General features: G+C 44.2%; 3 protein-coding genes and 1 pseudogene across 4 annotated transcripts; all 4 read left to right on the top strand.

Annotated features, from left to right (window-relative positions):
• The window catches only part of LOC131313943 (exocyst complex component EXO84C-like), a 12,578-nt pseudogene extending 9,870 nt beyond the window's left edge, over positions 1 to 2,708 (top strand).
• A 38,003-nt stretch (positions 2,709 to 40,711) lies between these two features.
• On the top strand, positions 40,712 to 58,285 carry LOC131314485 (uncharacterized). Of its 2 annotated transcripts, none has more exons than XM_058343129.1 (4): positions 40,712 to 41,020; positions 41,119 to 41,211; positions 42,261 to 42,442; positions 58,055 to 58,285. In XM_058343129.1, exons 1-4 carry the CDS (start codon positions 40,840 to 40,842, stop codon positions 58,115 to 58,117), a joined length of 519 nt encoding a protein of 172 aa, XP_058199112.1. In that variant the 5' UTR covers positions 40,712 to 40,839; the 3' UTR covers positions 58,118 to 58,285. The 2 variants fall into 2 exon arrangements, with proteins under 2 accessions (XP_058199112.1, XP_058199111.1); XM_058343128.1 differs by having other exon boundaries at positions 41,116 to 41,211.
• Positions 58,286 to 63,477: 5,192 nt separating this feature from the next.
• LOC131313942 (uncharacterized) lies at positions 63,478 to 66,144 on the top strand. The gene is made up of 2 exons (XM_058342438.1): positions 63,478 to 64,683; positions 64,794 to 66,144. The coding sequence occupies exons 1-2, from the start codon at positions 63,521 to 63,523 to the stop codon at positions 66,142 to 66,144; spliced, it is 2,514 nt and encodes an 837-aa protein (XP_058198421.1). The 5' UTR covers positions 63,478 to 63,520.
• Positions 66,145 to 66,722: 578 nt separating this feature from the next.
• On the top strand, positions 66,723 to 69,503 carry LOC131313359 (lectin-like). The gene is made up of 3 exons (XM_058341637.1): positions 66,723 to 67,021; positions 67,910 to 68,028; positions 68,853 to 69,503. The coding sequence occupies exons 1-3, from the start codon at positions 66,746 to 66,748 to the stop codon at positions 69,220 to 69,222; spliced, it is 765 nt and encodes a 254-aa protein (XP_058197620.1). The 5' UTR covers positions 66,723 to 66,745; the 3' UTR covers positions 69,223 to 69,503.
• Positions 69,504 to 72,089: the final 2,586 nt, after the last annotated feature.

Genomic DNA, 72,089 nt, shown 5'->3' with positions numbered 1-72,089 from the left:
AGACCGGTGCAAGATAGCCCCACGAAGAGGCTCAAACTGTGTCCGAAAGGCCATAAGAAACTATACAAGTCGCTGCTCCTCACGAAACTTGACATAGCTATCAAGTAACTGCAAATCTGAAGTTTCCGTAAGAGCTAACTGATCCCAATAAGTAGTCATCTCAATATAAAACTCTTGAATCGATTTATTGTTTTGGGTGGTATTCCGGATAGACATTTCAAGCTCGTATTGTTTAGCAAAGTTCGATTCCAGATACAAAGCTTTTAAATAATCCCAAACTTTCTTTGCTGTGTTATATTTTGAGAAATTCATACCAATACTTGGTTCCACTGAGCTGTGAAACCAAGTCAGAATTTGAGCATTCTCTTTGGTCCATTTTCCTAAGGTAGTGGAATACCCTGGGTCTTTTGGATCAGAAGGGGGGTAACGTTGAACCATCTACGTGCCCCCACATTTCTTTACCCATAACAAAAATTTTCATCACATGTGACCAATATGAATAGTTATTACCAGTCAAACGTACGCTAATAGGGATCTTATCGTCAACCATGGTGAATAACAGAACAAAGAATCTAAAATAAAGCCAAAGTACTGAACCAGATCTGTTCTAAAGAAGCAGAATCAGAGCAGTTGCAATCAAACAGAGTCACCGGAGAGTAGTCAGAAGGTTGCCAGAGATGACTGAGTGATGAGTAGTGTCTGAAACAGGTAGGAAAAGGCTGGAGGAGCACCTTTGGAGGTCATTGGAGACTGTTGAGGGTCGCTGGAGTGCGGAGAATTGCTGATGAGGGTCGGAAAGGGTTTTGTATTTGTCGGTTATGTATTTGACTGAGAGAGAGACAGACAGACAGAAAGATGGAGGTGGACAGATTTAACAGAGGGAAGTTAAGAAGCTATTCCAATGAAATGCCGGATCGGTATAGCTCTGATGCCATGAAACCAGACAAGTGTAAAACAGAGGGGAGAAAACTGATATGTGTTATTGATTCATAGATGATTACAAAGTTGGGTATAAATAACCCTAGAAATGATACACAAAAGGAAAACCTAATCAAGCCTAATTGATATGATTATGCTAATTAAGCCTAATTGATATGATTATGTCTAATCTATGATTACAATATGATTACGCCTAATCTGTGCCATAATTGTAGGGATACACTACGATACATTTCCTTTCACAGTACCCTATGCTAGGATCCGATACCCTACCCTACCTTATAATAGGAAAGTGCACCCTAAAACCCTATGAAAGTCTCTAAACCCTAGGGTACCCTATGAAAGTCTCTACCCTAGGGTACCCTATGAAAGTCCATACCCTAGGGTACCCTACCCTACCCTAGGGAGTGGCTTGGGCCTACTATGAACTTTTTAAAATGGACTTGACACCTTACAAAACTAATAAGTGGACTTGTGGGCTTATGAAATTCACATAATGGACCTGAGACCAATTTTTTATTGATTCATTTAAAATTGAGTTGATAAGGCTATGGCCCTTGTTTGGTTCATCTTCCCTTTCTATTCCTCTCAAAACTATATCAATTATTTCAACAACACTTTGCAAGGTAAAGAGCATCTGAATGAGAAATAACATGAAAGACAAACGTAAAGAGTGTCCTATGAGTGCCACTGTGCCGACATGTGTTCAAACAAAAAGAGCACTCTATTAGAAGTGCGTATGCTTCTTAGTGTTCTATGGAGTTTTTAGAGATGTATTGGTAATTGGTATTATAATAGTTTTGTGTTTGTTTGATACGTGTTTATGAGTCTATTATATGCATTGCTAAATAGTTGTGAATAGTCTCTCTCTCTCTCTCTCTCTCTCTCTCTCTCTCTCTCTCTCTCAACTTCTTGTTGGCAGTTAATTCTAGACATGCACTTCACTGTTGAAATAACGCGTTTTACGGGTTACCATCACGATAGATCCATCAGATGGCATCTGCCATAATAACTCGCGCAATTCGGACCTTCTCCGCCAGGGGCATAGATCCACAAAGGTACCCATCTTTTTTTTTATCCTAAGGTACCCATCTATTTGCTTTGATTTTTCCCCCACAGAATATAAAAATTTGCTTGGATTTTGACTTTATTTTGCCTGAAAATTAAACTCTCATTCCTTGTAAGTGCACTTCCCGAGGACGAATGGTTTGTCGAGACTGCCAAAACAGCTATAAACAAGCTTCTATAGGGAGCCTCCGGTTCGGACGGATCAGACATTGAGGAAGAACACCTCATGATGATGCATGATGATGGACAGATGATGATGATGATGGTGAGTGATGGTGGTCACATCTTGATGAATGATGAGGACATCTTTGATTTTGATGACTCTCCTTCTTCCCTTTCAACACTTGGTTCCCTCGAGTCATTTGTTTCTGTAGAGATGGGTGAACTTGAAAGTCCCGGTTACCTAACGGATCCTGAAAGCTGAAAGCATTGGATAAATTCATGTCTAATAGAGAGATTTATATGTTCATATGCTATTGAATATGCAGTTAAAGAGTTAGTTTGGTTATCGCTGTTGTAGTTTGTATATTTAAGATGTTCTCTACTGGTACTACGCATTTATCATATATTTGTACTTCATGGTAGAACTGAGAAGAGCATGTCTTGGAAATTTAGTTAGGGGGCTGTTACCTCCCTATAGATCCAAGCAATTTTTAGCAAAAATAAATAAAAAATCATGTCAATTGGCTGAAACTTTATTATGTTGGTGCATTTGTTCAGGATACATTTTAAAATTTCCAGTTTTGATTAGGCAATTTTGTGTTCAATTTGTGTTTCCATCGTAGATTGTCTGGGTAAGGGAAAGTAAAAAAAAAAGGAATATGATTGGGGCTTGTTTGTAGGTAAATAAACCAAAGAAGGCCTTTTGTTCAATTTTTGAAGGAAAATGCTAGTAATGAGCAAAAAGTGTATTGGTATTCATGGAAAATATTTAGAAATTGACGAACAATGGGGTTGGTATTTACTAGTATTCATGGAAAATATTTAGAAATTGTGGGCATGCGTGCCCATTTTCGGAATTTCCGGATTCCAAAACGCAATGGGGCCCGGGTCGAGGGAGCGCGAGCGGGGAAGCAAGCGCTCGCAAAATACAGAGTCGCCACTCGGGTTTGAAGGTCCGACACTCAAGGAACCGTATTTCGAAGCACTTGCCGCGCTGATTGATTTGAAAAAGTTAAGGAACCAGTCCGTCATAACCATATCTGGGTTCGGGAGCCAGGTTACGAGAGGGGAAGGGTTTTATGGCACCCCTCTCACCCAATCCGGAGATCGGTCTCTACTTAGGCATTTGCGAAAGATGTTTGTTTACGATTTTGTTTGATTAATCAATTTTTAGCCATTTAGGGCGGGGGAACAGTTTAAGGGATTAAAACTGTAACAGTTTGCAAGATGTGATATATAGCATGGATGAGCGAGATGACGAGTAATAAACAGAACGAAGTTCAAAACATCGATCATACATCAAGACAGCGCCGTGTATGATTTTGGCACGAAGAAACAGCCAGCTTGCATGCGTGAGTTCATCCGCATGCAAGCAAACCGTCGCGCGACATTCCCATACACTCGCGCGAGTATTCATGTTTCACCAATGGTTTGAACTTCATTCCCTTCTGGGCTCTGGAAGGACCAGTGCTCACCCAGGTGCAAACCAAACAGTTTATGGGTACTTGAAAGTAAACAATATTACAGCCAACAGATAGAAATATTATGAAAATGCAACCCCTAAACAGTGGGGGTGTCTAAACAGAGGCCAAGGCCAGGTTGCTCATGCAAGGGCAGTACCTGGGAAACAGAGAACCCTCGCGCGACAGTATGAGACAGCCGCGCGATTGTTCTGACTGGACTTCCAGGAATTGCTTTGCATACTTAGGGCTCTGAGACATGTTCAAGAGCATCCCAAGAGCATTCCAAACCAAGAGGTGTTATAAACTAAGCCTAACAATGATTTTCAACATGTAAAACAGCAAAGCAGTGAGCTAAAGCTCCTTGAAAGACTTTTAAAAGACTACAAGCACAATAATAAACTTAAAGACCAGGGTCCCTTCCCCACGTGGTCCATTCTCACGCAGACAGAATTGTCGCGCGAGCATACGGGACCATCGCGCGAGGGTTTCCCTGCTAACGGCTCTTGAAACTCTGCCAGCTTTAGGGCCAGAACTGGTATCAATTACCAGCCTTGACCCTGCCAGCCCCCCTCAGGGGTTCGAACAGTGAGCAGAAAGATATTATACCTTTGCTTTGAGTGCCTTGGAAATGGCTTGAATGATGAGATGGTAAGATTTGGAGGGTGATTATGTGGGAGTGAGTGGTGTGAGATGTTTGTGCTTGAGTTTTCCTTCTTCTTTCTTGGAGAGAGCTTTTTTTTTTTTAACCCTTTGCAAGGAAGCATAAGGGGGGGTATTTATAGGAGAAGGGGGTTAGTGGATGGCTAACCAAGGCCTTGTAACCAGCCAACAATGCTGGTTACAAATGCTTGGTGGAAGAGTGGGTGGCAAAGGTGATGGGAGAATGGAGGGTGAGGTGGTGCAAGGGGAGCCCCCCCAGAACGCTGTTCAGCCGAGAAAACGGGGTCACATAGGCCTGTAGCCCCCTGACCACCACGCAATCTGGGTGAAAATGACAGGTGTTGACCATCGCGCGATGGAGTGAGACCATCGCGCGAGGGTCCAGCTAGCCCCGCGATGGTCAATGGTCAAAGCTTTGACTTTGACCACCACCTGGCAGATGAACCATCGCGCGAGGGTTCTAGATTGTCGCGCGACATTCAGACCAAGGTCCAGGTTCTGATTCAAGGGTTTAAGGGTTAAGGATGGGTTCCACACATGCCAAACTCAAGCCATTCCAAGTTCTCGGGACTGTTTCGACCTGACTCATCATCGGGGAATCAAATACCGTAAGTAAACTAATCTGGAAGCCCAGATTGGGGTGTCTACAGTAGCCCCTCTTTGACGGCACTTGAAGCACCATCGACTTGGTACAAGTAACGTCAAAGAATTCTAGACACCCCTCAAGGCAATCCAGAGCAAAGCATACTAGCGAAGTAGACAAGTATACTTACAGAACCTAATTGGTTGAATGGACGGACGGACCGTCGCTGGGGATGGAAGTAGAAGTGGATGAATGCATCGCCGCTTGTTGATCGAATTTGGACAGGACAGGCTGTCGCTGCAGATGTGGACGGGACAGACCGTCGTTGCTGGGGATCAAGCTATCCTCGGCACAAAGTATTCCAACAAACACGGGTAGGTCGTGTCAGGCAGGTTGAATTCCATCTGTAGGGAATCAGAGCCAATCTCCTTATCAAAGACCATCCGAGAGAGAGCAATAAGTCTGTTGGAAAATGCACTTGCGGCTAGACTGAGGGTGATTGTCGTTCGGGACAGGCCAAGACGGACTCTTCTGGGGAACAATCAGTTGCGGATGAACGGACCATCGAATGATGTTCTGGTCGTTGTTTGTGGATTTGACAGGACCGGCTGTCGTGAAGGCAGACGGAGAGATCAATGTGCCGAATGATCAGATCATTTGAGGAACTTTGACAAGAGATGGGCTGATCAGTGTACCGAAAGATCAAGCCGTTGGGGGATTTGACAGGAAGGATCATCAGTATAAATGATCGAACCGTTGAAGTCTGGATGGGAGGATCATCAGTATAAATGATCGAACCATTGCAGACAGGATGGAAGGATCATCAGTATAAATGATCGAACCGTTGAAGTCATGACAGGAGACGGGCTGATCAGTGTGCAGAATGATCAAGCCGTTGAACTGGTGGAGATAGACGATATGGCTGACCGTCATGGATGATATGGCTGACCATCGTTGAATGACTGATATGGCTGACCGTCATTGATGATATGGCTGACCATCGTTGAATGACTGATATGGCTGACCGTCATGGATGATATGGCTGACCATCGTTGAATGACTGATATGGCTGACCGTCATTGATGATATGGCTGACCATCGTTGAATGACTGATATGGCTGACCGTCATGGATGATATGGCTGACCATCGTTGAATGACTGATATGGCTGACCGTCATTGATGATATGGCTGACCATCGTTGAATGACTGATATGGCTGACCGTCATGGATGATATGGCTGACCATCGTTGAATGACTGATATGGCTGACCGTCATTGATGATATGGCTGACCATCGTTGAATGACTGATATGGCTGACCGTCACGGATGATATGGCTGACCATCGGGTTGATTGAGTCGGACGATATGGCTGACCATCAGGTTGATTGGGTCGGACGATATGGCTGACCGTCGTTGATGATATGGCTGACCATCAGGTTGATTGAGTCGGACGATATGGCTGACCGTCGTTGGAAATTGGATAAGACCGGCTGTCGTTGATTTGAAAGGGGAAGATCAGTGTGCAGAATTGTAACGCCCCGAATTTCGGGTACGTTACAAAGACATTTTATTCATAAAATCAAATGGAGTCTGGGCGTTAAATAAGTAATTTTATTGAAAATAAACTGAGTCAAGCTCTTTATTACAACAGAAACTTAAAAGGAGTACTTTTATTACAAACGGAAGGGAACTAAGGTTCCTAACTACAGCTTCGCCTGCTCTTCCATCTGAGCCAGCTCTTCAGCTCCAAAGGCCTCCAATGTGTACGGCTCACATTGATCATCTACAAAGTCTGACACATTATACCAGCGTCGCCACCGATATAATATGTCAGGGTCACCAAAAAGGCAACACCGTGAGCTACGAAAGCTCAATAGAAAAATCCTATACCCGCTAACCCATAACTAACAAACAACAGGTTATAACATCACATCGATTTCCACATGATACGTATATACAAAGCTAACATTGACACATCCATATTCGAATATCAATATACGTTGGTGTCCAAGATTTTCCGTGTTTTTCCTACGCGACTCGTCGTAGACTGTGTCAACATTTTCAGTTACAACTCAACCTTTCAAAAACCATTTGTTTAACTCACACAATTTTACATTGGTTCCGTACCGCGGATAACCAAGCTACACACCCAACCTCGGTTCCGCCGCGCCGGTCTCCCGAGTATCCTCACAATGGTTCCGCCGCGCCGGGTTCCCATTGGCACACAAAACTTGCATTGGCTCCTCTCCGCGGATAACCAAGCCATATTACCAATGAGGCTACCACGTCCGGCCACATTGGCAATCTTCACAATGGGCTACCAAGTCCGGCCACATTGTGGTTTTCACAATCCACGCAATGGGCTACCAAGTCCGGCCACATTACGAGTTTTCATACACACAACGGGCTACCAAGTCCGGCCACGTTGCGGTTTTCACAATCCACACGATGGGCTACCACGTCCGGCCACATCGCGGGTTTCCATACACACAATGGGCTACCAAGTCCGGCCACATTGCGGTTTCAAAACACATCTCATCATTATCCACACCCTAGGTGTCATGTTTCTACTTTCTTGATTTTTTTTCGTGTCTCGTTTCTCATGCATAGACTCCGCGGTGAGACTTTTCACAAACGATATCATTCATTATACTATTCAATCTAACAAGATCATCCATTTTAAAACTACTTGACATGCTTGAATCACTAATAACAAACATCATGCATTTCATATACTTTCAACAAAAGATAACATTATCTACTTTAAATGACATGATTAAAGTTTCTTCCTAACGAACTTATAATTGGGTACAAGACTATATTTGGGAAAATAGGTAAAGATAACTACTTGGGATGGAAGATAAGGATATCCTACCGTGCTTCTTGGCGGTAGTAGTCGGCTAAGAAGATTTGGTCGTCGGTTTTGGATTTCGGCGGCGTAACGGCGTTGGTTTTGCTTCGAAAGGAAAAGAGTTGTACTTTCTTTTCCTAGAAACAACTTTCTAACTAACTAAGCTACTTTAAAAGATCTAACGGTGATTTTGAAAGTGGTTTGGTGGTTTCTCTCAAGAATACTCAAGAACACTAGAAAACTAGAACTTTGAAAACAAGAACTTTTGGAATTTCTAGAGAGAAGTTGGAGCAATGGTTTGAAGGTGTGAGTTTAAGCTTGGAGTGAGCTTCTATTTATAGGCAAGGGCTTCCCACTCTCTCTCTCTAGCCGAATCTCTCTCTCTCTCTTTCTTCCTCACCTTTCTTTCACATGTCAAGCTTGATTGAAAGCTTGATGGGTGAAGTTAAGGCTTGGTTGGAAGATCAATGGCTAAATGGTAGGCTTGCATGGCTACTTTGGTCCTTGGATTTGATCTTTGGAAGATATGTTGGAAGATTTGGAGACAATGGTACAAGATTTGGTTTTAAACAAGCATAGAAGTACAATGGAGGAAGTTTCTTAGCTAGGAAGGAAGATATCACCCATGGATTGAAAAGATGAGAAAGATCAAGGAAGTACAAACAAATCTCTCCCTCTCTCTCTCTCCTATCTCTCTCTCTCTCTCTCTCTCTCTCTCTCCCTCTCTCTCTCTCCCTCTCGGCCCTCTCTCTCCTCTCTCTCTCGGAAATCTCTCTCTCCCTCTCCCTCTCTCTCTCCCTAGTACACTTATATATGTATATATATAAACAAGAAAGAATAAGAAAGTACAAGATTTCCAAATTTAAAAAATCCTATTAAAGAAATACAATTAGGCACATGTTGATTAAATAAATAAACTAGGGTACTTTGTAATCTAGGTAGATCACACCTCCCTTTAAACAAATCCAATTGGGTACAAAACCCCAATACAAAATAATATTAAGGGTACTTTTAAGAATCTTAGGCCTTAAAGGCTATTAAGGCTACTAAGTACTTTAATAATAAAGTAATGTGTACTTTATCACATGGGGTTTAAGAAAAAATATTATTTTAATGAACCCATGTACTTGGTGAAAGAATAACTCTATTACCCAATGGATAATAATTCCCCTAACGGTTATTGTCCAATGGATAATAAGGTACGGGTACTTTAAATACTAAACTAAGTTTTTGGAAAAGACTACATGTCCTTTTTGAAAATACACATGTGATATATATATATGTACTTACCAAATAAAATAAAGAAAAGGCTTTTGTCCAATGGGTAAAGATTACCCTAATGGTTATTATCCAATGGTCCATAGTTACTTGGGTACTTTTATTAGTAATTTAATCGAAAAGTACTTTTCAAAATAATTATAAATGTCAATCATAGTACTTTGTTTAAATCTTTCAAAAATCCTTTTAATATAAAGAAATGGGTTTCTTTTATCCAATGGGTAATAATTCCCCTAACATTTATCGTCCAATGGATAAAGAATAAAACTTAAAACAATAAAAGAAAACAATTAAACCATTTCTAGTCTAGGGTTCAAAAGGTTCAAAAGGTTCAAGATGGGCAAAATGGTCCATCTTCGGTTAGGGAAACGTAACTAGGTGACTTCCTAGTTTGGTTACTTCATCAAGCCGGTTAGAAGCTAACTAGGCTTGCTAAGTAGGGCTTATAAGTCAAGAAACGATCCTTGAGGGGCTAAAGTGCAATTAGAGTTTCTAGTCGAGGAATACGGTGATACGGTGTTCAATTGCTTGAATACGAACTACTAGGAATCAAATAAGAAAATCATCGAGAAATTAAGAAATTTCGAATAACGACGAGATTTTTATTGAATGAAAAATCGGAGTTGTTACACTAAAAAGTCTAACTATGACGAAAGCAAGAAATCAAATAGCCACTCAAGAGAAAATAAGTAATTTAAATAAAATTCAAATATTTAACGAAAATTTTTATTGACCAAAATTGAGGGGCGTTACAAGAATGATCAAGCCATTGAGATTGGGACAGGACCAGCTGTCGTTGATTTGAAAGGGCAGATCAGTGTGCAGAATGATCAAGCCATTGAGATTTAGGGGGACCGGCTGTCGTTGATTTGAAAGGGCAGATCAGTGTGCAGAATGATCAAGCCATTGAGATTTAGACAGGACCAACTGTCATTGATTGAGATGGGCAGATCAGTGTGCAGAATGATCGAGCCGTTGAGATTGGACAGGGCCGGCTGTCGTTGATTTGAGACGAGCAGATCAGTGTGCAGAATGATCGAGCCGTTGAGATTTGGACAGGACCAGCTGTCGTTGATTTGAGATGGGCAGATCAGTGTGCAGAATGATCAAGCCATTGAGATTTAGACAGGACCAGCTGTCATTGATTGAGATGGGCAGATCAGTGTGCAGAATGATCGAGCCGTTGAGATTTGGACAGGACCAGCTGTCGTTGATTTGAGACGGGCAGATCAGTGTGCAGAATGATCGAGCCGTTGAGATTGGACAGGGCCGGCTGTCGTTGATTTGAGACGGGCAGATCAGTGTGCAGAATGATCGAGCCGTTGAGATTGGACAGGGCCGGCTGTCGTTGATTTGAGACGAGCAGATCAGTGTGCAGAATGATCGAGCCGTTGAGATTGGATAGGGCCGGCTGTCGTTGATTTGAGACGAGCAGATCAGTGTGCAGAATGATCGAGCCGTTGAGATTTGGACAGGATCGGCTGTCGTTGATTTAAGGCGGGTAGATCATGCTTCAGGATGACCGTGCCGTTGAGATTGGACAGGGCCGGCTCTCGTTGATTTGAGACGGGCAGATCAGTGTGCAGAATGATCGAGCCGTTGAGATTGGACAGGGCCGGCTGTCTTTGATTTGAGAGACAGGGCCGGCTGTCGTTGATTTGAGACGAGCAGATCAGTGTGCAGAATGATCGAGCCGTTGAGATTGGACAGGGCCGGCTGTCGTTGATTTGAGACGAGCAGATCAGTGTGCAGAATGATCGAGCCGTTGAGATTTGGACAGGATCGGCTGTCGTTGATTTAAGGCGGTGTAGACACCCCAATCTGACTTCCCGATCGTTTTACTTTCTTCTTCGGTTTCTTGATTCCCCGATGATGAGTCAGGTCGAAACAGTCCCGAGAACTTGGAATGGCTTGAGTTTGGCATGTGAGGAACCCATCCTTAGCCTTAAAACCTTAAATCAGAACCTGAACCTTGGGTTTGAATGTCGCGCGACATATTGGAACCCTCGCGCGATGGTTCATTTGCCAGGTGGTGGTCAAAGTCAAGGCTTTGACCATTGACCATCGCGGGGTTGGCTGGACCCTCGCGCGATGGTCTCACTTCATCGCGCGATGGTCAACACCTGTCATTTTCACCCAGATTGCGTGTTGGTCAGGGGGCTACAGACCCACGTGACCCCGTTTTCTCGGCTGAACAGCGTTCTGGGGGGGGGGGGGGGCTCCCCTTGCACCACCTCACCCCCCATTCTCCCATCACCTTTGTCACCCACTCCTCCACCAAGCATTTGTAACCAGCATTGTTGGCTGGTTACAAGGGCTTGGTTAGCCATCCACTAACCCCCTTCTCCTATAAATACCCCCCCCCATGCTTCCTTGCAAAGGGTTACAAAAAAAACTCCCTAAGAAAGAAGGAAAAAAGCTCAAGCACAAATACCTCACACAACTCAAACCCACATAGTCACCCTCCAAATCTCACCATCTCATCATTCAAGCCATTTCCAAGGCACTCAAAGCAAAGGTATAATATCTTTCTGCTCACTGTTCGAACCCCTGAGGGGGGCTGGCAGGGTCAAGGCTGGTAATTGATACCAGTTCTGGCCCTAAAGCTGGCAGAGTTTCAAGAGTCTGTTGGCTGGGAAACCCTCGCGCGATGGTCCCGTTTCCTCGCGCGACGATTCTGTCTGCGTGAGAATGGACCACGTGGGGAAGGGACCCTGGTCTTTACATTTATTATTGTGCATATGGCTCTTTTAAAAGTCTTTAAAGGAGATTTAGCTCACTGCTTTGCTGTTTTGCATGTTGAAAATCACAATTAGGCTTAGTTTATAGCACTTCTTGGTTTGGAATGCTTTTGGGATGCTCCTGAACATGTCTCAGAGCCCTAAGTATGCAAAGCAATTCCTGGAAATCCAGTCAGAACAATCGCGCGGCTGTCTCATACTGTCGCGCGATGGTTCTCTCTCTCCCAGGGAATGCCCTTGCATGAGCAGCTTGGCCTTGGCCTTCGTTTAGACACCCCCACTGTTTAGGGGTTGCTTTTTCATAATATTTCTATCTGTTGGCTGTAATATTGTTTACTTTCAAGTACCCATAAACTACTTGGTTTGCACCTGGGTGAGCACTGGTCCTTCCAGAGCCCAGAAGGGAATGAAATTCAAACCATTGGTGAAACATGAACACTCGCGCGAGTGTATGGGAATGTCGCGCGACGGTTTGCTTGCATGCGGATGAACTCACGCATGCAAGCTGGCTGTTTCTTCGTGCCAAAATCATACACAGCGCTATCTTGATGTATGATCGATGTTTTTGAACTTCGTTCCATTTATTACTTGTCATCTTACTAATCCATGCCATTTAATATCACATCCTGCAAACTGTTACAGTTTTAATCCCCGATTAACTGTTCCCCCGCCCTAATTGGCTAAAAACTGATTAATGAAACAGAATCGCAAAACAAACATTTTCGCAAATGCCTAAGTAGAGACCGATCTCCGGATTGGGCGAGAGGGGTGCCATAAAACCCTTCCCCTCTCGTAACCGGGCTCCCGAACCCAGATATGGTTATGACGGACTGGTTCCTTAACTTTTTCAAATCGAAACAGCGCGGCAAGCGCTTCGAAATACGGTTCCTTGGGTGTCGGACCTTCAAAACCCAAGTGGCGACTCTGTATTTTGCGAGCGCTTGCTTCCCCGCTCGCGCTCCCTCGCGTTTCGGAATCCGGAAGTTCCGAAGGGCACGCATGCCCACAGTGGCGACTCTGCTGGGGACCGAACCAATATTGGTCTATGTTTAGATTTTAATAAACTTGAGGAACAATCCCACAAAAGTTTGTCAAAACGGTGAGCTTCGCGCTGCCGAAGGTTGGAATGGTGGTTTAACGGGACCTCGAGTCCAGCCAATCCGATCTGGGACTTTTCCGATTGTTCTCTCGTGTAGTTTCTTCTAAGCATTGATTAAATAAAGTGAGCCGAATTTGAAAGGGCATTTGCGAATTTGCGATTCTATTCGATTAATCGATTTCTTTAGCATTTTTCATATGCATCGATGTGGGATAAGCCTCGTTGGATCGTTTTGGCAATCCGACACGGTTTACCGGAGCTCGGGGACCCCGAATGACCAACAACCTTCGACGATGATGAGTCATTCTACCGTTTGACTGTTGCTCTGCGATTACGCGGGCAGCGGGAGGTATATCTTAGCTCTAGTCCGAGGAACCCGTTACGAGCCAAAACCAGCCTTTGCATATATAAAGCACTAGAACTCTCCAAACTAGGACAGGTACCTGCAGGGTAGGATCTACTTGCATCTAACCCCCATATATTGTCTACGTGTTACTGCTTTTCCTATCGCATGCACTGTACATACATACCGTTTTGCGTAGGGGCATGTTTAGGGCGGCTTCTAGGTTGTCTCTCTTTCGAGTCTGTCTTATGTTTATTAGGACGCTGCTAGGTCCGATGAAGAGTCATGCATCTTCGCGGTGCATGTTGTCAGATTTTCAAAAGTCCTGGGGTCAACAAGACTTTGGGAAATCGAAATTTTCTAAGTCCTTGGCCATTCCCGATTGAAGTCTCAAACAGAAAACAAGGAACGACGAATAGAATGCCGTGATGCTCACACCACCCTGGTTATCGTGCACAGCACGTACACCGCTCAGGCTATGGCACTGTGTTGCCTACGCCGCCCCGGTTAAGGTGTCACGTCATTCACCCCGAGTTATTCCAAGTTCAAAGTTGAAACTTCAAGAACGGAAAGGTCAGAGGCTTAGGCTATTTTTGACATCTCTTAGTATTATTCGACCCAAACGAGGATACACTCTCGAAAAGAAATCCGAGGATTTTAGCAGCGTCCGAACATCATGAGACAGACCCGTCTGTAGTCTTAGAGTCTAAGGGCGACACTGACGACGATGGCTGCATTATCACTTTAAAGTCTCTTGCTTAGAGTAAGGTTGCTGCAGGGCCCTTATCGAACCTTTTCTTACAGCAAAGCAAAGCAGAATTCTGAACCATTGCGCCGCCAAGGAAAGTATCGAGGCAGAAAGCCAAACCCACTTGGGAACGCCTGCATCAGAATTCCGTTCAAAGGCTAGTCAGGTTGCAAGCTCAGTCAGTCACAACGGAAGACTCTCCGGGTTCCCTTTTGGCCGCTTTACGATCAGGATCACCATCAGTTCTCCAGGAAATTGAATCTCCGGCATCGCCAACCTCCCCGTCAAGTTCATCTGGGACCTCCATCATGGCAGATCATCCGCAACCACTGAGTCTCGAAACCATGCTCATGAACATCCAGAACAGCATCGCCACCATGCAGCAAAGGGGTGCTCAGACTGACGCGAACCTCACCAGGCTCAATGACCTTATCAACACTCGTCTTCCACCAGCTGCAGAAGTGGGAGGCGAGGTCGATGAGGACGACCATGCGGAACCAATCTTTGTTGAAGACCCTAACCATGCGGGGCGGATCATAATTCAGCCCAACCCGAGAGAGGCTCACCCGGAGGTTGCGAATCTGAATCTCGCTGTGGCAAGACCCGTTCTGGATCCTAACATGACTGCTCTTATGGCGAAGATCGTCAAGCTGGAGGAATCTGTGTCCAAGTCTGAAAAGATCAGCGCCGGGGGAATTGATTTGGATCGCCTCTGCTTGTATCCTAATGCTAAGCTCCCCGACAAGTTCAAAATGCCTGATCTCGCCAAGTTTGATGGAAGTGGCGACCCAAAGACTCACCTCTATGGCTACCATGCCGCCATGAAACTCTTGGCTATTGAACCCGAAGCCATGTCCCAGTTCTTCCCTCAGACTCTCTCAGGACCTGCCTTTCACTGGTTTTTGTCGCTCGACATTGCTAAAAGGAGGACGTGGGAGGATATCGGTGCTGCATTTATTTCGCAGTACAGTTACAACTCCCAGCTCAAAATGACAACCCGAGAGCTTGAGTCCACAAAAATGGAGGCTAAGGAATCCTTTGCGGATTTTGTCAAGAGATGGAGAACGAAGGCTGCTCAGATGACCGATCGCTCGAGTGAGAGAGATCAGCTTCGAATCATCTCTCGCAATCTTCAGCCTGATTACGCTAGGCATTTGGTTCTTGTCCAAGCCTCCTCGAACTTTGATACTTTCTTCGAATCTGGGTTGGCCATCGAGGATGCGCTACAAAGCGGGATTCTGTCAAGAGGGGAGTCTTCTAACCCTTCGAAACCAAAGCCTCGGGTTTACTCAGGAAACACCAATGCGTTGTTTGGCAGTGGGACATCTTCCAACACAGCAACTAGCGGCACTAATGCTTCCTCTTCCAATACAACCAATCGCGTCGCTGAGATTAACCAGGTGCAAACCCCACAAAATAATCGGCCCCGCGGTCAGTCCCGCAGTTTCTCCGCTTTTGAAGCTCCACTGTCATCTGTTATGGAAAAGTTAATCCAGTCAGGGCATCTGAAGCCCCTTGACCCGATTCCTTTGCCTAAGAACCCTTCACCCAACTTCAAAGCTAACCTTTATTGTGCCTACCACCAAGGGGTTGGGCATCTTACGGACTCCTGTTTCCGCCTCCGACATGCGATCCAGGATCTCATAGATGAAGGAACTCTCCATGCTCCACCCCCACCATCCCAAAAACCAAACATCCTTTCCAACTCCCTGCCAAAGCACAATGCTGCTCCTCGCATCAACCAAATATCCATAAGCTCCACTCATATCAACCCTAGCTCCACTATATTCAACCCCACTGACCATATAACCTCAACAAACCAACCCAGGCCGGTCGTGCCTATCCCTTCTCAGCCCGAAGCCGAGATTTCCTACATCCATCTTGAAGAAGGACAGTCGTCTAATCCCGATGTGCCTCTCGCACGCCTGCAAAATGGAATGTTTGTGTTCAACGCCTCCATCAGCGAACTGTTTCACCAGTCCATTCCTGCCGTGCAGCTCAACTCTGCTTCTTCCTTGGACAGCCCGTATTTTGATGTGACGGATCCAAACTCCTCTCCGAATTTGATAAGCCGCTTTAGGTCTACCATCCCTCTTCTACCGGAACAGCGGGTTGATATGCAAGCAGTAGGATGGGCTATCGCCGATAATGATGATTATGCAGCCCCCATAATCAATGAATGGACAGAGCTAGAGTTAGACGGTTTCCCCCAGAACCCCGAATATGTCCCGTTTAACCATGCTTGGTATGACGCCTGGATGGCTAATTATGAGGCAGGCATGCTTGACCCTTTGGATGGATTCTCTTTGAACATGCTTTTTCAACAGCCTGAGCTCGTTCTGCCTGAAGAGGAGTACTATTGGGATCCCGAGCCCGCGTGGCAGTTTCCATTAGAATTCGATCTTAATCCTCCTCAGGGATATGCTTTGCCCGATCACGAGATTCAATTCATAGAAGAAGGTTTCGTTCAGGAGGAAACTCGCGTCTTGGGGGAATGCTTTCTCCCTTCTACTCTTGACAGGCTGGTGGGCTCTGTAACCAACACTGAGTACGATCCTACATTCTACATCATTAGCGAGGAGCTCTCGCGCCCCGCACCGCCTTATCCGACCGAGGAAGATCACAGCGTTATGGTTACGGACCTTGTTCCGCCAGCAGATCTCTGGGATGTTGATGATGTGGTTAATATCCAAGTTGGGTCCGAGGTTTGGACTGTCAACCGCTCTCTTGCCGATGGGGGACTCTGGGATGTCCCATTCATTGCTAACACGGAGCCCGTTGGGGAGGCTGTAGCTGTTAAGGAGCCAGATTTCTGGGAGTCGCTGCTGTGGAATGATTTAGCTCAAGACCTCGATCTAGGCATGGAAGCACCTGTAGCCCCACTGCCTTCTGACAAAGGAAAACGCAAATTGGGGGAAGTCCCTGCTGATCTTTGGGATGACCGTCAAGACCTTCAAGCGATACCCTCTTTAGAGAACGTTCACAACGTTACGAGGAGTGGACGAATTTTTCAGCCTTCTAATCTTCAGGCTGGGAGCTCGTCCAATCCTTCTAACAAAAGGAACGAACCTTCTGCGTTCTCAAGGTCCGCACTGTTTGAGGCACCTCCTAGCTCCCCGAATGATGACATGATTCAGAGGCAGCTGGAGCGGATTCCTGCTGCTATATCACTTTGGGGACTAATCTGTTCCTCCCGTGAGCATCGTCAGAAGTTTTGCCATACTCTCTCTCGTCTTGAGATTCAACCTGATGTCACGCCTGAAGCTATGATATCCATAATTCTCCCGCCTACTTCGAAGCACACTGTGGTCTTCACCGACAAGGATCTACCGATTGAGGGGGTTGATCACAATCGCCCCTTGCACATCACTGTTAAGTGTAAGGGACTCTGGATTCCAACTGTTCTGATCGACAACGGATCGGCGATCAATGTTTGCCCGTTGAGAGTGGCTTACCGCTTGGGACTAGTCAAGAAAGACTTTGCACCTTCCAATCTGGCTGTTAAGGCATACAACAGCACTCGTCGCGTGGTCGAGGGCACTCTCGTGCTCAAACTTGACGCTGAGGGATTTGAGATGGATGTTGAGTTCCATGTGGTTGATATCCCCGCCACCTTCAATCTTCTGCTGGGAAGGCCGTGGCTTCACCGATCTGACATCATGGCTGTACCGTCTACTCTTCACCAAAAGGTTATGTTGGGACTGCCTACTGGAACTTTGACTATTTGCGGGGACTCGGGCATTCGCCCGCTCAAGGAAGATGGCACACCTGTTTTGGGGATTGCACACGGCGAGGAAGACGTTGATCTCGGGGGTTTCTCTTTCGACACTTCTGGTTCGGTTTTGGCTATCAACGTGGATGGGGACTTCATCATAAGCTCTGTTGCTTTAGACATCATGAGGAGGATGTCCTATCTGCCTGGCCTTGGCCTTGGGATTCACCAACAAGGGATCCCGGAGTTCCCTGCCTTTCCTTCCTGCGAGGGCCGCTTTGGTCTGGGGTACTCTTCCTCTACCAAGGATGCCAAAAGAAGGAAATGCACGGGAAAACCTCGATCTCTCTATGGTGAACCCGACAGCTACTTTGTGCGCGAAGTGGGGAATGACGTCTACACCGGACAGCCTGAGCCTTTTATCGATTCAGTCACAGGGGATTTGCTGCCTGGGTTTGAGGTTTTTGCTGATGACACTTGGTCCTCTAGTGATGAAGAACCGGCAAGGGCGGAATTCAAAAGGAAGCTTAGCCAGCCTAAGCCGAAGACTGATTGGCTGATGTCTCTTGATCAAGGGAGCTTGGAGCAGCTATTTTATGAGTTCTCCCAGGTGGGTTTGGCCAAGGAAGCTGAAGAGGCCGAGGTGTTCATGCTCGGTTCCGACGATCTCAAGGATCCCCTCTCCCTCATCACAGAAGCAAAGGGTAGTCTTAAAAATTGCATTTTCAAACCACGCCTTACTTGCATTGATGATGTATTAGAGTCTGACACTGAGTCTGTTGAGTCCTCTGAGTCTAAGTCTAGCTCTGAGTCGGAGTTTGTGCCTCTTGGCCCTCCACGTCATGGCTTTTACTTTGAGTTTGATTCCCTTGTACTTAGCGACCCTGCAGGGTCTTATGAAATGAAGGAATCCTCTTCTGACTACTTGAATGATCTTTATATAAACTGTGTCGACCCCGACGATGAAGGGATAGATTTCGATGGGGACATTCCCAAGGAAATCCGTGCCCTCATCGAAAGGGAAGACGAAAGGCATGCTCAGCCGTTAAAAGAAGAAATAGTCTTAATAAACTTGAAAGACGAGAATGATCCCCGAATGGTTCAGGTGGGCTCCACTTTATCTCCAGAAGAACATCACGATTTCAAAGAGCTGCTCTCAGAATTCAGTGACATTTTCGCGTGGTCTCATCAAGACATGCCCGGCATCGACCCAGAAATAGTGGAGCATCGAATCCCTTTGCTACCAAATGCCAAACCTGTGAAGCAGAAGTTGAGGCGGATGAGGCCGGATTGGGTGCAGAGGATTAAGGAAGAAGTCACTAAGCAGATCGACGCCGGTTTTCTCATGGTTTCTCAATACCCTACGTGGGTTGCCAACATTGTTCCAGTTCCTAAAAAGAATGGACAAATTCGAGTGTGCGTGGACTTCAGGGATTTGAACAAAGCGAGCCCCAAGGACGATTTTCCCTTGCCTCATATCGATGTGCTGGTGGATAATACGGCAGGCCATGCCCTGCTTTCGTTCATGGATGGTTTCTCCGGATATAACCAGATTCTTATGGCGCCGGAAGACCGTGAGAAGACGACTTTCATCACCGAATGGGGGACTTATTGTTACTTGGTCATGCCGTTTGGTTTGAAAAATGCTGGTCCCACCTACCAGAGAGCCGCTACGACCATTCTGCACGACATGATGCACAAAGAGGTTGAGGTCTATGTAGACGACATGATTGCTAAGTCAAAAACTCGGGAAGGGCATGTTCCTGTACTGAGGAAGTTTTTCGAGAGGCTCCGGAAGTTCCGCATGCGTCTCAATCCACAGAAATGCACCTTCGGGGTCACGGCAGGTAAGATGCTCGGTTTCATGATCACTTCGCGAGGGATTGAGGTCGATCCATCCAAGATCAAAGCAGTGCTTGAAATGAAGCCACCAGAGACTGAAAAGGGAGTGCGGAGCTTTTTGGGGAAGGTTCAGTTCATCAGCAGATTCATCGCCAAGTTAACTCTGACTTGCGAGCCGATGTTTCGTTTACTCAAGAAGGACACCCCGTTCGTATGGTCGGACAGATGTCAGGCAGCCTTCGTGTCCATTCAGAACTATCTACAAAACCCGCCTGTCTTAATGCCACCAGTGCCTGGAAAGCCCTTGATTCTATACTTATCTGTGAGTTCTACATCCATGGGATGCTTGCTAGCTCAAGAGGGTGACCAGGGAGTTGAGAAGGCCGTTTATTACTTGAGTAAGAAAATGGTTGGGTCTGAAGAGCGCTACACCGCCTTGGAGAAAACGTGTTGGGCTTTGGTTTGGGCCTCTAAGAAGTTGAGACACTATATGCTGGCTTACCCAGTGAAATTGATTTCTCGGATGGATCCCCTCAAGTATCTGTTTGAGAAACCGGCTCTCACTGGTAAGTTAGCACGCTGGTTGCTCCTTCTGGCAGAATTCGACCTCGAATACATCACGAGGAAGTCGGTAAAGGGGCGAGCCATCGCTGAGTTTTTGGCTGATCACCCTGTGGATGGACCGGAAGATGCAGATTTCGTGTTCCCAGATGAGGAGGTGCTAACAGTTGTCGAGGATGTCTGGACCCTGTACTTCGATGGGGCGGCCAATCAGAAAGGATTTGGGATCGGGGTCTTGCTAATCGACCCCCGATGGTTCTCATATTCCGCTTGCATTCAAACTTAACTTCGATGTTACAAACAACCAAGCTGAATATGAGGCCTGTATCGTGGGTATGGAGGCTGCACTCACGCTCGGCGTTGAACGACTCGAAGTCATCGGGGACTCCAATCTCGTTGTATCTCAAGCCAATGGGGACTGGAAGGTGCGTGAAGAGGGGTTGAAACCTTATCATCAAGATTTGGAGGGGCTAATTCCTCGTTTTAACAAAGTGACTTTCACCCACATCACCCGTTTGAAGAATCAGTTTGCCGATGCCCTCGCAACCTTGGCTTCCATGGTCGAACTACCCTCCGGGGTCAAACTCCGCCCAGTCTTAATTGAACAACGGGACCGCCCCGCTTATCAATATGTCAACGCCATCGATGATGTCGATGATGGCCTACCCTGGTACCATGACATATGGAATTTCGTCGAGAATGGCACGTATCCGGCTGAGGCCTCCAAGAAGGATCAGACTGCGTTGCGAAGAATAGCCGCCCAGTACATCATTTGTGGGGGAAAGTTATATAGGAGGTCTCATTGCGGAATGCACAAGCTCTGTGTCAATGGGGCCGAGGCTGTTAGGATCATGGAGGAGATCCACGAGGGGGTCTGTGGCCCACATATGAGCGGCGTCATGCTGGCTAGGAAAATCTTGCGCCAAGGCTATTTCTGGTCTACTATGGAATCTCAGTGTGTAGATTATGTGCGGCGATGTCACAAATGCCAAATTCATGCTAATCTAATGCATGTTCCACCCTCTAACTTATTTGGCATGGCTTCGCCTTGGCCTTTCTCTGTATGGGGTATCGACGTCATCGGCATGATTAGACCGTCTGCATCAAATGGCCATAGATTCATCCTCGTGGCGATAGATTATTTTACCAAATGGGTGGAGGCCGAATCTTATAAAAGCCTAACGGCAGTTCAAGTCGCTCACTTCATCAGGAAAAACATCATCTACCGATATGGGGTTCCGCAAGCGTTCGTATCAGACAACGGGAGTCATTTCAAAGGCAGGGTTCTAGAGCTCTTTGAAGAATTCAAAATCCAAGTCCATCACTCAACGATCTATCGTCCCCAAACGAACGGTGCGGTTGAAGCGGCCAACAAAAATGTCGAGACAATCATCAAGAAGTCGGCAGAGTCCGCCAGGGACTGGCACGAGCAACTGCCTTTAGCTCTTTGGGGTTACCGAACGTCGATTCGAACATCAACGGGGGCAACCCCCTATTCCTTGGTCTACGGGATGGAAGCAGTTCTCCCTATAGAGCTTGAGGTGCCGTCTTTGAGGATCACGGTAGAATCGGAACTCTCGGAATCTGAATGGCTCAGTGGAAGATTTGTTGAACTCATGCTTTTCGATGAAAGGAGGCTTCGGGCCCTGTATCATGTTCAGGGGTATCAGCGGAGGATTGCCCGGGCGTTCAACAAAAAAGTGAAGTCTAGAGACTTGGTCGAAGGGGACATGGTTACGAAAGAGATCCGGGCACCAGTTTTTGACCCCCGTGGCAAGTTTCGACCCAAGCGTTCCGGACCTTACATCATCAAGACCATCCTTTCTGGGGGAGCAGCTCAGCTCATTGATCTTGACGGCAACGAATTCAGCTCTTTGGTTAACCTTGATCAACTCAAACGATACTATCCCTAAGAGAAGCTCGTTGGGCCGAAAACCACAAGGGTGGGCGGTTCCAAGCAAAAATTAGAGCAAGCCTGCTAGACCGAAAACCTGAGAAGGCGGTTTAGGCAAAAATAAATAGGCATCAATCAAAGCTCACTAGGCTGAAAACCCGAAGTGGCAGCACTAGGCAAAATTTAGAGCGCAAAAGGAGAGTTAAAATACTCGAGTGAACCTTGGCCTGAACTACGTGCTGACCTGATTCCCTGAAAAGGGATACGTAGGCAATCTCTCTGTGAGATTCGGTCACAATCCTTCAACTTGATCCACGGTTTCCCATTACCAGGAGTTGACTCGATACTTGGGTCACACGGCGGTTCAACACTTGGATCCAAAGGGGAAAACTCTCGAACTTTCATTTTTATTCAAATTATAACTTCTATTACACAGGCTGAGCAGTCTTAAAAAGATTAAAGCATAAAAACAGAACAAAGTGCTCGAGGCCTTAACAGGCTCACGGTTTATTCTAGATCATCAGGATTCGTCAGAGGTCAATTGTTGTTTTGCCTGCTTGTGATTTCCCTTCTTAGCCATGTTTGATATCGGTGCGTAAGTTCCGTACTAAAGTCTGGGTCAGCTCCTCCGAGTTGCTGCAGGCCCCAGTCGTGCTCATACCCTCTCAGATTCTGGGCAGTGAAAGCGGGGACTTGGAAATCTTCGATCCCAGCTCGGTGGAGTCCTTGGCTCATTCCTAGTTGACGAAGGATGCGTCCGGGGACGTAGAATGTGAAAGCGGTCAGCCCAGCTATCACTACTCTCTCGAATCCTGCAGAACTCAGGGCCATGTCTAGAATGTTTAAAGCTTCATGCCGCCATATGATCTCGTTCGGCCGCATTTCTCTCATAAATGCGCACCATTGATTCACAGACATTTCTGGATAAATCATACCCCGCTGGTGCATTCGGCCGGGCAGGTGAGGCCAATTTGCTTCCGGTGCTGTGAGCAATCCCAATTTGTCAGATAACCAGAGCTGCATGAGTGGAAAAACAAGTAAGAAGTCACATAAAGCTTGAGAGAAAAGACAAGTAAGGAGCCTCGATATGGCCTTAGTTGAGAGATGAGGTAAAAGCAGAACGTGTGAAAGCCGGAAAAAGGAGAGCTGAGTGAGAATTAGGCTAACCTGCAGTAGTAGTGGACTACCGCCGAATACGTCTGTTTGGCCGGAAGAAACCAAATCCAAACCTATGAGTGTCTCTGCCAGAACCAGTGGTACCACATTTCTCCGGGCACCCATTTGAGCGGCGACGCTCACCAGCATGGGGTTGACTTGCCCATTTGGAGATACCAGTAAATAAGCAGCCAGCACGCCAATTGCCAGGGCAAATCGACGTCGAGCCTGCGCGGCTATATTCTCTATGTCCCCTTCTGGCCCATACCACTCCATTAGGCGCATGATGTTGATTTGCCCTCCAGTTAGCAAACTTTCGGCCGCCCCTCTAGTAATATCAAGACTTGACTGTAATAGCTTTGGCATGCTCTTCCTATAAGGCGGCACGACAATCACGCTCGAGGCGACTCCTTGGAGGTATGCTTGGAATTCCTCCACGGTTGGGCACAGCTCGTTAATCCCAAACCTGAACACGTGAACCTCAGGGTCCCAGAATTGTAGGGCTGCCCTCAGAAACTCTGGACAGACCCTCACATTGCGAAGGAAGCGAAATGCGGCCAGCCCGTGAAACCGGAATGACAACCAATCTCCAGCAACAAAGGCCGCAAGCCAAGGGCTGATCAAGGCCGGAAGATTATTTGCCATTCTGCTTCTTTGTGGGACTTTCCAACTGTGGGAGAAATGCCTTTAATTTGCAGGATATTGGCCTCTTTATAGGCAGAATGCATAGAAGTGTCGTCCCTTCACAGTACAAACCTCCATGCCATGTGGCGTTTTCTTCTTCAAAGTAAGGGCATCTCTGCACTGCCCCCCCCCCCCCCCCCCCTCTCTGAAGTACTCTGAACAGTTAAAGGTTGATGACAAGGCTTGGACGTCTAAATATCTAAGATGGTCAAATAAAGGTGGCCTGGCACGGCCCAACCATCGCGCGATGATATCAGTCCATCGCGCGACAGAGCATCATCCACACCATCGCGCGACATTCTCAAACCCTCGCGCGACGGTTCAGTCTGCATTTTGACAGATTTCACCAGCTACTGTCCAATTTTGGTCGCGTCCTGTTCCAAGGGTACTTTTGCAACTTTTGTGGTTCCGGCAAGTCAATATGAGCATATGCAACCATGTCCAAGCATCGGATTCGAGATATCACGTTTTACGGGGTTTTTGAACCCTCGGTGGCTCGTTTCAAGGCCAAATGTGTGTTTCGGAAGGTCGAAACTCGTGCCGGAGGGTCGTGTCCTTTTCTCTCAGGCCGTACAAGTCATGGTGACCTGTTGTGACTATACGGAGGTGTCGGTTTCAGTCCGGGACATAATAGAGTCTTGTTTCCCCATCTCGTGTCCCTTTTGTGTCCTTCGTAAGGTTTTTGGGCAGTTTTGTGTTTCGGGAGGTGTTTCTCGAATCCGTCGGCTCTCTTGAGTCATTTTGTGTATACATGACCTCACGAAAGTGTTCTTCTTCTCCAAGTTAGAATATTCTGGTTTTTGGCTTTTAAATGTCCAATATTTCGTATCCTCGTATCCTAACCGTATCCTGGGGTACATTTTCGTTTTTTCTCCGAGTCAATCATGTGTGTGCGTGTGTGTGCGTTTGTGAACAGTCTCGGTACATTATCAATGCAAGTGTGGTATTAGTGGCAAGCGTTTATTTATTCTAAGATCATTGCAAGAGTAAAATGAACTGGAAATGCAAATTTTATAGCTAATCCATATCTATCCATGTCGAAACAAGGAACACTACTGTGCATGCGGCACTTCGGCCGGTCAAAGTCATCATGTCAGCTCGGGCACACTCGCCCATCAAATCAAAAAGGCGCGCAGGCCCCAAAAACATGTATCAAGTATCAACTAAGGCACTCCGGCCTTCCATCTATCTACGCGGGCACGCAGGCCCAAAAGCAAAAATCAAAGACGCGGAGAGGCAAATGAGGCTTCCTAGTAGCCCTCAGTCCTCCCCGAACTAGTCACCATCCCCGTCGTCGTTGTCGTCGTCGTCGTCTCCCTCTCTAGGATCCTGTCTAAAGCCAGGGTCATCGGCTGAATCGTCTGAACCACTGCTGTCAGGCGCCTCCTCGTCCTCCTCTTCTTCTTCTCCTTCCTCTTCCTCTTCTTCCTCGGAATCCTCGGGCAGGATCAGCCGCTTCTTGCGGACCGGCTCATCTTGCGAGGGCCTCTGGCGCATCTTCAATTGATACCTCTCCTCTGCGCGCGCCACGGCCTCTCGGGCCGCCTCCTCGCTCGCGACGGGTGGCTGTACGCCCCGCGTCTGTGGTCTAGTAGTAGGTGGAGGAGCGGGAGTCCTGCTTGCCAGCTTTTTCTGCGGAGGCTCTCTTGCGCTCTTCCTCCTAGGAGCCGCCTGTCCCTGTGTCTGCATTGTAGAAATTTTGCACATTTAGTATACATTCTATATGTTGTATGTTTGCAAGCAGGTACAATCTATTTCAAAGTGGACGGCAATTAAAGTACGCTATGTATCGAGCAAAGCATGCATGTGTCAAGTATCGAATGCAGGAATGTATCGTTTTTCTGAAGGGTATATACCTGAGATCTCTGAGCTGCCGGTGATGGATAGCGCAAGTCCAAAGGCAGGCCACTTGCCGCCCGCCTTATCACGTTCTCTAGAGCAAGCATGCGCCGAATGGCCTCGTTCGCCCACTCACTGGGCACCTGCAAGAATATCTTGAGCATAAGTAATGGAGCAATATCTCGAGGCTTTATGGAGGTACAATAATGAAGGGTACAATGCCTTACCGACACGGTGACGGGCGCTGGCTCAACTCTGGCAGGAACAAGGTGCAGCTCGGCCGGATTGCCCTGAGAATCCACCACGGCTATACGCCATGTCAACTCTGGTGGCCCACCTCTCACAGGTCCACTCGGACCCCGCCTCGCGCGACTCTCGCCACTGCTCTGCCTCGCAGCGACGGCCCTCCTCTCCTCAGCAGCTCCCCGGGCCTGACTCCGGACCTCCCTGAACTCTCGTACTCTCAACGGCCCCGCCAAGCGCTCTCTCTGGTAAATCGCATAGTCCATGCCGGGACGCAGATAGCGCGTCAAGTCAGTGTCGGGCCGTGTGAAGATCTCTAGCTCGGCCAACGTGTACTCCCCTGTGTGTGAGGCCCGTGGTGGAAGCGGTCCGGGCACCTAGAACCCTGCATGGCCAAGCGACTGGCGTGTCACTCGGTCACCCAAGTACCACTGCCAACCAAAGGCTGACTCCAGCAGCACTCTGCTCGCCGTCACGACCCTGCTCTTGGCCAAGTACTCAGGCTCTGACTCTGCCACTTTCCAAGGATCCCACTCTACCTGTGCAAGCAAACAACGCAAATGTCGGTCAGCGACAGCATTAAAGCAATAAAAGGGACGCTTATTTAAATTTGATGAAGTCGTGACATACCTGTGAGGGTCGGAGCTCGTCTAGGTATACCCTGAAGCCGTTCAGGTCGCCTCGCCCTCTTTTCTCTCCCATATTCTTCTTGCTCCAGATATGAGCACGTGGGAGGATCCCCAGGTCCAGGCTCTTTGTCACTGGACGGCACATGTTCAGAACTTCGTAGGCCCAGAGCTGCACAGTTATCGAGGTTCAAATCATTAGTACAATGCAGGAGTATATCTAAGCAGTTTATGTATCCAAACAGATAAGTACATAATGGAAAATGTGCTTTACTCAATGATGATCATACCTCCCAAATCCGCCAGTATCCAGCTGTGCTCATCTCGGTCCTCGACGAGTCCCCCATGAAACCATAGGCCACACCAAGCGCAGCTCCTCCCCAGTCAAAACGTGAGGCCGTCCTCAGATCCCTCAGTGCAGGCAGGTACGATAGATGGACCTTGCTACGCCTGTTCGGATACAGGGTGGCACCAAAAAGGTACAACAGGTACGCCCGGGCCATCTGCTCCGCCTCCTGCTCCGTCGCCACCTCCTTTGCAAGGTATCTCGTGAACTGGCCATATCTCGCCATCCCCTCCTCAACCTTGGGCACCTCTCCCAAGAACCACTCCAGGGCCGCCTCGTCCTCCTGAATGCCCGAGTCAAACGGGATGGGGTCACCTCCAACCCTCAAACCGGTAAGCGCCGCGAAGTCAGTAGGCGTCACTGTCATCTCCCCGAGCGGTAGGTGGAAAGTATTGGTGGTATCTCTCCATCTCTCTGCAAGTGCAACCAAGACCGCATGGTCATTCCTGGCCCGAGTCAGGGTCTGTATGAACTCCCCAAAACCTGCCATATCCACCAACTGCCTCACCCTCTCCGGCAAACCCTGGTACAACGCCAAGGAGCTACAGGCGCCCCCGAAACCTCGAATATCCCTCTGTCTCGCTCTATCCTGCATTAGATACGGAAACAAGCAACAGAGGATATATCAGCATGCAAAGCTTTCATTCTCAAGTTCTAGGTAATCAATACAACTTGGCAGTGGATGGTTGGTTCAAGTTATTATGTTTCATGCATGGCGTTCGATGTGAAGCTATAGTCTCACTATTCTTATCTACTTCAAAGGGTTGCGCTATGTTTCTCAGTTTTCGAGCACATGCATTGTATTGAAATGACTATCACAAAAGTAAATGAAGGATTTTCAGAAATTTACCTCAGCCCAGCTGCTAGAAATGTGGGTATCGGGATCTCTCAGAATGAGCTCGGGATCGTACTCCGCTTGCCGTGGCTTGTATGCCGCAAATCCGGACGGTACGAACAGATGTGGCACTGGTGACTTGTACCCCTCTGCTGAAAACGGAGCACGAGTCAAGCTCTCTGCCTCTGACACTGCGGTCACTCTGGGTCCCTCCCCCCTCGCTCCAACCCACTCCTCGGTCTCCGCGTCCCTCAAAACCTCCTCCTCACCGGCCCTCGCCCTCTCGGCCCTCGCCGTAGCCTCTGAAGCGGCTATCTCCCGCTCTCGCTCCTCTCGAGCCTTCAAAACGGCGGCCCCAATCATGGGATCCTCCTCAAGCAGCCGGGCTAGCCTCTCGTCACTCAGGAACTCTGCAAGATCCTGTCTTGTGATCGGCTTGTGGCCTGACGACGTGGCCCCCGGCCGAAACAGTACCTCCTCCAGTGGAACCTCCGTGGCTTCCTCTTCCTCGCTCGCCACGCCCTTACCCTTCGCCGGATCCCTTGGCGGAGTCTCGCTTGGCTCGGCACCACCATCCTCGGCACCTCCACTGCCTACACCCTCGGAACTGCTACCAACCACCACCGAACCACTCACGGCCTCGCTCGGGTCCAATTGCACGACCCCAGCCCCCTCGGTCCCGATCTCAACCATCGCGCGACGGTCTGACTGCGTCGCGCGACGATTCTCGCCGCCAACCGCCTCTTGCTCGTGGCTCCGTATGCCATCACCGCCGCCCGCTACCTCTGCACTGGTGTCTACAACAACCCCCGTCGCCGGCCGATCCTCTGTTTCGACCACCATTGGTCTTCCCTCGTCCTCCGGACGATCAACTACTTCCTCACTGCCCCGAGTAACGTCGTGATCAGCCATGGATGATGATACGCACGTGGGTTTGCTTGGTTTTGGGACGAAATCAAGGGTTGGAGAGGAAGAGTTTGGGAGAGAATAGTGTTGGAGGGAGTTCGAAACTGCTGCGAGCGGTTTTCGAACGTCCCCGTCGGTTGTATGGAAGAAGGCAGGTCCGGGCCGGGTCTGGGCTCTTAACAGATCCGGGCCTGAACAAGGAACCCTCGCGCGATGGTATTACTATGTCGCGCGATGGTTTGGTTGGGCCTCCCGGCCCAATGCAACTTCTGGATAGGCCCAATCATGCTCATCCACCCTTAAGAGCCCATAGGTTCTCACTTAGGCGCTGCAACAATTTCGAAGTTTATTGTGAGTCAATGTCTTTTAAACCCGACACACGTTTATATATCCCCAGCAGTGGTCCGTCCAACTTTCAATCAGCGACGATCCATCCGTCCAACGTTCAATCAGCGACGATCTATCCGTCCAACGTTCAATCAGCGACGATCCATCCGTCCAACTATCAATCAGCGACGATCCATCCGTCCAACTTTCAATCAGCGACGATCCATCCGTCCAACTTTCAATCAGCGACGATCCATCCGTCCAACTTTCAATCAGCGACGATCCATCCGTCCAACTTTCAACCAGCGACGATCCATCCATCCAACTTTCAACCAGCGACGATCCATCCGTCCAACTTTCAATCAGCGACGATCCATCCGTCCAACTTTCAACCAGCGACGATCCATCCGTCCAACTTTCAATCAGCGACGATCCATCCGTCCAACTTTCAATCAGCGACGATCTATCCGTCCAAATTCGGATCAGCAATCAATCTGCTCACCGATCCGTTGGTGCACGGTATTTGTATATACTTGCTAACACTTTTCGTTTACATCGGCTTTTGGGTGGATTGGATGGGTGTCTAGAAATCTTTGACGTTACCCGTACCAGCCAATGGTGCTTCGCGTGCCGTCAAAGAGGGACTACTGTAGACACCCCAATCTGACTTCCCGATCGTTTTACTTTCTTCTTCGGTTTCTTGATTCCCCGATGATGAGTCAGGTCGAAACAGTCCCGAGAACTTGGAATGGCTTGAGTTTGGCATGTGAGGAACCCATCCTTAGCCTTAAAACCTTAAATCAGAACCTGAACCTTGGGTTTGAATGTCGCGCGACATATTGGAACCCTCGCGCGATGGTTCATTTGCCAGGTGGTGGTCAAAGTCAAGGCTTTGACCATTGACCATCGCGGGGTTGGCTGGACCCTCGCGCGATGGTCTCACTTCATCGCGCGATGGTCAACACCTGTCATTTTCACCCAGATTGCGTGTTGGTCAGGGGGCTACAGACCCACGTGACCCCGTTTTCTCGGCTGAACAGCGTTCTGGGGGGGGGGGGGCTCCCCTTGCACCACCTCACCCCCCATTCTCCCATCACCTTTGTCACCCACTCCTCCACCAAGCATTTGTAACCAGCATTGTTGGCTGGTTACAAGGGCTTGGTTAGCCATCCACTAACCCCCTTCTCCTATAAATACCCCCCCCCCATGCTTCCTTGCAAAGGGTTACAAAAAAAACTCCCTAAGAAAGAAGGAAAAAAGCTCAAGCACAAATACCTCACACAACTCAAACCCACATAGTCACCCTCCAAATCTCACCATCTCATCATTCAAGCCATTTCCAAGGCACTCAAAGCAAAGGTATAATATCTTTCTGCTCACTGTTCGAACCCCTGAGGGGGGCTGGCAGGGTCAAGGCTGGTAATTGATACCAGTTCTGGCCCTAAAGCTGGCAGAGTTTCAAGAGTCTGTTGGCTGGGAAACCCTCGCGCGATGGTCCCGTTTCCTCGTGCGACGATTCTGTCTGCGTGAGAATGGACCACGTGGGGAAGGGACCCTGGTCTTTACGTTTATTATTGTGCATATGGCTCTTTTAAAAGTCTTTAAAGGAGATTTAGCTCACTGCTTTGCTGTTTTGCATGTTGAAAATCACTATTAGGCTTAGTTTATAGCACTTCTTGGTTTGGAATGCTTTTGGGATGCTCCTGAACATGTCTCAAAGCCCTAAGTATGCAAAGCAATTCCTGGAAATCCAGTCAGAACAATCGTGCGGCTGTCTCATACTGTCGCGCGATGGTTCTCTCTCTCCCAGGGAATGCCCTTGCATGAGCAGCTTGGCCTTGGCCTTCGTTTAGACACCCCCACTGTTTAGGGGTTGCTTTTTCATAATATTTCTATCTGTTGGCTGTAATATTGTTTAATTTCAAGTACCCATAAACTGCTTGGTTTGCACCTGGGTGAGCACTGGTCCTTCCAGAGCCCAGAAGGGAATGAAATTCAAACCATTGGTGAAACATGAACACTCGCGCGAGTGTATGGGAATGTCGCGCGACGGTTTGCTTGCATGCGGATGAACTCACGCATGCAAGCTGGCTGTTTCTTCGTGCCAAAATCATACACATCGCTATCTTGATGTATGATCGATGTTTTTGAACTTCGTTCCATTTATTACTTGTCATCTTACTAATCCATGCCATATCTTATCACATCCTGCAAACTGTTACAGTTTTAATCCCCGATTAACTGTTCCCCCGCCCTAATTGGCTAAAAACTGATTAATGAAACAGAATCGCAAAACAAACATTTTCGCAAATGCCTAAGTAGAGACCGATCTCCGGATTGGGCGAGAGGGGTGCCACAAAACCCTTCCCCTCTCGTAACCGGGCTCCCGAACCCAGATATGGTTATGACGGACTGGTTCCTTAACTTTTTCAAATCGAAACAGCGCGGCAAGCGCTTCGAAATACGGTTCCTTGGGTGTCGGACCTTCAAAACCCAAGTGGCGACTCTGTATTTTGCGAGCGCTTGCTTCCCCGCTCGCGCTCCCTCGCGTTTCGGAATCCGGAAGTTCCGAAGGGCACGCATGCCCACAGGCGGGTAGATCATGCTTCAGGATGACCGTGCCGTTGAGATTGGACAGGGCCGGCTCTCGTTGATTTGAGACGGGCAGATCAGTGTGCAGAATGATCGAGCCGTTGAGATTGGACAGGGCCGGCTGTCGTTGATTTGAACTGGGCAGATCAGTGTGCAGAATGATCATGCCGTTGAGATTTGGACAGGACTGGCTGTCATTGATTTGAACTGGGTAGATCAGTGTGTAGAATGATCATGCCGTTGAGATTGGATTGAATTCTAATCCCCCAAAGGGCATTCTAAGTGCCAACAGAGCGGGACAGCGAGGTTGTGTGCTTGATGGTTACCATGGTAAATGAGACAAGGAAAGTGGTGTGTGGCATTCCCCGATACTTGCACTAACCCACAGAAGCGATTCCGTCATAGAATTTTCCTGTTTTAAACATTTGATATACAATATGCAAAGATGCATACTAAGAAAATGCACAAATTGAAAATGTAGATGCAAGCTAAAGGCGGCTCCTACGAGGACAACGACGCCTAAGGACTACCACTGAGCCCAAGTACTTTACTGCTTTTTGCCCTGGAGATGCGCACCAAGATAGAGAGACATTGAGCGGGCTGGCGTGCCCCAGTTGACATTGTAACGGCATTGGGCCTGCACGCCCTTTCTTCGATGCTTAGGCAGACGAGCCCCAGAAATATGCTTTGCTTGGCCTTGGGCCGACATGCCCTTGATGTCCACAAGATTCCACTGCTTGTGGATTACTGATACTAGGGTAGCAATGTAACAATTGCGTTTTCCAGTTTATTGACACTCTTTTACAAGCGTTGAAGAGAATGCAAAAACTAACCACTAATATCTAATTTGCATTGACAAGTGATTTGAATCGACACACAGACGTGCGCACATAAACAGACTCGCCTAGCTCGAATGAAAAGGGAAAAAGAGCCCCAGGGTATAATGCAAACCCTTAGACACACGGAACATAATGAAATTTTTGGGTATTAATGAGCCAAAAACTCACAACATTCCTTAGACAGGTGAAACTAACACTTGCGAAAGACGCAAAAAGGCACAAAGACCTGTACAAACAAAATCGAGAAAAGCATCTCGAAACGACAGTTGATTGAAAAGCTGGAAAAATGTCGCAAAAACGGACATAAGACGCAGATAATGACTCGTATAAACCCGGACTGAAACCGACACCCCCATGCAGTCACATTAAGTCCATATGACTTGCATGGTATGACAAGACTTGGCAAAAGCCCCTGGAATGACATTCGAGGGTAGTAGCTAACTGCTACTGTCTGTTGCAAGAAGCGTGCGCAGATTTGAGACCAACGCACCTCACTTCGAACAAACGCGCTATGGTTGCTTACACCAGACTTCGCTGAACTTAGAATAAATTGTGAGCCGGTTAAGGCCTCTAGCATTTCGTTCTGTTTTTGATGCTTCAAATATTTTAAGACTTATGCTCAGCCTGTAAATTGAAGAAGCAGTTTGTAATAAAATTGAAAGACAAAGGTTTTCCCCCTTCTGATTCCTCCAATGCAGCCTGATCTGATCTTCGATCCTCTTCGACCTTGATGTGTACCCAAAATGTCAACCATGGATCCAATTGATAGAATGTGACCGAGTCTCAAAGAGAGACTGCCTACGTATCCCAAGCTAGGGAATCAGGTCAAAACGTAGTTCAGGCCAAGGTTCACTCGAGTATTTTACCGTACCTTTTATGCTATAACTTTTGCCTAGAACCGCCCATTCGGGTTTTCGGTCTAGCGAGCTTTCAAATGTTGCCTTTACTTTTGCCTAGACCTCCTTCATAGGTTCTTGGTCTAGCAGGCTGCTCTAACTTTTGCTTGGAACTGCCCACCCTTGGGGCTTTCAGCCCAACGAGCTTCTCTCAGGGAAAAGACTTTTGAATTGATCCATGTTGACCAAGGTATTTGAAATTGATTGCCATCGAGGTCGTCGAGATCGATGATCTCTAGCCACAGCCTCAGATAAAACGGCTTTGATAGCGCAGAGTCCAGTGTGCTTCGGTTGACATGTCTCGTTCCAGACCAATTTTGAACTTGCTAACTTGTACTTGGTGGAACGCTGTTCCTACAAACTTGAACATGTATGAGGCGCTGGACCTTTTGAGCTTCTGCTTTTTGGCTTGGCATCCGGTAGCAACAAGATTTGATGTTCCTTTATCTCAGGGTCTACGTTAGGCATGTCATTTGAGAGACCATGTCAAAATATCGATGCTTGTTTGACCGGGCGCAATGCTCCTTTGGGGACAGTGTTGAACCAGTTTGAACCATTTGGAGGTCTACTTCATCTTTCAAGTTTATTTGAAAACTATTATTTCAATTTATAGGCTGAGCATGCCTTTCGTCTTCCCTTTCGGCGAGGGAACACATTTCCTTGGGAATGATCCCATCGAAATCTATCCCTTCGTTGTCTGGGTCGACACAGTTTATTCACAAGTCAACAAAGTACTTAGAAGCAAGATAATGCATATCATAAAGAAAGCCCCTCGGGGTTGCCAAGTACAGCAAAAGACTCGAATAGACGCTACGACATGGAGGGCCAAGAGGCACAACCTCCGACTCAGAGCTAGATTCAGACAACTTGACAGATACTGTGTCAGACTCAGACAAAAGCCAATGCAAACTAGACGCGGTTTGAAAATGCAATATTTAAAAAAAAAAGCTACTCATAGCTTCCACAAAAAGAGGTAGGATCCAGCGGGTATCAGGCCCAAGCAACAGCACTTCGGCCTCCTCAGCTTCTTCGACCAAACCTACTCGGTGCTCCCATGAACAATGGACCTCAGCCCGTTAGTCTGCTCCTTCATAAGTTCCTCATTACTGTCAATCCAGGTGTCGGCAGTGAAGACCTCAATTGCCCAACCTACAGCCATCATGTTAATCTCCAGTTCGAACGGGATGGATACGATTGGTTTGGGTTGGCTCTCTGGGACGATATAGTGGCTAGGGTTAAATATGGTGGAGCTCGGGTTGATTTGAGTGGAGGTGATAGATATCTGACCAACCAGAGGGTCAGAGTTGTGTTGAGGCAAGGAGTTGGAAATGACGTTGGGCTTTGGTGGAACTTGAACCGTGCCATTGTCAATGAGATCTTGAATCTCATGTCGAAGACGATAGCATGCGTCAGTGGGATGGCCAGGCATTTGGTGGAAGGCACAGAAGAGGTGAGGTTTGTAACCAGAAGGTAGAACTTTTGGCGGGGAAGTTGGGATCAAGGGTTTGAGATGCCCAGACTTGACGAGTTTTTCCATCACTGCGGATAGAGATGCCTCGAAGACAGAGAAATTCCGAGGTTGGGTTCGAGCCCGGTAGCTTTGGGCATTTTGAACTTGGTTGACATCGGCTGTTGATGGTGGTGGGGTTGTGATGATACCACAATCAACGAGATCTTGAATGGCATGTCGAAGCCGGAAGCAAGCATTGGTAGGATGGCCAGGCATCTGATGGTAGGCACAATAGAGGTTATACTTGAAGCTGGGTGATGGATTTTTGGGTAGAGGAGTTGGATTGAGGGGCTTGATGGAACCAGCATCGAGGAGCTTCTCATAAATTGAGGCCAAAGGTGTAGAGAAGCGTGAGAAAGTCCTTGGTGGGTTTCGGCGAGTGAACTGAGAATCCAAAGCGGAACCCTTGTTTGCTTCGCAGTTGCAACACATTGCCTCATCAATAGGATGCATTATTTCGCCTTCGGGGCTGAATTCATCACTAAGTATGTCCTCCCCTTCGGCAATGGCTTCGACAAAGGAATCAACATCCTCCTTCGAGTGAGTCTTAGCCTCATGGAATTCAATCAGGTCATTGAACATGTCTCCTGAGCATAGTTTGATTCCGACCGTTGGAGAGTGGTAGGCTTGAGGAGGTTCTTTGACTAGCCCCATATCTGGCTGCGGGGCTGTGGAGGTAACGAGGCCAACGAGTCCCTGGACCATAATCATCTGTTTGTCCATCTTGTGACCCAATTCTTCTACAGCCTTCTTGAGCTCAGCCAGCTCCATTTGTACTGCCATTCTGAATTGATGAACGAGGTAGGTGATATGACCTTAGAAGCAAAGGTGCAACAGCTCCGGCAGATATTCCCAAGCAGGTTTGGCTCTTCTTTTCAGTACTCTCTGACGATGCAATGGCCTTAAGCTTCGGACAGCAAAGTAAGACAAAAGCTCAGTGGTGTTCCTACAGTAAAATGCAATGTACATGTCGTTGTCGGTGTCAACCCTAGACTCTAGAACTAGAGACAAGTCTGTCTCATGATGTTCGGACGCTGCCAGAATCCTCGAAATTCTTTTTTAGGGTGTATCCTTTGAATAGATCAAACTGATCCTAAGAGATGTCAAAACAGACTAAGTCTTCGACTAGTCCCATTTGAAGATTCGACTTTGAATTAGAAACAACTTGGTATTGACGGCGTGACACCTTAACCGGGGTGGCGTGAGCAACGCTGTGCTTTAGCCGGGGTGGTTGTAAGTGACAAGGCACTTGTAACCTGAATGATATCAATGTCACGACATCAATACTTTGTGGTTCCTTATTGTCGGTCGAATCCTTAATCGGGCATGAGCCAAAGATTTAATAAGGTTTGATTTCTCAAAGTCTCGCTGATCTAAGGACTTTGAAAAAATTAACAACGTGCACCATCGAGATGCACGACTCTTCATCGGGTCTAGCAGCGTCCTAATAAGCATAAGACAGACTCGAAAGAGAGAGACAACCTAGAAGCCGCCCTAATCATGCTCCTACGCAAAACAGAATGTATGTATGTACAGTTCCAAAGACGAGTTTGCCTCACGAGTTTCAGACGTTGCCGGAATCCTCAGAATTCTTTTCGACGATGTGTCCTTGAGTAGATCGACAGATCCTAAAAGAAGTCAAAATAGACTAAATCTTTGGCTAGTCCCTTTTGAAGATTCAACTTCAAATTTGGAACAACTCGATAGTGATGACATGGCACCTTAACCTTGAACACGGTGGTGTATAGTGACTTCGCACTTCAACCTGGGTAGTACCGGTGACACGGCATCACTACTTCGTTGTTCCTTATTGTTGGTTGAATCCTTAATCGGGCATGAGCCAAGGATGTAGTAAATTTTGATTTCCCAAAGTCTCATTGAACTAAGGACTTTGCGATTGATAACGAACATTCGACAGAATGAACGACTCCTCATCGGGTCCAACAACGTCTTAGACAGCGTAAGACAAACTCGAAAGAAAGAACCACCTTAAGCGTGCTCCTATGCAAAACAGTGCATGTACAGTGCATGCGATAGGGAAAGCAGTAACACGTAGACAGTATATGGGGGTTAGATGCAAGTAATCTTACCCTGTAGGTACCTGTCCTAGTTTGGAGAGTTCTAATGCTTTGTATATGCAAAGGCTGGTTTTGGCTTGTAACGGGTTCCTCGGACTAGAGCCAAGATATACCTCCCGCTGCCCGCGTAATCGCAGAGCAACAGTCAAATGGTAGAATGACTCATCATCGTCGAAGGTTGTTGGTCATTCGGGGTCCCCGAGCTCCGGTAAACCGTGCCGGATTGCCAAAACGATTCAACGAGGCTTATCCCACATCGATGCAAATGAAGATGCTAAAGAATTTGATTAATCGAATAGAATCGCAAATTCGCAAATGCCTTTTCAAATTTGGCTCTCTTTATTGATCAATACTTAGAAGAAACTACACGAGAGAACAATCGGAAAAGCCCCAGATTGGATGGCCGAACACGAGGTCCTGTTAAATCACCAATCCTTTCTTTAGCAGCGCGAAGCTCACTATTTTGACAGACTTTTGTGGGATTGTTCTCGAGCGTATTAAAATCTAAGTATAGACCAATATTGATTCGGTCCCCAGCAGAGTCGCCACTGTGGGCATGCGTGCCCGTTTTCGGAATTTCCGGATTCCAAAACGCAATGGGGCCCGGGTCGAGGGAGCGCGAGCGGGGAAGCAAGCGCTCGCAAAATACAGAGTCGCCACTCGGGTTTGAAGGTCCGACACCCAAGGAACCGTATTTCGAAGCACTTGCCGCGCTGATTGATTTGAAAAAGTTAAGGAACCAGTCCGTCATAACCATATCTGGGTTCGGGAGCCAGGTTACGAGAGGGGAAGGGTTTTATGGCACCCCTCTCGCCCAATCCGGAGATCGGTCTCTACTTAGGCATTTGCGAAAGATGTTTGTTTACGATTTTGTTTGATTAATCAATTTTTAGCCATTTAGGGCGGGGGAACAGTTTAAGGGATTAAAACTGTAACAGTTTGCAAGATGTGATATATAGCATGGATGAGCGAGATGACGAGTAATAAACAGAACGAAGTTCAAAACATCGATCATACATCAAGGCAGCGCCGTGTATGATTTTGGCACGAAGAAACAGCCAGCTTGCATGCGTGAGTTCATCCGCATGCAAGCAAACCGTCGCGCGACATTCCTATACACTCGCGCGAGTATTCATGTTTCACCAATGGTTTGAACTTCATTCCCTTCTGGGCTCTGGAAGGACCAGTGCTCACCCAGGTGCAAACCAAGCAGTTTATGGGTACTTGAAAGTAAACAATATTACAGCCAACAGATAGAAATATTATGAAAATGCAACCCCTAAACAGTGGGGGTGTCTAAATAGAGGCCAAGGCCAGGTTGCTCATGCAAGGGCAGTACCTGGGAAACAGAGAACCCTCGCGCGACAGTATGAGACAGCCGCGCGATTGTTCTGACTGGACTTCCAGGAATTGCTTTGCATACTTAGGGCTCTGAGACATGTTCAAGAGCATCCCAAGAGCATTCCAAACCAAGAGGTGTTATAAACTAAGCCTAACAATGATTTTCAACATGTAAAACAGCAAAGCAGTGAGCTAAAGCTCCTTGAAAGACTTTTAAAAGACTACAAGCACAATAATAAACTTAAAGACCAGGGTCCCTTCCCCACGTGGTCCATTCTCACGCAGACAGAATTGTCGCGCGAGCATACGGGACCATCGCGCGAGGGTTTCCCTGCTAACGGCTCTTGAAACTCTGCCAGCTTTAGGGCCAGAACTGGTATCAATTACCAGCCTTGACCCTGCCAGCCCCCCTCAAGGGTTCGAACAGTGAGCAGAAAGATATTATACCTTTGCTTTGAGTGCCTTGGAAATGGCTTGAATGATGAGATGGTAAGATTTGGAGGGTGATTATGTGGGAGTGAGTGGTGTGAGATGTTTGTGCTTGAGTTTTCCTTCTTCTTTCTTGGAGAGAGCTTTTTTTTTTTAACCCTTTGCAAGGAAGCATAAGGGGGGGTATTTATAGGAGAAGGGGGTTAGTGGATGGCTAACCAAGGCCTTGTAACCAGCCAACAATGCTGGTTACAAATGCTTGGTGGAGGAGTGGGTGGCAAAGGTGATGGGAGAATGGGGGGTGAGGTGGTGCAAGGGGAGCCCCCCCAGAACGCTGTTCAGCCGAGAAAACGGGGTCACATAGGCCTGTAGCCCCCTGACCACCACGCAATCTGGGTGAAAATGACAGGTGTTGACCATCGCGCGATGGAGTGAGACCATCGCGCGAGGGTCCAGCCAGCCCCGCGATGGTCAATGGTCAAAGCTTTGACTTTGACTTTGACCACCACCTGGCAGATGAACCATCGCGCGAGGGTTCTAGATTGTCGCGCGACATTCAGACCAAGGTCCAGGTTCTGATTCAAGGGTTTAAGGGTTAAGGATGGGTTCCACACATGCCAAACTCAAGCCATTCCAAGTTCTCGGGACTGTTTCGACCTGACTCATCATCGGGGAATCAAATACCGTAAGTAAACTAATCTGGAAGCCCAGATTGGGGTGTCTACAGAAATTGACAAGCATAAATATTTAGAAATTGACAAACAATGGGGTTGGTGTTTATAATCGACTTATTGGATGGTAATTAGCAAAAGTGAATACTCGTTCACTTTTTTCCATTTTCCTTACCTAACCCAAAAAAATAGAAAAGAATCATTTTTGTTTTATTTTATTTTCTAATGGAGTATCATTTTAAATTTATTTCCTCCTTAATATCCACTAGAAGTGGGTCACTCACTATTGTGATAAGGAAAATAAAAACAGTTACATGAGGTCAGTCCCTAAAATAGTAATTCTACCCATAACAATTACAGTGTAGAAATAGTAACATTAGGAACAATTTAAGAAACTTAAAAGTCCATACAGTTTCACAAAAGGGGTGGCAACAAATGGTGCTCTCATTTATATAAAATAAAATAAAATATTTAAAATAAATAATAAATTGATAGGAATAACAATAGCAAATTACGTCCAAGTCTAGAAAATTAGTCTTTAATCCACATCCAAATTACGTCCAAGTCTAGAAAATTAGTCTTTAATCCACATCAAGGGTGTTACCTTTGGTGACCCTGACATATTATATTGGTGGCGACGCTGGTATAATGTGTCAGACCTTGTAGATGAGCAGGGTGAACTCTACAACTTGGAAGCTTTTGGAGCTGAAGAGCTGGCTAGAATGGAGGAGCAGGCGGAGCTGTAGTTAGGAACCCTAGTTTCCCTCCCTTTTGTAATGAAAGTACTCTTATGGAGGTTGTGATGTAATAATGGGCCAGACTCTATTTTGAAGTTCCAATAAAATTGTCTATTTAACGTACCAAAAATTCAGGGCGTTACATTCATTGTGTTTCAAAACACAACAAAACAAATTTTTTTCAGAATAATCATAGACACTGGGTTTGAAAACACAACGTAAATTCATAATTAGCAATGTAAAATCAAAATTCATAGTGAAAAATTTTCTTTTAGAACTTTAAAATGCAAAAAAAAAGAAAAGAAAAGAAAAGAAAAGAAAGAGAGCATGCATTCAAAAATTTATTTTTTTCGACACACTATTCGAGTAGGTCTTAGAAATATATATATTTTCAAAATCGTATATGTGCAACAAAAGTTAAGAATATTTTAAAATTTAAAATGAAAGAGAGAGGCCTGGAAAAAGAGAGAGCGATCCGAATCCAAAAGGGAGACAAATAAGAGAGAAAGAGTGACGTGGAAAGAGAGAAGGGAAGGGAATCCTTTTGTGTGCTTAACAAGATTGGACCAGAGCTGGAGGGAATAACGCAATGAACGACTTGGAGGCGCCGAACGACCACCACGTAGTACCTGCTAGACACTAAAATTTTTCCAGGGAACGCTTACAAAACCGTATCGGCCCGTCATTTATCCTATGACAACAAAGGAGAGTAAACAGTAATGAAAAGCGCGGGAAAATATGAAAACGACATCTTGGGAGTGGCCCAAAATTAGGGTTTTCAATTTTGAGATAGAGATTGGGAAGTTTTTTGTGGAGCCTGCAAACAATTGATCCAAGTCCATGGATAGAGATGGCAACGGACAGGGAAGTTGCGCGATGGGCGCCTTCGGAAGCATCGATCTGAGCAGTTTTAATGATTCGACAGCGGTGGATCTGAAAGGTCAGGTCCATCAGCTCCTTTGCTGCATCAAGTACGATGGACCTTCTTCTGTTTCCCACTACTTCAAACCCAAATCCATAGGTCCACCTCCCTCCCCCCTCCTCTCTCTCTCTCTCTCTATACATAGATATACACACACACACACGGAGTTGATTAACAAGGTTAGAGTGAATTAGCAGGGATTGAGGTAGATGGTTTGAAGATGGAGGAAGCTTACTTCAGGGGAAGGAAGTTGCAAGGCACCACTGTTCACCTTCCTCGAGGCTATTCTGGTCAGTTGTCTGTATCAAAAATATAAAAAAAATGGGATGTCATGTTTTTATGAAATGTTTTAGTTAGTGATTGGTTTAGTTTGATAATTAACCATATCTCTTAATAAAAGAAGCTCCTGGGGGTGAAATCTCATTGTATTGCTGTAATTTCCTAGAGAAGAGCTTTTGATGGCATGGAAAACACTAATACTAGCAAGTTGAGACAATATGCATTTCATAGAAGCAGTCCCCACAAACTGCAAAGAGATTATTATATCTAGTTTCCAAAGCATCATAAATTGGAACTCATTTCTATGTCCATTGTTTTATTTAGATTTTTACTTCTTTAATTCTTTTTATTTATTTATTTTGGTCTAGACCATCCTCCCTAGTTCCAAAATGCTGACAACGGTTTCAATGTGATGAACTGTAGTTAGACATTTAAAAGTGTCCAGTCACTAATCTCACATCATCTCTACTAGCTTACTTTAGCCTTGAGTTTGCCCAATGGATTTAACATTTGTCTATTCTAGGAATAAAAACTTAATGGAGGGTGTTTAGAGTATAAGTTAGAGTGTTAGACAAGCATGGTTGAAGGTCGTTAATATCCCGAGGCATCCATCATCAGGCAATTGTCATCAAGGCTGTGGTTTACCAGATAATATCCTCACTTTATTGGATTAAGCAGTTGACGATATTTTTTTTTTGGTTCTAAAAAGATTGAAGACTTGGGTCAATGTTATGGTTGAAAGAGCGCACTTGTTGGCCTAATCTTCCAAAGCTAAAGAAAATTTTGCATTTCCATAAACAGCTTTGTCCTTGTTAGTTTGTCAATGATTGCTTTAAGTTTTAACTTTAATGTCTATGACATAATGTTATTAAACTCGTGTGTGTGAAAACATGCAAAGACGTTTGTCCTCAGTTGTGTTGCAAACTCTGATATAGTGTCGTGACACCGCAAAATCTTTTCATTAGGGTTGAGCTTCAAAAATCTCAACTGAAATGGTCAATCCTTTTTTTTGGTCCTCCTATTTTATTTTTCTATACATGTAATGATTTTTGGCATGCAGGCTTTGTTATAGGAAAGGAGAGTCTGGGAAAAAGAAAAGCCTCTGATCAGTCTGAAGAAATCTCAAACTTTTGGGAGATGAAGGCAAAGTTTCAAAGTATAACCTTTTGGAATCATGACAGCCTTCCATCTCAAGATGACGCTTTCGTTCGTTCCTTTCACTGGTTGACTGTCACAAAAGCTGTAAGTTTTTGCTTGATATGTGTTTTGAAGAAAAAAAGGATAAAATTTGATTAGTCATTAGTGGCTTTGTCCTTGGTAACATGGTTAAAGATGTTAAAGTTTTTGCCCAGTCAATGCCACTGCTTTTGGGAGAGCCTCAGAAGTAAATGTCCAATTCATGGCTTTGAATTCCAAAGGAAGCAACAAATGGCATATATAACTAACTACCGGAATAAAGATCATGTCAAGGTGTCTAGAGCTTGCTATTGTTAATTTTAACTGGTAATTGAGTTTCCTTTGGGATCAAGGGAATCAAGATTTAGGCTAGATGACTTGACACATATTGGTAGTTTGTCCTGGCAGGAATGAAGACAAAGCCGCTGGTGTTATATTTTGCAAATTGTTATGTTCTGATAGATGTTCAAGCCGATCTTTAACCTCTCTACTAAACTTGTTTTTCTCTTGTTCGTAAGTATTGGTTTTCTGAACATGATTTTGGCATTTGGACCTGTTGTCAAAGATAGGAGAAAGTGTACAGGGGTGTTAATTAACCCGAACACATACTTCTATTATTTGAGATACTTGATTACAATACTTCATTAACTGATGTGGGAGAAGACTAAGACTAAACAAATGTTCTAACACTCCCCTTCAAGCTAGGGAGTAGATATTACAAAGTCCTAGATTCTTACATAGCAACTCTAAGCGTGATTTGAACAATAACTTAGTAAACGTATTTGCCAATTGAGCGCCTGTAGACATGAAAGGAGTAGTCACCACCAGCTAACTTTTCCCGCACAAGATGATAGTCAACTTCAATGTGCTTAGTTCTCCAATGAAACACCAGATTAGATGCAATGTGAATCACTGCTTAATTATCATAGTACAAATTCTTAGACAATTGCACACTGAATCCTATCTCCTCAAGAAAATAGTGCACCCATACAAGTTCACATGTCGTGTGAGCCATGGCTTTATATTCGGGCTTTTGCACTAGAATCCAATGTTTTCAAAGGTGTTTTTTGGGCTTGCCTCGAGGTATTGGGGCGGTGAGGCAATGCCAAAACGCCTCAGGGTGTGAAAATTTAGGTGGTTAACCACAAAGGCAGTCGCCTAATTTCCTTAGGCGGTGAGGCAATGCCAAAACGCCTCAGGGCAAGAAATTTTCCTAATCTAATTTTGGAAATTTTGTAATTCAACACACCCCCCCCCCCCCCCCCCCCCCCCTGCTGCCTTGTTAAAGTTGATCATCATCTACAATTGTGCTTTGTTTTCCTTTACTAATTGACGAACTGATGTGCTCTGTTAAATAACTAATAAAGTGATAAGTTAATAAGATAAAAATTTAATAACTAATAAAGTGATGTTATAGGATTTCTCAATTAGCTATTAACTGATAAGGTAATAATAAGTCATTAACTGATAATCTACTTTATGCTATCTTTTTGTATTAATCTATCTTTTATGAAATGCACATTTTTTGTATTTTAAAGTTATTTTATTAATTGAATTATTTAAAAAATAAAAATCAAAAGGCTTACGCCTCATTGTCTCGGGGCGTACGCCTCGCCTTGTGCTTTCGCTTCTGAAAACTTTGCACTAGACCATGCAACTATTGTCAATTCTATGTTCATATTAATTTAGAATTGAATAGATAAGTGTAGTGGGGTTTTCCCCAAGCTAGGGAAATCACACCCAAGCACGTGCGATGTGAGAAAGGATACAAGAAGCGCCACATGGGGGTGCTAGTAGAGGATGACCCCGACCACTTGTGAGATATGTGGCAGCTCGGGAACATCGCAAAAGGATGTGTAAGAGTTGGACACCTGGTAACATGATAGCACCATGGGAGAGTGTGAAAGGCCGACCAAGGGACAGGAATGAAGTTAGGGTGTTACGTTGCACGGCGCGATAGCCGAGCAGAGGTAGTTATGGATTTTGGGGAAAAAGAAGAACCCAAAATTGGGTTTCTGTCTCTCACACATTGTATTTATATGGACGAGTAAAAGTACAAATATACCCCTAAGTAACAAATACGTAACAAAGTGAACCCTAACCTAACACTCCCCCTCAAGTTGGTGCAAAAATATCTATCAAGCTCAACTTGAACACAATGGGGTGAAAGATCTTACTACTATGCCCCTTCGTAAATATATCAGCTAACCGGTCCACAGACCTTACAAACGGCATACATATTAGGGCTGTCCATCGATCCGATCCACCCGACAACCCGATCCGGCCCGACCGAAAAATGAAGGCAACGGACGGTTTTGATCAGGTGTTCGAGTCGGATTTGGATCTGAAATTTGAAATTTTCCCTGTTGTCGGTCGGGTGTCGGGCTCACCTAATAATTTTTCTACCAACTCGACCCGACCGACAAATATATATACATCATAATAAATCCCTACCCGTCCAGTTCCACGTTACTCCAGGCTCCAGTCCTCGCGAGTCACGACGCCTCCTCCACCTCCAAATCGATCACGCCTCTGTCTCCATATCGATCACACCTCCTTCTCCCCCAAATCGATCACCTCTCTCTCTCTCTGACCTCGAATGTGGGTACTTGGGCGAGGAACAATTGGAATCATCATGGCCAACAAGCAGCTAGAGAAGGTCCTGAGAGATCAAAGAGTTCGCCGGGACGGACGAACTCTTTGCCCGTGGAAAATCCCTCCAGATTCTTGTATTGAAATTGCTCTAGATCTTGTAATCCTCTCTCTCTCTCTCTCTCTCTCTCTCTCTCTTAGCTGTGATGTGATTTTGTAAATGAAAATTTGTGATTTCTCAGTTGTGATGTGATTTTGTAAACGAAAATTCGTGATTTTGCGATAGTTTACTCTAGATCTGTGATTTGTGGGACTTTACTGTGAATTTGTGTTTTTGATTTACAACCCGACCGAACCAATCAACACTCTGTTCGGTTTGAACCCGACTAGGGTTTCGGTCGGGCTCGGGTGACCCTTTTAACAATCCGACAAAAATCGGGTCGAGTCCAACCCGACCCCGACCCCGACCAAACCCGATCCGTGGACAGCCCTAATGCATATCAAACCCTTGCTCAGCTTCTCCTTTATGAAATGCTGATCAATTTCTATATGTTTCGTTCTATCATGTTGCACAAGATTATGAGCAATATTTATAGTTGCTTTGTTATCACAATAAAGCATTCATAGGACCACCATCAGAGATTCTCAAATCCTTCAACAAGGTTTAGAGCCACAAAAGCTCACACACGCCATGAGCCATAGCCCTATATTCAGCTTCTGCACTCGATCTAGCTACCACTGACTGCTTCTTAGACGATCCACAAGTCTTTGATATCTCTCTTTATCTGTATGCTCTCCAACATCTCCACTAAGATGATGATTCGCCTCAATAGGAGAGTCTATAGATTTGCATCCCAACATAACTGTTTCTTCCAAAAGATCAAGAATATACTTCCTTTGGGAGATAAAAAGGCCTTTATCAGATCGGGCCACCTCCATCCCAAGAAAGTATCTTAAGGATCCCAAGTCTTTAATCTCGAACTCTTGAGCAAGACGAGCTTTAACACTGAGTATTTCATCAACATCATTGCCTATCATGATTATGTCATCCACATAGACAATAAGAATAGCAATCTTATCATTACCTCCCTTGATGAACATAGTATGATTTGCATGACTCTGTATTCAAATCTCAACATAGCTTTGAGAAATCTGTCAAACCAAGCTCTATGTAACTGCTTTAATCCATAGAGAGTCTTTCTCAATTTACACACCTGAAGAGAAACCTGGTGGTATATCTATGTACACTACTTCTAAGTCACCATGAAGAAATGCATTTTTTTACATCAAATTGTTGAAGGGGCCAATTCAAAATAGCAGCACAAGAGAGCAAAGTCCGAATAGAGTTCATCTTTGCTACCGGAGCAAAGGTTTCCTCATATTCGATACTATATGTCTGAGTAAAGCCCTTGGCAACAAATCTTGCCTTGGATGTCTCAACCGTTCCATCTGCTTTATGTTTTACTGTGAACACCCATTTACAACCCACTGATTTCTTTCCCTCCGGAGGAGACACTAGTTCCCAAGTGCCGTTCCTTTTCAAAGCTATCATCTCCTCTACCATAACTTCTTTCCACTTAGGTATTATGAGTGCTTCCTTCCAACTCTGTGGGATAGATATGGAAGAGAGGGGAAACAAATGTACGATACGAATGGGATAAACAATCATATGAAACAAACTGTGAGATGGGATGTTGAGTACATGTTCTAACTCCTTTTCTAAAAGCAACAGGAGCATCAAGTTCATTAGAAACAAGAAGGGATGGTTCATTACTAGATGAGTCAGCCGAAGGATCAGAAGCTTGAATTGGAGCTGGAGAGGTGATATTGATTGGCAAGGTGGCATCGCACAGGGCCACAAGCAGGCTGTCCCTTTTCAGTTGAGAAAACTTCTGCAAGTTAGGCAACCTATGTGGGTAAAGCCTATCATCGTCAACATCTAGACCAATCATGTCATGTTCTGCTCTTTCTTTAGATATAGGTTCTTCTCTAGAGTTTTCCTTCTCCCCCTCACCATAACAAGGTATTGGAAAGTAAGACCATGACTCTTGATTATGGGATGTCAACATCTCTTCCTCTTCTGCCATATTATTCTCCCCTAAAGAGATGTATGGGAGAGAGGGTAAAAGGAAGTTGTTTCTCAAAAAGTGACATCCATAGAAATAAAATGTTTACGGGAGTGAGGGTCATAACATTTATATCCTTTTTGGGTAGGGGAATAGCCAAGGAAAATGCATTTACAAGCCTTGGGATCTAACTTAGCCACCAGGATGTTTAGGAGTATTGACAAAACACACGCAACCAAAAAATTTGGGTGGAAGAGAAGAGACCAAAGACCTACGAGGGAGAAACTCAAGAGGAATTTTAAACTGAAGAACACTGAATGACATGCGATTGATAAGATAAGCTGCAGTAAGAACAGCTTCACCCCAATAAAATTTTGGGACATTCATGGTGAACAAGAGATAACGGGCTACCTCAGGAAGGTGTCGATTTTTGCTTTCAGCAACCCTATTCTGCTGTGGAGTGCCAACACAAGTCATTTAAAAAAGAATGCCATACTCACTAAGATATGCCCGAAAATGCCCATCAAGGTACTTAGTCCCATTATCACTATGAAGGATTTTAATGTTAGTGTCAAATTGAGTACGAACCATCTGATGAATATATTTAAAGCATAAAAAAACTTTATTTTTTGGACCGAAGTAAATACACCAAAGTGACACGAGAATAACAGCTAATAAAAGTGACAAACCATCGATAACCAGAAATAGAAGTAACATGGGAAGGACCCCAAACATCAGAATGGATAACCATAAATGGAGAAGCACTTCTTTGATTAATAGGAGCATAAGAAGAGCGTTTATGTTTAGCCAACTCACTAGCTTCAAAACCGACTCCTAGTACATCGCTTAGTTAAGGTAGGAAAAAGTTTTTCTAAAATCCCAAAAGATGGGTGACCCAATCTATGATGTCACTAATGCAATAAAGATGGACGGGGTGTAGGCTCCAAAAAATATAGACCACCATAGGCTTTACCACTACCGATCATTCTCCCCTTATCCAGCTCTTGAAAGACATAATGTGTAGGAAATAAAGTCATGGAGCAATTCAAGGAATGGGTAAGACTAATAACAGAGAGAATGTTAGTAGAAAAATTTGGAATATGGAAAACAGACGAAAGAGAAATGGTTGGAGAGTAACGAATGAAACCTTTTCCTGAAATAGCAGATAGGGAATCATCAGCTACTCTAAGCTTATCCTTACTAGAATACGTAGAGTAGGAGTAAAAAAAAGGATGAACAACCTGTCATATGATCTGTGGCACTAGAATTTATTATCCAAGGAAGAGAGGAGGAAGCAATAGATGCACTAGCTGGGATACCTGTGTGAGCAAAGTACGAGGATGTAGTGGAAGTAGAAGCTGTGGAAGATGGCCTAGCCATTAGGCGCCTGAGAGTTTATAACTCCCCCTGAGAAAGAGTACCACCACTTTGGGAAGTATTAGGCACGGGAGCTTGCAAACGAGCACCAATACGGTCAGGCAACATGTCAACAGTAGACTCCGAAACATGTGCATGAGATGGGCGACCATGTAACTTCCAACAAAATTCCCTCATATTCTTGGTTTTGTTGCAATAATCACACCGGAGCAATTCTTTATCAATAGAGCTACTTTTATCACCAAGTTGACCCTAGGTAAACTTACCATCCCGTGGAGTGGGAATGGCAATCAAGGCAGAGCGATCCGGAATTGGAGGATGGACCATCACACTCCGTCTACTCTCCTCCTGTTGAACGCATGCATAGGCCTCTCTTAGATTGGGAAAAGGAATACGGCCCAACACTTGCACACGAATTAGGTCATATTCCATATCAAGGCAAGCAAGAATGTCATAGATGACCTCCTTGTCAACCATATGTTGGAAAGTAGTTGCATCAGTAGTACAAACAGCTTGAAATCCTTGATAATAATCACACTCTATTCAATTCAGCATAATACTCAGCAAGCGATCGATTGTATTGATCTAACTTGCAGAGTTTCTTTCTTAACTCAAAAGCCTAAGGATCATTACCTTTTTGGGAATAGGTTTGGGTTACAGCAAGCCAAATCGTATAAGGTGTGTCCAGAAGCAAAAAGGTATGGCGAATGGTAGGAATCATAGAGTTAAATAGCCAAGTCATGGTTAAAGCATTCTGCCAAGTCCATGTCTCAAGTTTTGGTCCAGGAGTTGTTGGTTTTTGAGCAGGGCCTGTGATGAAGTGCAACAAGCCACGGGCAGTAATAGCCAAAGTAAAGGTGCGAGACCAAAGTAAATAGTTGGAACCATCCAACTTAATGTGGCAAATATCCAGAGACCCAACACAACTCAACTCATTCTTCGTACCAACGGAAGCATTTTTGGGATCCTCCGACATATTAACAGTAAAAGATTACGAAGGGTTTGTCAGAGAGAACAAGACAGGTAATTGAAAGCCTTCAAAAAAAGGATTAAAAGAACACCCAAACTTCGAACAAACCTTAGAGATCAGACCCAGTCGATTTTGTGGTCACCAAGTCAGTTTCGGACGCGATCAGTGATGACCCAGTTGATTTTCAACAGAAACGAGAGTAACCAGACCCTTAACGATCCCAAATCAAGCCTAGACAGACCACCGACAACATAAACAACCTAAAACGTACATGTATGTGGTTACCCAGTGGGTTTCGAAGGTAGATACAAGTTGTCAAGGGCAAACGAGAGTCGTACGGCGTCGAAAAAGGTCGGGAACGATTGGAGAGACATCATACAGCGACGGAAATGACCAAGGACGACTGGAGTGACGTCGTACTGTGTCGGAAAGTGATCAACTAAGGTAGTCGATCATGGGATTTTGTCGCCAGAGGTAAACGGTCGTGGCTCTGAATTCTGATACCATGTGGATTTTGGGGAAAAAGGAGAACCCAAAATTGGATTTCTCTCTCACACTTTGTATTTATATGGACAAGAGTAAAAGTACAAATATACCCCTAAGTAACAAATACATAACAAAGTGAACCTAACTTAATAGTAGTAACCATACAGTTATGAACCAAGTTATGCCGACAACGAGATGGGCGGTTGGGTCATTCTAGAATGCTCTGGAATAAGCTCCTTGCGTGATAGGGGTGGATGCCACGAAAAAGAGAATGATATATTCCGCCATAATGGGCAGAGATTGAGTTAATATATGGAACGAACTTCCACATAGAGGAGGATTCCTAACGAGGTAGGGTTTCCTAACGAATTAGGGTGCTTGGGGAGCAAGCAAGACGAAATCTCTAAATACAAGGTACAACCTATTGAAAGGTACATTGTTATCAGCAATTGCATCACTCACGTGAGTTAGGTTTTCCAGTATACGTGATACCAAATTAGGCATCGGAGGGCCCAGTGATTTAAAAGTGTGAGGCAAAGGTGAGGCGACAAAGCCCGTAAAAGATGAGGTGAGCGCCTCATTGAAGTGAGGCGAGCGTTTAAAAAAAAAAAAACTACATAAATGACCAATATTCACTCCTTAACATCATATTGCATAATAACCAACAATCCAACATATAAATACTAGTAAAAAACACAAAATACGCTCATTCATAAAATGAGAACAATCCATATATTCCAAACAAGGAATTAAAGTTGAACGGAAGTATGGAACCACCAAACACTAACTAAACAAAACATATCATCCATGATTAGCCTTAGAGACATAGCAAAATGATTAATGGCAAACAATCTAGCGGCATGCGTAGGCATTAATCATCATCCTCAACACCAAGAAATTCATCATCATCATCATTTGACTTATATCATTCCACATCTTCTTCATCTGTATCTCCTATTTCATATTCATCCCAGTCTTCATTCTCATCATCTACAAGATTGTATAAAGATGTCTTTCTTCTTGAAGCCCTTGGAGTTGGTCTTGCCTTTGTCGTGGTAGGTGTTGGGATAAAAGAAGTTGCTTTATGAGTTCACCTAGTAACTTTGCTCGGTTCTTCAACTCCACTAGCCCTTGTAACCTCATCCCAATTCAAATCTTCACCCTCAAATACAACCTCCTCCTATTCCCAATCAACCATTCATTGCTCTCATCAATGTTCTTCAAGGAAATCGGGTCAAGTTTGCCACAATTTGCATATCGACGCCTCAATACTCTATTGTATTGAACAAACACCAAGTCATTGAGGCACTTTTGATCTAGCTTATTTCCTTTTTTGGTGTGAAGCTGCAAAATAAACGTTAAAGGGATTTAAGTGTATATCACACACCTTAAAAACAACTAGAAACCTCTTAATGTAATACTCACATGCTCGAACACACTCTAGTTTCTCTCACATCCGGATGAACTACAAGTTTAAGGTTTTGGATGGCAAATTTTTGCAAATCTGGAGTATCACAACCAAATGCGGACCACCACTCAACTGCCACATTATAACGATATTACTAATAACTAATTAGCACAGGATAAACATTAAGGAACAAAGGCGTATATATGTACTAGACTACAAAGGAGTAAGAAAATTTGTGATCACCTGTTGTCCTTGTAGTTCTTTGCCTAATTGCCATGGAATTTCCAAAGAGTCCTACCGCCAGCTCATATCTTGTTATTTGATAGAGAATCTCATCTTGGGTCTCCTCACATGGGACAAACTCTTCTATACACTCCATCACACTCTTAAATACCTCTTTATTAGCTTTCACCACAGCAATATCTTTGTAAAAAAATTCAGGGTTCAAATAAGAAGCCAACAGCTTGCAAAGGTTGATGCAAGCTGTGTAAGAAGGAGTATGGTGGGTTAGAGGTGATATGTAAGAAGAAGGAGTATGGTGGGTTAGGTGTGAAGAATTTGATGGCCCAAAATCTGGCCCTTTTGGCCAAGTGGTGGTGGCGATTTCATGCGGACTGTGATTCTCTTTGGGCGTGGGTCGTTAGAGGGAAATATAATTTGGAGCATGGATGTTGGTTTCCTCGGATGCCGGTCTCTGGAAGGGCTTCTAGAATCTGGAAGGATATATGTGCAATTGGGGATGTATCTTCATGTATCGGTAACATAATCCAAGACGGTATTAGCTTACAACTCCATTCGGGATTGGAGATTTCCTTTTGGAATCATGTTTGGCTAGGGGATACAACTCTTCGTGAGGAGTACCCTCGGTTGTACTTAATATCTACCCAAAAAGAAGAGAAGGTCAGTGCATTGGAGGGTGGGGCTGGTATGGGTAGGTGGAATCTGTTCAGCAGAGAATTACGTGACTGGGAAAGTCTTCAAGTGGAGGAATTAAAACAGAGATTGGCTTTAGTAACACTGGATTCGGCCAGGCGAGATGCAGTGAGTTGGAATTGGTCTTCGGATAATCGGTTCTCTGTAAAATCAGTGTATAACCAATGGGAGAATGGTGAGTATTCGAGAAGTCTGGTGATGGAAACTCTTTGGAAAAATCTTTGCCCCCCAAAGGTGGAAATTTTCGCCTTGATGGCTCTGCAATCCAAGGTGGCTACTAGATCTGTGCTTTTGGACAGAAATCTGATTCTAGAGGGTCAATAAGTTCTATGCCCGCTTTGCTCGGAGCACTTGGAAACACCACACCACTTATTCTTGCATTGTCAATTTTCTTGGGAGGTTTGGTCTCTGATGTTGGATTGGTGGCATGTGAGATGGGTGTGCCCGGAGTCATTGGAAGGTCTTTTCTTATGGTGGGGGGACAATAGTTTCAGAAAGTGGGAGCAACTCTTGTGGGAAGTTACATTCTTTGCGACTTTGTGGTCCTTGTGGTTGGCAAGAAATGCTTATGTGTTCAACAATGCAACTACAAGTGCTGGGGAAGTGGGTGAACTGATTAAATCTAGAGTTGCAATGTGGGCAAAGGCGAAATTCGACATAAAGGTGTATTCGATGGAGGATTTTAGGATTTTTCTAGATGGAGTTAGGTTGTTGAAGCTGTAACTTTGGTTGAGTGGTGAGGTGTTTGCCATCCAACTTTCTATTGGATGGCAGTGTTTTTGTTGTTTTTTCCTCTTTCATCTGGTTGGATCGAGTAAGTGTGTAATCTTTTGGTGTTCGAACTGCTCAATGTATCCCTTCGAGTTTTGTTATAAAATTTCGTTTCCCGAGCAAATAAAGGTTGATGCAATTGCACATTCCACCACCAATCAATGATTTCAAACACATCCTTATACTACAGCGCCACCATAGTTGCTCCAGCAAAGACATCATATGGGGGTTGTATAACACTATTGACACGGATGCCATTGTGAAGCGACATCATTTGAAAGAACCCGATCTATAGATGTAATATTCGCCCAAAGACGAAAATAAAAACTCTCAAAAAAAGGATAGACAAAACTCTCACAGATAAGACAAGTCAATGATTTGAAGAGACAGAGAAAAACAAACCAAAGAGATTGGGAGAGAGAACTAGTAACATGGCCTTCCCCTCCCACTGTTGTATTATGGTTGTGAGACCCGAGGGGGGAAGGCAGTGGCGGATAGGGTTGGCAATGGGGCGGGTAGGGGGTGGATACCACTATCCCCGTCCCCGATCCCCGAATCCAAATCCATCCCCAGCCCCTCCCCGATCCCCACCGGGGAATTATTTTTACCCTCCATCCCCTCCTCAAACGGGGAACGGGGATCCCCATGGGGAATCGGGGATCCAACTGGAACCACAGGCAAAACCGGTATTCTTAATCTGGTATCCCTCCTGCAGCAAGACGCCAAGAACAAACAACACACGCAAAGCTCTTTAAAGCTTCGTTTCTTAGTTTCTCAACACGACGCTATTTCATGAGTTTCCGATGTGAACAATATTTATCAGACGTGAACAATATTTATCTGACTAGAACTATCGATTTGAGCTCTTTTTTCTACTAATCTTCTATCCGTGGTAAGTGAATTCAATTACTTCTATGTTAATTGACAGTGAGATTTAGTTTCTTTCTTTCTTCCTCACTTATGTATATATAGTACTCCTATATAATTTTCATTTATGTATATAACTTATTGATTATATATATAGAGTCTCCTTCTCCTGAGGACCACCTTAACTTAATAAAATAAGGACTTCCCTTTCCCGATCGAATTTCGATGATCCGAGCCGCTCAATGTGTTTAGAGCGTGATTTTAAGGGCATACGAGAGAAATCAGCAAAAAAAAAGATTGGGAAGGGCTTCATCCGAGCAGTTTTTGTTTATTTTTTATCAAACGGTTCAAATTAAAACTGCTCGGATGAAGACCTTCCCGGTCTTTTTTTTTTGCCGATTCCTCGCGGATACCCTTAAAATCACGTTCTGAACACATTGAGCGGCTTGGATCATCAAAATTCAAACGGAAAATGGGAGAAATGGAGGGGTCCTTATTTTAACTAAAATAAGGACCACCTTATTTGAAAATGACTGTATATATATATATATATATATATATATATATATATATATATATATATATATATATATATATATATAAACACATACAAACGGGGCGGGGCGGGGACAGACTCATACCCATCCCCTGCCCGTTCCCCATTTTTTTAAAAAAATTATCCTCATCCCCTACCCGATCCCCGAAAATCCCCGAATCCCCAATCCATTTGGGGCGGGGAATGGGGCGGGGCGGGGTGGGGCGGCCGGGATTGCCATCCCTAGTGGCAGACCCAGAATTTACTAAGGGTGGGGGCACATAACCTTAAGGGAAAAAAATTCAAAATTAAGCATGATCATGCAACATTAAACATATAGACCCATAATTGAATTAAAAAAATAATTAAAAATCTTCCAAATAATCAGAAGATAAATCAAGAGCCCAAGTCTATTTAACAAAGAATGAGTAAAAATCCTATTTTATTTACTCACGTTTTAACAATGTAGAAATTATTTTTTTTTGGTAAATCAGCTTGAAAATAAAAAGAGGCTAACCGAATATACAGCCTACAAGGGGCATACCCCAGGAGGAAAACAAAATAAAACAAACAAAATGATAGAAAGCCTACGCCAACCGGCTACGTAGGACTAGAAGTAGATAGAACATCTGTTTCTCATCCATCCAACAGAGGGATACGTAACAGATGGCAAAAGATTACACTTAGTGCAATACTGGACAACTGAACACAACCAAAACAGAGAAGCAAATAATACTTTACAGGATAGACCTAACTGAACCTAGCAGCACTACTTGAACCACTGAATCGAATGGCACAACGGGGGAGAAGTCTTAGAAGCATTATGTACAGCAGCAAACGAACAGATTCAGAGCCATAATTACAGAACAGACAGTTTAGCAGCCAAACAAAACAGATCAACGGTTAATTGCTGCCATTACAGTAGTAGAAGAAGCAACATCAGAACATAACAGCAGCGTGCAGCCGTAGGACAGCAGCTTGCAGCTTGAACAGAATAGCAGTCAGCATTTGAACTGCAAATCCACATGAGTGTATTCAGCCCCATTCCACATGAGCTAGAGAAGATAGCTCCAAATCTGGAACTGGTTCGAGCAAAAGCCAAAACCGTGTACAGAACTGGACAGCAACATAGCAGACAGCTGACTGGGCAGCCAAAACTGGACAGCAGCAGCAGAAAAATGAAGCAAAAGAAAGCTAGGGACAACCCCCTAGAAAAGCATAACACTCTAAGGGACAACCCCCCAAGGCTAGGCCAAAACAAATTCAAAGCTGCTATAAACATTAAAAACAAAGGAAATACAGCATCAGCTAGCTTGACAACACCTGAGCAAAGATACTAAGGCTAACCACTGCTGGATAGAAATTCAACAGCTAATCAAAACAGAGAAGCCAACAAAACAGCAGCTAGTTGCTACCACTACAACAGCAGTTAGCAGCAGCAAACAACAAAAAGCAGTAACCGAAAGCATTAGTAGCAGCAAAAGGATTCATCATTGGAACAGCAGGCATACAAATGAGAGATCACAGTTGGAGCCACAACTGATCCAAGGATTCATCTTACACATCCTCTTGACTTTAAGGCCATATCAGATAACACATAACAGAAGCATTCAAAGGACTGAACAATTGCAGCATTGTAAGTGCAACACAAACAGGGTTTCCCAAGCTCAATATGAGGTCTCACTGACTTCTATCACCCGTGAAAATTGACCTCCCACTCATCTTCTTTCTCACAAGCATAGGGAATATAGGGCTCCACCAACTCCCTCCGCTAGTTCTCACATGATTCCCCCACTATATATTACCTCCACTCTCAAACGAGAAGGATGAGGCACAAGCACACAACTCACTAGGATAACACACAATATAGTAGGTACACACTTCAAAATTGTAACTTAGATGTTAGCCACCAAAGATTAAAGTATGTACCTGCTATGATAGAAGTAATAGCAGTATCTAGCAAACTAAACAACATTTGAACCACTTGAGCACTACTCCTTGTAAATAGGAGACAAGCAGCCAAGAACCCATAGAACCACCCTGCAGCAGTAGAAATACTCCTTTGAAAATTGCTAGCCTCCTGACTTCCAAAATAAGAAGGATACTGCACTAGAAACCTGACACAAGTAACACTTCATATCTTGTAGTTAACAAATGCTGATATTTACTGCTACCAAACACAAAACAAGTAAGAATACAAATGAAGCATGAGTTAAAAGATGTAACAAAATGAACAGTTAACTTCCATCATAATGCCACTCATTAACAACCTGATCTGCTTGAAATTCAGGGAGATTGGGTAAGGATAGGATCCTTGCTTTCACCAGTGAACAAATTCTATGAACAACTACCTCCGAAGTAGATGGATTCCCCTGGAATTTCCTCACATTCCTTTCAATCCACACATGGTAGACTGTGATTGTAAAAGCCAACTTAGTGATAACAGTTTGGAGAGATTTGCCTTTTGAATTAGTGAGAAGGGAAACCCAATCAGCCCAAGTTCTAGATGACCAAGAAACATGAAGCTTGGACTGAATAGAACCCCAAACTAGCTTGGAAAATGAGCAATTAAAGAAAAGGTGGTCATGGCTTTCATTTTCCTAGCAAAAACTACATTGGGCTGAGAGTGGAAGACCGCAAGACACAAGTCTATCAGCAGTGGAAAGCCTATTCTGAATAGCCAGCCAGGTGATGAAGCTACACTTGGGGATGTGACCAGAAAACCACACCAACTTGTGCCACAACACCTTGGGAAAGGAAGTTCTTAATTTGTCCCAAAGAGAGGAGATAATGGATTGACCATTAGGGGTGAGGGACCACCTGAATTGGTCATTCTCACTCACCCTGGAAGGTATGAGGACTGGCAGAGCACTCCTCACCTCATTAAGCTAGAAAGTTTGAGTAATGGGAAAAGACCAGGTAGAGTTATGAATGATGTGAGACACAGTAGCTTCTTTGGGAATTCCTGAATCATAGGTGACTCTAGGGCCGAATTTGGAATTCCTGAATCACACAAAATCCTTTCCTGTATCATTTCTAACCAAATATTAAAACATTCAATTGCAAATTTCTTAAAGCCAACAAAAGTCATAATGGGTTGTAGTGACGTGTATGGAGAGAGAGAGAGAGAGAGAGAGAGAGAGAGAGAGAGAGAGAGAAATAGTCAATCTGAAATCCAATCAAAAGCCTTTATTATGGGTGTGTGTATGGAGAGAGAGAGAGAGAGAGAGAGAGAGAGAGAGAGAGAGAAATAGTCAATCTGAAATCCAATCAAAAGCCTTTATTATGGGTGTGTGTATGGAGAGAGAGAGAGAGAGAGAGAGAGAGAGAGAGAGGAAAAAACGAAACTGAAGGACTGTCACACAAACCTGTCTCCTATGCCAACCGCAGGGGAAATTTTTCCTAGATTCAATGGGGGCACATGACCCCAGGTACCCTATTCTGGGTCCGCCCCTGGGGGAGGGGAAGCGAGAAGAAAGGTAAATGTGGCGGCTAGGGTTTTGAGAGAGAGAGAGAGAGAGATTGTATTTTTTGTTTAAAATCCCTAGTTCATACCTCCTATTTGCCTTGTTGTTTCATATTATGATTGATTTGTGGTACGTCATAGGAGCTAATGAATATATATTCTGCAAGACATTCTCAGGTAACTTGATGATTCTTTTTGTGAGTGCAGCTGCATCAATCAGTGACACCTGAAGACTTGGAATCTGCTTCTAATTCACAACAGGCAAAGTAATAGGCTGAGGTTTGTGGGAAGCTTCTTGTTATCTTATTTCAGAACAGCAATGCCTGGCTCTTGCTTTGGCACAAAACCTTCTCCCTTTGTGCCCACACAAACATTTGCAATCCGAAGACTTTCTTTGCTGCGTTTCAATGCCTTGGCTAAATATTGAGGTTAGATATTGCCATCCTTATAAGAAGAGTGGTAATGGAGCTCTGCAGGAGAGAATGCACTACTCTTGTATCCACAGATTCTGCGCTTTTGATTAGTTTGAATTTCGCATCATAACTTTTGCTTCATACACCACCCATCTCCTGAGGTCTTATTTTTCTGATTGTGTACTCCTAAAAGATTTATTAGATGTATTGTTCTAATGGGTCCATTGTTTTATAATTGCATGGACCTACTGAGTGAAAAACGTGCTTAAAATTGTTAGCTTGTGTAACATTTGTTCTTGGGACGTTATTTTTATGACCCTCTCTCTCTCTCTCAATAAACTAACCTCTTCAACAGTGAAGTGGAATCATCTCTCGATAAATTTGTGGAGGATTATGAAGACATGAAAATGGTAAGAAGAAAGAAATCAACTTATGTTTGCTTTAGTTTTTCTTTTGCTTCACGAATTATCCAAAAATGATGTAACCTTTTTCTAGTTTCTGTATATGACTTGGCAAATTAGATCCCTGCCTTTTTGGTTGCAGATTTTGCTAATGCAAGTTTATTAAAAACAAAATGTGATACTAGAAAGCATTAAGTTGACAGGATGCACTCAAAGTATGTTGCCATCTTTCCAGTAATGTTCCCATGAGCATCTGATCTTCACTCCTTCCGTATAGAAAGCAAGATGCTCGTCAGAATACATCGCTTAGCAGAATCAATAGGAGTTTTTGTGTGTGTGTGTGTGTATGTGTTGAATTGGCATCACTTTCAGCACAAGATTGTTACCAATCTCATTTTCAAGGCCAAGTTCTGGCATTTTTTATTCCATTATGTACCAAAATAGGCACATATCGATTTTGGGAGAGCAATTGAGGAGAAATTTTGGTTAGTTCATGAGTCCTCCCCTTCATTTTGATGAAAAGAGGTTAATTATTACTATCCAATCTCGGACTAATGCTGAGAGCAGATGGCACTTGTCGTTTTTTATTACAATCTCTAAAGTCTATGAACATGCCACGGATAAAACTTGGTTACGCAAAAAAGTACCAGGAGTCTATGTAACTGATGGATAATTTTATGTCCAACTCAAATCAGTTTTTCACCTCTCTAAACTTTTCATCAGTTAGGGATATGCAGAAACTTCTTCCGCCTGGGGGCCGGGGGGGAGGCGCCTCCTCCCCCTGGGCCTCCTTGTCCCTCTCCTTCCTCCCTTTCCTCATACACCCCTGTCCGTGCGTCTCCTCCCGTCTCCGCCCTCCACCACCATCGTTCGATTGCTGGGATCCACATTTGGGGGATTTCGGTTTCGTGCTTAACAGGCTAGGCGTGGTGGTGGGTGATGGTGGCAGGACGCCCGTTGGGTCTCCGGTTTCATGCCTAACACTAGGGTTTGGTCCTCGTGTGTTTCGACGATCCAGGATCCAGTAGATCTACGTTTTTGGCGAGGTTTTGTTGGGTTTGTGTGGTGTGTGGTTTGTGGTGTGCGGCGGTTCTATTTTTTTTTTGTAGGTGGTGGTTGGGGGTTTGGCTAGAGTTCGGTGGTAGTGGCTTATAGGGGTGGCTCTGCCCTTGCGGTTCCAGTCGTCTTCCTACATCGGACTAGGCTTGGCCCGTTCGGGGCTGGGCTGGGCTGGGCCCGTGTTCAACTGATTTTCGAGAACGTTTGGTGTCTAGATACGTGCTTCACGTTTTTCAATCCATGTATTTTTCGGTGTGAAGCAGGTAGTGGCTCCTGCTTATGTAATGGCTCCATATTAGAGTTTTCAACTATGCTTTGGAGTTCGGCAAAGTCGTCTCAGATTGGACCGTCGGTTGCTTTCTGTTCCACTATTTTAGTTGGTTATCAGTTGTTGTTGTATAGCTTGCTCTGTAATTGGATTATCTATAGATGACGTATGGCGGATATTAATGAATTGGTTTGGTCTTCAGATTGAAAATAATAATAATTAGTTTTTCACCTAATATTACATTTTGACCTTAATGTTATGAATTGGAATTGGGCACTATAAAGCAACCCCATAAAGCTTTGATAAATGAAGCACAGAATTAGATGCCAAAACTTGAACTCATAATCGTTGATAAGTTGCTTTAGTCGTGTGTTCTTTAAAAACTTGAGAACAAATGTTCTTGAGCTGAATTCAACCCTTTAGCACCTGTATGCTGTGTGCGGATCTTTTTCACGAAGAAAAATGAAAAAGGTGAAGGAGAAGATTGGGAAAAAAATATAATTGCACAATCTCGTTTTATTCATTACTCCCTTTGTACCAAAATCTTTGAACTTTTTTCGATATTTGTGATATTTGTATCATTCTTTTAAGCTCTTATATCTTTCAATATGAATATCCAAAAATATGTAATATGAATCTTGTTTGATAGTTCTCAATTAGATCTACAACATAAAGTTATCAAAATTATAAAAAAATATCATAAATTGGGAGATATGAATGGCGCAAATATCGAAAAAGACCCAAGATTTTGGGACGGAAGGAGTATTTGTTGTTAATGAATTCTTAAAAGGGAAATGATATTGACACTCTAAAAATTGATGCAAGCACTCCAAAAAACAAAGGAAAGTGGCTTTGAACTTATACTAATTTTGGAGTGCCTGCATCAATTTTTGGAGAGCCAATATCATTTCCCTCTTAAAATTGTCCTTTCACGTGTAAAAAGATGCAATAGGAATTAATAGATGAATTGGACCTTTAATAATCGCTCAACCAAAAAAAAGAAAAAAGAATGAAAGAAGCATCTCTGCACAACTAGAAGTCATGATACCAACTGGCGTGAGAAGAACGCTAGAGAGAGTCTGGAGAGAGTTTTCTTATTTTGTTCGGATCTTTTGGATCCTTTGTTTATTTTCTGTCGTTATAGTTGTACTCTTTTCATTTTAATATAAATGGGACAAACTCTTGTTCGTAAAAAAAAAAAAAAAAAATACTAGAAGTCATGAAAATCAACTTACATTTTCCTTCCCCATCAATTTCTCACAATTTGATGAAATTCCCAGAATCAGAGAGAGAGAGAGAGAGAGAGAGAGAGAGGAACTTGGGAGAGGGAGGAAGAGAGAGACTTGGGGGTTGAATATGAAAGAAAAATTATTCTATGACCTTGCAAAGGTAGTATCCCGTGATACTCCAAATTCATTTTTCACCACACGTCTTTTAGTGCATAGAATAAAACCAGTGTTAGCATTCATCGAACACGGTACTGAAAAAGTATTAAACTATCTTTTTTTATCACTAGTGTTGAGCCTATTCGATACACGGGGCCAAAAAAAAAATCAATGTGATTTTTTATCCCGTGTATTGAAAGGGCACAAACGCTAGTACTCTATAAGTACAAGATCTCCACGCAGCAAATTGCTATTCCCCCCCCCCGACACCCCACCCCCCCGGCCCCACACCAAAATTACCTCCTTGCCCTTACCCTTTTCCTTTTTGTTTTCTCTTTTTTTTACCCGGGCCCCCCCCAGCATTCCGTTTCTGTTTTCCTTTTTTTTTAAACCCGGCTGTTTTCGTTTTTTTTTTACCCGGGCCCCCCCCCAGCATTCCGTTTCTGTTTTCCTTTTTTTTTAAACCCGGCCGTTTTATTTTTTTTTTTACCCGCCCCCCCCCCCCCCCCCCCCCAAACATTTCCTTTCTGTTTTCCTTTTTTTTAAAACCCGGCCGTTTTCTTTTTTTTTTAACCGGCCCCGGCCCCCCCCAGCCTTCCCTTTTTGTTTTTACCCGGCCCCCCAGCCTTCTCTTTTTGTTTTTTTTTTTTTTTTATCAAACTCCAGCCTTTTCTTAAAACCCAGATTATCCCCCGGCCCCCCACCCAAAAAACATCCGGCCCCCCCTCCCTTCTTAAAACACCTTCACCTTTTAAATTTTATTTTTATTTAATAAATTTTATCGTATTTATTTAATTTCTATAAATACACCGGGTAAAAAATCATGTTTTTTTGATAATTTTATTTGAAATGTTTATAATGAATTTTTTGCTCTAAGACTTTTCAACAAACACCCTAAAACTCATTATTTAGTTTCAAGACTCTCTTAGGGTGTTCATTGAAAGGCTTTGGAGGCAAAAATTTATTACGACCATTTAGGATGAAATGATCAGAAAAATAACATCTTTGCACCAGTTCAAACAGATTGAAAGTTGAAACATTTATTTTTGTAACTATATTTTTATTAGACTTAAACCTAGAATTAGATTTCAACCATAGAGCAAATATGGGGGGGGGGGGGGGGGCCGGCCATATGGAGTGAGGAGAGAGGTCCTCATTTTCCTATAAATAGAACTCTTTGTGAAACCATTCAATTCACACCTTGAATCTCTCCAACTTGTCTCTCTAGAAATTTTGTGTTTGCTCTTTGTTCTTACTTTGTTCTTGGTATTATTCAGTTTCTTCTTGAGTTCTTCAAGAAACTCAACCCAAGGCCGCCACTAAACCACCACCCGATCAGCTTCTCGATCCAAAAAATTTAGTAGTTTAGTCAATATTTATTTTCGAGAGGAAAAAAAAGTATTTTGTTTTCTCTTTCGAAGCTAACGTAAGCTTACCGTAAGAAGTCAGTTCGTTCGATAGCCACATTCATCTTCTGTAAGCTACCGTAACCTTCTATTATATTTTATTTTTGTGTTTAAAAATGCATATTAAGTTAAAATACTAAAGATAGCTAGCAAACTTATTCTACTAAAATTACTGGTCTAAAGCATAAGTGGTTTCCACTCCAAAGGTGTCCGTCCATGTGACACTATGCTTTATGATCGTTTTTACAATTGTGGAGTAACCCGAGGCTAACACCCTCGAAAGTTTGTCAACAAGTCTGGCTTCGTACCGACTAAGGAAGGAATGGTGATTCTAATTGGATTCGTCCGACCATCCGACCTGGGACTTTCCTGGTTATTTCTATGTCAAACATAATCTACAAAAATTAGAATAATGATTTTCGGTGAAAATTTGGCATGGTTACTTAGGCTTTCCTCACAAACTGTGTATTTGTCAAATTTTTTAGGAACGCCGCAGCGAAAAATTCGGGAAGGAACAATGGATGACTACAACTTTTCAATTTCAGATAGTTGGTCATTTGAGAATGATATTCGTAGTGAGGAGAGTGTCTCCCACAATAGTCGCGATTATACACAAGAATTTACCACCGACCAGGTTAGTTTTCACTGTTATTGTTTTGCATATTCGTTATTTATGTTAAGACTGGTTAATGTTGTATTTATACATTTTTTTTTATATAGATTTTTGAAAGTAGAGAAGATATGTTAGCTTGGGCACGGAGCGTTGGTCTAAAATATGGTATTGTGGTGGTTATTTTAAATTCTGCTAAGTTAAAAGGCGGCAAATTGCCGAAGTGCATTCTTGGTTGCGAAAGAGGAGGAAAGTACGAACCGCCACGGTATTTGGTTGAAGGGCAATCCTTGCAAAGAAATACTGGGACTAGAAAATGCGATTGCCCATTTCAACTGCGAGGTATACCACAACATCCATACGGTATCAGGTGGGGTTTAGAGGTTATTAGTGGTGTCCATAACCATGAAATAGCAAAACATATTGAGGGCCACGAGTACCCGTCAAGGCTAAAACCAATAGAGAAACAATTTGTGGTCGACATGGCCAACAGTACTGCGCCTCGTGAGATTCTTAATATTTTGAAGCAAAAAGACCCGTCAAACACTACGGGAATCAAGAGCATTTATAACACCATTTTTTCAAACAAAGCAGCCAAACTGGACGGTTTAACTCCTATTCAGTATGTCATACGTCAATTACTTAAGGAACATTACCTCCATCAATTTCTTACAAATCCGGATACTAACGAAATCACAGATATTATTTGGGTTCATCCTATGAGTCTAGAGCTATCTGTCAACTTTCCGTCTGTACTGATCATTGACGCCACGTACAAGACCAATGAGTATCGAAAACCACTATTGGAGGTTGTGGGTATCACATCCACATGGCGAACTTACTCGCTTATGTTCGCTTATCTTAGTAATGAGAGAGAAGAGACATTGACATGGGCATTGGATAACTTAAAAAACTGGATGCTTCAAAAGGGGGCGTCGATGCCATTGGTGTTTGTTTCAGATCGGGATTTAGCGCTTATGAACGCCATTGAAACATGTTTCCCTACGGCACGTCACATCTTGTGTATTTGGCACATAAATCAGTGCGTCATGAAGAACTGCAGCCGTGTGCTTGGTTCGGAATGGAAGCGCTTCGTCAAGTCATGGCACTCGCTTATCAATTCATCTACACCTTCGTCTTTCGAACATAAGTGGCAAGCCATGTGCGACGATTTTCGCCAGTTTCCGTATGTCATAACTTACCTGTGGCAAACATGGTTAAGGTCGTACAAAGAGCGGTTTGTTTCAGCATGGACAGATACATGTATGCACCTCGGAAGCAATTCAAGTCAAAGGTAAAATCGCTTTTTCACTTTCCTATTAAAATTTTGTGTATTTCTCTACTATACTAAGAAATACTTTTTGATACTTTCCTATTTAAACACAGTGCATTATTCTATTACAGGGCAGAGTCTGCACATGCGAGGCTAAAGCTATATTTAGGGGATACCATGTCATCACTACAAACATCTTTTGATAAAATACATAAGATGTTGAAAAATCAGTTCGGGGAAATTAAGAAGTCGTTCGAGAAATCATTGAACATTCCACGCCACAAACAATTACGTGACGACATTTTTGATCAGGTAAGGTGTCGTATTTCATTAGAGGCAATGGAGTTCATACATGATCAGCTAGAAACCGCTTTAGAAGTATCCCCCCACATTGTTGGCTATTGCAACTGTACGATCAAAATCACACACGGATTGCCATGCATGCACGATCTTGCATATTATCGTTCCATTTCCACTCCAATTCCGCTATGGAGTATCCACGCTCATTGGACTAGGTTGTCTATGCACGCAACCGAGTTTAATGAGGAGGGAGCACGATCTGACAGGACATCTCAGGTCGTTGAGATATTAGATGGGATGGATCCACCTATGCGAGAGCATATCATAGATAGGATTATCGATATGGCAGATCCATCTCGTAGCACAATTCGACCTCCATCGTACAACACAGAACATAGAGGTCGACCTACAGGTAGAGATGAGCAAAGTACACGTCGCATACCTTCTTTCTCAGAAGCATCCACTTCAGGATCAAGGACTGCAACATCGCGAGTGAGAGGGAGAGGGAGACGTGGGAGGGGTTCGGGGGTTCGCAACACTCAATTTATAGTTCCATCCATCATTGATCCCTACATTCAACGATTACCTCAGGCTTATCAGCGTTATATTTCCCACACTGTTGACGTGCTTGGTGATGGTCATTGTGGATTCAGGGCGATAGCTGCACTAATCGGGTATAGTGAAAATGATTGGAGTCGAGTACGAGAGGAGCTTATTGAAGAGATTCAACAAAATTATTATCTATACACCGAGATTTATCCAGTAAATGATTGGGCAAAGCATCTACTAATTTTACTAAATTGGTTCGAGCCTACGGCACCAAAGGATCACTGGATGGAGGCTATGACTTTGGGAGTTGTCATCGCAACAAGGTACAACCTAGTACTGCATACATTTGATGAGGATGTTTACGGTTGTTTTACTCATTTGCCATTGAGGTCCCCTCCAGTTTCAGTCGAATACCGCCGGGAAATTGCTATTGCCCGTGTTAACAACGATCACTTCGTGCAAATTTTCTTAGAACCTAATTACCCTGTACCACCCATCCCAATATGGTGGGAGGAGCATTCATCGGATGAAGCTAAAGGATGGGCTGCCAGTTATGAAACACGTTTGCTATTGTGGTACGAAGTAATGGGTATAAGCATGCCGGGAGCAGCATTTGGAGGAGATATTGATTAAAATTTGTGTTTTTATGTATTTTCATGTTTTGACAATATGTACTCAATTATAATAAAATGAAATTTTATTTCAATTTATTATTGTTCATTACAAGTTATTTTTATTATTCATTGTTAAGACTAATTAACTAATTAAAATAATATAAATTTATTAAGCATAAAGTCAATTTTAATTGAAAATAGAATTTGAGTTAACCAAAAAAAAAATAAAGAAGGGAGGTAAAGGGGAAAAGAAACAAATAAAGAAAATAGAAAAGATTATTAAAATAATAAAAAAAAAGTTCAAAGTAGAAGGAATCAAAAGAAAATAAAGAGAAAAAAACGAAAAAAAAATTCTACCAGAAAAAAAAACAAAAGAAAATAAAGAAGAAAAAAGAAGAAAAAAAAAAAGTAAATGGAATGTGGGGGAAGCAGGAGAACGGGAGGGGGAGGGGGAGAAAAAAGAAAGAAAAAAAAAAGTAAAAGGAAAGAGAGGAGAGCAGGAGAACGGGAGGGGGGGGGAGGGGTAATATGGGAAATGGGGTGTGGGGCCGGGGGGGGTGGGGTGTCAGGGGGGGGGGAAAAGCAGCCCTCCTCCACGCATAGTTTGAGGAAGAGATGAGATGGGAACAGGGTGGTCGCAAGATGAAACTCCACAGGTTCGGGAAGAGTCTCTTCCACAAATTACAGAACAAGGTAGCCCGAGGAAACCATTAATTTCACTCAGCACTGAGAGAGATTCTTTAAGGGTTAGTGATGCAACACCACCAGAAGCAAAGCTGCCCCACAACTACGAAGCCATTGTCAAACATGCAGACTCACCATTTGACTCCTCCTCCTCCACTGAAAAGCTGTATAACCAGCTCCAGGCTGGAGTATTCTTAAACCAAGAAAAGAAGGCAAGTTTCAATTTTCTCACAATTTGATGGAATTCCCAGAATCATGCATTCATTTCTCCAAAATCAGTTTCCAACGGAGTACAAAAAATAAAAAATGGAAGTTTCATTTTCCACACAAGGGGATGGATGAGCTTTACATAGTCAAACAGTCGTATCCCCCAAAACCAAACCCCAACAAGAGTGAAAGAGGACGGCAAGTTTCATTTTCTCACAATTGGATGGATTTCCACGGTCAAATAGTGATATCTCTAAAACTAGTTTAACAAGCGTAAAAAAAGGACGGCAAGTTTCATTTTTTTTTTTTACTGTTTGACAATTTTCTACAACTAAAGAATGATCTCCAAAACCAATTTCCAACGGAGTACAAAAAAAAAGTTACATTTTCTCACAATCACACACAAGAGTCGTATCTCAAAACCAGTTTCCAACAAGCGTAAAATGCGGATGCAAGTTTCTTTTTTTTTTTTTTGTGTGGCAATTGGAAGAAATTTCTACCACCACTTCCTGACAACAGCAGAAAAGGAATGCAAGGTTCATTTCTCACAATTCCAAGGAATATATACAAACACGCATGGATCTTCAAACCAAGCTTCCACTTAGAGTTACAACATCAGAAGCAGAGGTAGGACTAGCCAAGGGCTTTGTTAAGCTGGTAACTCCATAGATAAGGGTTCTTTTTTTGTGTGTGAGGTTAGTACTTGGTAAATAAATTCTGTAAGAGTTTAAGCTCTAAGGCAACTATCCATCCGATCTTCTGAATTAACATCACCATAGACATCCAACCTCAATTTTCACTGTTGATTTGTATATGATACTTTGAACAATTATTATCCTTACATCATTGGCATCGATATTCTCTTCTGATTAGCATTTTGTTTTTGTATGCAGAAGTATTGGGTTGATCGGAAGTCCAGCAGCAACTGCTTCATGTTATTTGCAAGGGATCTCTCAATCACTTGGGCTGAAGACAACCGCTATTGGCACTGGTCCTATCTCAAAGAAACAAGGTAATAACTACAAGGGTTTACCTTAAGTTTTATGGTTCCTCATTAATTTTCTTACATTGATAAACAAACCCATCCAAAAATCCAAGAAAATGGAGGGAAAATATGAACAAGTTGCCAGCAATCCAATATCCAAAACATGACCTATGGTGATCCATCATCCATGACTATGATAGGTCGCCCTAGAACTAGCTCTGCAACCAAATTCCAATCCATGATCCAAAATCTTGATTTGTGGAGGGAAAGGAGATCGGAAGAGGAAGATACAGGTTTTTTTTTTTTTTTTCTATTTTTTTTCCAGCACTCTAATATCCAAATACAACCTATGGCTATGGAGCACTGACACACCTAAGTGTGTCATTGTATGAGTGTCTAACACGCTAAAGACATGACTACGCCGGATAAACGGCGGGGAGCGCCACGTGGTGTGTCCATTTATTTTAATTAGTTTTATCCTACTGACACGAGGTTTTCTACCATGTCCCAGTTAGAACACGTATGGGACACTGCATGGTAGAGTTTACAATTTAACAAAGCTCTTTTGGGGGTTAAACTTCAATAATCAAAATTACAAACCTGGGATAAAACTTTTAAAAAGAAAACAGTTATGTGCGTTTATGACCGAGCCCGAAACCAACTATTTCTTTGCCTGGACCTAGTTAGTTCAGGAACCAAATTCCAATCCTTGAGAAGGATACCCCCAACCTGTACACCAAAGAGTTGACGATGTAAAATCCAATTTGATAACCGTCAAAGTCGTGCGGTCAACCCTTGCTCCAGAATCCTCCTACCAATTCAATAATGTTTTGTTTGTTTTTGTTCCACAGTGATGTGTTTGTTGATGTTGCTGAACTGCTAAAAGTTTGCTGGCTGGAAATTCAAGGAAAATTTGAGATGGTAAACCTCTCACCAGGAATCGTTTATGAGGTGGTGTTTTTGGTCATGCTGAAAGATCCCGCTTTTGGGTGGGAAGTTCCAATGAATGTTACGCTCATTCTCCCTAATGGAACAACTCAACAGCATGAAGAAAATTTGATGGAAAAGCCAAGGGGACGATGGATAGAAATTCCAGCAGGGGAGTTTCGGACATCTTCTGAAAAAATTGGAGACATTCAATTCTCCCTCTATGAATGCAAAGCTGGGATTTGGAAGAGAGGTCTGGTCATCAAAGGTGTTGCCATTCGGCCAAAAGCCTGAAGCTTTAGAACTACCAAGAAGTACAATACCCATTCTTATTCAGATTTTTATTTAGACGTTGTGACCTAGCATGGTAGCAAGTGCTATATAATGCTAGTTTTGTGGCCCGGGTTTGTACTTCAAGGATCCGTCTCTCTGCAAAAGTGCGAGTAATAATGCCTAACTACTATCGCTTCCGAACCCCACTGTAAATGGAAGCCTAGCGAACTAGGCACAAGACATGTAATAAATATAATCATAACCTAAGGTTGGACAATAATAAAGCTCCATTCTCGGACAAATGCTTCACTTTCTTTTTCATGCTAACTTACAGATCAAGTTGCCATCTAGCCCTTTAAATTTTTCCATCTTCTTTTCATGATTGGTTAAAAGTATCCAATTCAAAATCCATTGGCAATGAGTTCAGAGACCACTTAGGCTTGTATACTAGTACTAGAAGTGATAATTAACCAATGTGGGACAACCTTAATACTCCTATGTGTGACCCTAGAATCATACTGGAGAGGTAAACAAAGGATTCATGGGTCTCAATGAAAGAAAGAGCTTTTATGACACAAACAAAGGGAAAATCAATCTGGACAGTCTTTCTTAAGCCTTGCTTTGAAATCCTAAAAGCATCTAATTTAAAACCAATTGACAATCAATGGAGATATCACCCAAACTCATATTCTTGTGTTGGAAGTGATAATTAACTGAGGTGGGACACGCTCTGAAATTAGGGGTGCAAATGAGCTAAGCTTTGTAGCTTTCGAGCTCGGCTTGTTTACTAACGACCTAGAGCCTAAAACTCGAGCTCGAGCTAAAAAACGAGCCCTTTATGAGCCAAGCCAGGTTCATTTACTAAATGAGCCTCTATAATTGAGCCGATCCTATACAAACGAAGACGAGCCTAAAACTCAAGCTCGGCCCGATTGCTAAACTAGTTGACCTGAGCCAAGCCTCGAGCAGCTCGGTTCGTTTGCAGCCCTATCTAATAAGAATGCTAGCAGCTTTCCCTAGTTTCCCAGACGATCACTGTGTGTTTGTGTATACTTAAAATATATATATATATATATATAGATATATGTTTAAGGGGAAGTTCAAGAAACTGAAGAACTGAATGGCTCAATAGATAAATGTTTTCTGTTGCATACATTTGGTTTCAAATTTGAAATTCAGCATATTGACAAAAATGTCATGGAAATACCAAATTGCATGCAGTATCCGAGACAAAGTCCCACACATGTCTTCAACTCAAAGACCGCCAGAGAAAGTAGAGTGAAACCAATCGATCTATTAAATCTGGGTAGGCCACGGATTAGGTAGACATGGCCTTCACTAAGGCATCAATTCAAAACTATGGACCTATCTAGCTATGTATGATCATGTGAAAACTATGGAGCACGGGTACCGGTACGCGTACGGGTACGGAAAACGGCAAAACCCCAAAAAAGTAGGGTATGGCGGGGGTAAGAAGAATATATATATATATATATAATTTTTTACTATTTTTTATTGCATAAAATGAACAAAACCCCCACATTTTGTGTGTTTGTGGTATTAATATATACTAAAAGGACCTATTGTGTAATTTACTATAGTACACATATATACTACTATATACTGCAACTATGTAACATTTCCAGATCCAGAGAGGATCGAGAAACCCAGTCGGACTTCATGCCGATCGTCATCGCCGGTATGTCTCTCTGTGGGTTACGCTTTCTCCGGTTGAGTCTTCGTGGAAAGTGGTTAGGTTTATAGTGCCCTTGAGCGTGGAGACAAAGGTCCTGCACACTTAGCACCCGCATTAGTGCCAAACCTGAATCGCTGGGAGCCTGGGGAGGGCACTCCAACGATCAAGTTAGAATGAGAAGGAAAGCTTTTAATGAGTATGAGGGGTTTTGGGAGAAGAAAAGGATTACCTTATTCTGAAGGTGGAGCACTCCTTTTATAGGCAAAGGTAGCTTGGAGCCCAATACACGCGTGTATACCATGCGCTTGGTGGTTTGAGCCAACGTGATATACTCAGACAGGCCTGCTCTTATCCAAAAGCCTGTCACGAGCTCTATCCTCCATTCGTTTGCCTAGATGGGTGGTGTCGCGCCACCTTCCAACCACCTGTTAGCTCCTAGCTGTCATGCCACCTACCTCTCCTGCCCAACTCTACCTGACTTTCCCTCCAAGTCAAGGGATAGAAGTGGCTCAATCGTAGACCATTCACCCGATCAGTAATGCCCGACTCTGTCCAAGATGCTCTAACAGGTATCCTTTGGTCCGGCGAGACCTCACCATGCAGTAGGATGTCACCGAGTGCAACAGACATACTAAAGCTCAGGTCTCTAGTTCTTACTTTGGCTGGACAGACTCAGCTCGGCACCGGACGAACTCAGCTCGGCAGTATGAGCATTGGAGATATAATGAGCAGACTGTGCATTGCCGATCAGCCCTTGAGACCTTGGGTTTGTCTGTTTATTAGAGTGACGTGGCTGTCCCCTGGGTCTTTCTCCGAGCCTGGCCACCACAATAGCCCCTCAACTTCTTCCATCCCACCATCCCTGTTCGGAGATGGGAGGAGTTGACCAGTTGTACTGCCGGTCAATCACAGGAATTCAAGTCATGGCTGATCCATTTTCTTCCTTTGGTTGCTTCTCGTAGAAGGATTGCCGAGCGGTATTCATCGAGCCCTCCTATGTTTGAATGGAACGAAGAGGTGTTTTGAATCTGAGGGTATTGATGAGTGTTTACAGTAGAGGGGGCTGATGGGACTGCTAGGTGCAAAGATCGAATGGTTGGGGGTGCATCTGAAACGGTGTGGAGTGCCACGTGGCAGAAGGAGTGCCGCGAGCATGGAACAATTCAAGCTTTCCACGTGGTACCTCGAGAGC

Source organism: Rhododendron vialii, chromosome 13a (assembly GCF_030253575.1).
Source record: "Rhododendron vialii isolate Sample 1 chromosome 13a, ASM3025357v1".
Lineage (NCBI taxonomy): Eukaryota > Viridiplantae > Streptophyta > Magnoliopsida > Ericales > Ericaceae > Rhododendron > Rhododendron vialii.
This window is presented reverse-complemented; position numbering and strand designations above follow the sequence as displayed.

Coding starts and splice junctions, on each gene's coding strand:
- LOC131314485 (XM_058343128.1), top strand. CDS start 40,840: ATGGATAGAGATGGCAACGGACAGGGAAGTTGCGCGATGGGCGCCTTC. Junction 41,212..42,260: donor CCTTCCTCGAGGCTATTCTG/GTCAGTTGTCTG, acceptor TTTGGCATGCAG/GCTTTGTTATAGGAAAGGAG. Junction 42,443..58,054: donor GGTTGACTGTCACAAAAGCT/GTAAGTTTTTGC, acceptor TTGTGAGTGCAG/CTGCATCAATCAGTGACACC.
- LOC131313942 (XM_058342438.1), top strand. CDS start 63,521: ATGTTAGCTTGGGCACGGAGCGTTGGTCTAAAATATGGTATTGTGGTG. Junction 64,684..64,793: donor GGAAGCAATTCAAGTCAAAG/GTAAAATCGCTT, acceptor ATTCTATTACAG/GGCAGAGTCTGCACATGCGA.
- LOC131313359 (XM_058341637.1), top strand. CDS start 66,746: ATGGGAACAGGGTGGTCGCAAGATGAAACTCCACAGGTTCGGGAAGAG. Junction 67,022..67,909: donor TCTTAAACCAAGAAAAGAAG/GCAAGTTTCAAT, acceptor TTTTGTATGCAG/AAGTATTGGGTTGATCGGAA. Junction 68,029..68,852: donor TCCTATCTCAAAGAAACAAG/GTAATAACTACA, acceptor TTTGTTCCACAG/TGATGTGTTTGTTGATGTTG.